Source organism: Ahaetulla prasina, chromosome 2, assembly GCF_028640845.1.
Source record: "Ahaetulla prasina isolate Xishuangbanna chromosome 2, ASM2864084v1, whole genome shotgun sequence".
Taxonomy (NCBI): Eukaryota; Metazoa; Chordata; class Lepidosauria; order Squamata; family Colubridae; genus Ahaetulla; species Ahaetulla prasina.
In genome coordinates, this window is record NC_080540.1 from 277103208 (window position 1) to 277175296 (window position 72089).

At 44.9% G+C, this 72089-nt stretch overlaps 1 protein-coding gene across 1 annotated transcript; it reads left to right on the forward strand.

Moving 5' to 3' along the window:
* The first annotated feature begins 4257 nt into the window (after positions 1 to 4257).
* LOC131190742 (complement component C6-like) lies at positions 4258 to 54870 on the forward strand. The gene is given in 18 exon segments (XM_058168097.1): positions 4258 to 4400; positions 6149 to 6305; positions 6613 to 6757; positions 12586 to 12727; positions 17016 to 17154; positions 18695 to 18895; positions 26655 to 26889; positions 29842 to 29970; positions 30448 to 30614; positions 32503 to 32728; positions 32997 to 33168; positions 33819 to 33927; positions 35498 to 35633; positions 37283 to 37474; positions 39730 to 39820; positions 41452 to 41693; positions 49536 to 49726; positions 54712 to 54870. Coding segments are annotated over 18 exon segments (2976 nt in total).
* Positions 54871 to 72089: the final 17219 nt, after the last annotated feature.

The following is a 72089-nucleotide window of genomic DNA, read 5'->3' on the forward strand; positions in this document are numbered from 1 at the left end:
TAAATTTCTAGGTTCTATCATATCGCAAGATCTAAAATGGACAGCTAACATCAAAAACATCATCAAAAAAGGACAACAAAGAATGTTCTTTCTGCGCCAACTCAGTAAGCTCAAACTGCCCAAGGAGCTGCTGATTCAGTTCTACAGAGGAATTATTGAGTCTGCCATTTGCACCTCTATAACTGTCTGGTTCAGTTCTGCAACCCAACAAGAAAGACACAGACTTCAGAGGATAATTAGAACTGCAGAAAAAATAATTGCTACCAACCTGCCTTCCATTGAGGACCTGTATACTGCACGAATCAAGGGCCGTGAAAATATTTACAGATCCCTCACATCCTGGACATAAACTGTTTCAACTCCTACCCTCAAAACGACGCTATAGAGCACTGACACCAGAACAACTAGACACAAGAACAGTTTTTTCCCGAAGGCCACCACGCTGCTAAACAAATAATTCCCTCAACACTGTCAAACTATTTACTAAATCTGCACTACTATTAATCTTCTCATAGTTCCCATCACCAATCTCTTTCCACTTATGACTGTATGACTGTAACTTTGTTGTTGGCAATCTTTATGATTTATATTGATATATTGACCATCAATTGTGTTGTAAATGTTGTACCTTGATGAACGTATCTTTTCTTTTATTTACACTGAGAGCATATGCACCAAGACAAATTCCTTGTGTGTCCAATCACACTTGGCCAATAAAAATTCTATTCTATTCTATTCTATTCTATTCTATTCTATTCTATTCTATTCTATTCTATTCTATTCTATTCTATTGTTCTAGAAAAGGTGCACGTTCTAGTACAATTAACTTATCTAGATATTCCTGGATTGGTAGAACTGATACGTGCTCTCAATAAGAGCACATATTTCACCTCCATTTACCATCCTGGCATATCATTTAAGACAAACATTGACAGACTGGAATATGTCCAAAGGAAGGCTAGCAGAGTAATAGAAACCTGGAATGAAGCCCTATAAGAAATGATTGAACATTTTGGATATACAGTAATTAACCTGGGCATGAAATCACGAAAAGGTAAAATGATAGTTACGTTCCAGTATTTGAAAAGCTGTCATACAATAAGTTAAACAGGATTGTTTTTTAACTCTGCCAGGAAGCAAAATTAAAGCTTAAAATATTAGAGATGCAGATTTCTATAAAACATTAGGAGAAACATGGGAACAACTTGGAAGTCTCAGACAGTGGGGGGATCTTCTTTATCAGAGATGTCTAAGGACAACCAGTCATTTGCTGAATGGTCATCTGCAGAGATCTGGTCCTTTGCTGCATTCAAGAAGGTCCTGGAGATCCCAAATATCTTCCAAATATATCAAAACTACCATTTTACAATTCTGTGACTGGTCACTGAATATTGTGTTTTACTTCTGCATTTAAATATTATCCCATATTTTTCAGTATCTTTTGCAACATTACTCTCTGTCCCATCACACATTAAATGGGGCATTTCACCATGTTTGGGTTGGCCAGTTGTAAACTGGATATTGGGAAACAAGGGTGTCAAGAGTTACCCAGGTGCAAAAAAAAAAAAATCTTCAGAAAGCATTTGTTTTTTTACCATTCTATATGTAATTTGATGATGTGATGGTTCTACCTAAACCTAAACTACTTTGGTTTATTTTTGTGAGAATAGTCAATGCAATTTTACAATGGAATGAGCTTGGAAATATTGTAGAATAATATTCTTTTCTAGTTATTTTCCAAAGAAGGCTGGGCCAGTTTTTCTTTGTGATGCTTCAGAGCTAGTTCTCATACCCAAGCTTTGTCCTGATGGTAGCAGTATAAAGATGGCTTGCATATATATATATAGTCTGCCACAGATACAGTCTTCTCTGTTGACCCATCAGTGGGAGACTGTAAGGAAGTTGGGATGGAACAGAACAGAGAAATAATATATGTTGTTGTTGTTAGTTGTGAAGTCGTGTCTGACCCATTGCGACCCCATGGACAATGTTCCTCTAGGCCTTCCTGTCCTCTACCATCCTCTGGAGTCCATTTAAGCTCACACCTTCTGCTTCAGTGACTCCATCCAGCCACCTCATTCTCCATCGTCCCGTTAGAAATACCTTATGCCACCAGACTCCAAATTTTGGGCTTAGACAACTTAGAACTAAGCAGACTTCAATCTGAACCTAAGCATAGGTGTTTTTTTTTGTTTTGTTTTTTTGCATTTATATCCCGCCCTTCTCCGAAGACTCAGGGCGACTTACACTATGTTAGCAATAGTCTTCATCCTATTTGTATATTTATATACAAAGTCAACTTACTGCCCACAACAATCTGGGTCCTCATTTTACCTATCTTATAAAGGATGGAAGGCTGAGTCAACCTTGGGCCTGGTGGGACTAGAACCTGCAGTAATTGCAAGCAGCTGTGTTAATAACAGACTGTCTTACCAGTCTGAGCCACAGTACATAAAATTATCTACCATAATGTCCTACCTGTCAATGACTACTTCAGCTTCAATCACAATACACAAGCAAATAATAGTATAAACTCAAAGTAAACCGCTCCAAACTTGATTGCAGAAAATATGACTTCAGTAACAGAGTGGTCAATGCCTGGAATGCACTACCTGACTCTGTAGTTTCTTCCCCAAACCCCCAAAACTTTAAGCTTAAACTGTCTACTGTTGACCTCACCCCATTCCTAAGAGGTTTGTAAGGGGCATGCATAAATGCACCCACGTGCCTACCGTCCCTGTCCTAATATTCCTTTTTTACTTACTTTTTTCATGTATCCAAATTATGTTTATGTTTATTCTTCTTTTGCCCTCTGTCTTTCCCAGCATTAGGCTCTTCAGTGAGTCCTTCCTTCTCATTAGGTGGCCAAAGTATTTGAGTTTCATCTTCAGGATCTGGCCTTCTAAAGAGCAGTCAGGGCTGATCTCCTCTAGGACTGATCAGTTTGATTACCTTGCAGTCCAAGGGACTCTCTTGCTTAAGAGATCCTGTCAAGTTGAGAGAAGGTTAAGGGAATCAAAGCTAGGATCTTGGACCACATCTTGTACTCACAAATTAAATTTGATTCCAGGTATGAATTGTAACCAACAATTCAGAGATGTTTGCAGGGAGAAAAAGTCAAGATGACAATTACAATAAGCACACATTAAAAAGTGGGCACAGCTTTGACTGAACCTTTGCAGATGTCACTTTGACCTTATCATTACAAGGACACTTCTGTGCGATCTACAATTAAATGTTGCCCTGTGAAATCTTCTCTTTCTGGTTTAAACAATAAACAGTCTTGACAATGAGACATTCTGAACTTTTTGCAATATACATCTCTTTCTACAATGCCCTTTTCTCAGCTATTCTATTTTCATTTCATTTCAGGCATCCACCCTGTTGGTAAGACCTGCCAATGAATGTATTTATTTATCAGACTTTTATCTCACCTTTATTACTTTTATAAGTCACTCAAAGCAGAGAACATATTAATATTCCTCCCTCCTCCTGTTTTTCCACAACGAAACCCTATCAGGTGGATTGAGCTGAGAGAAAATGACTGGCCAAAGTCACTCGACCAACTTTCTTGGTTGAGATATGACTAGAACTCCAGTCTCCTGGTTTCTAGGCCATCATTTTGAACACTAGACCAAGCAATCTAGTTTGAGATTGTAAAAGTGATATGATCTATCCAAAATCAGAAAGATAAGATTATTCATTTGTGCAGTTTAAGGTGCATGAGCATCCACTTCTAGAATTCTCACGTCAGCCATGCTTGTTGCGGAATTCTGGGAGTTGAAGTCCACATGTCTTAAAGTTGCCAAGGTGGAGAAAATAGACATTCTGTAAGTGAGCTTCCAGTCATGTAATAACAATATCACTTTAATAAATTGTTCCCTTACTGCAGTTAACACCACCCTCTCCTGTTTCATGTGCTCTTTAATAGTTTTTACAATTTTTAATGATTGTTTTTATATGTGCTTACTGGTTTTCTTTTTAATTAAGTGCTGACTGCTGCCCAGATTCACTCTTTTTTAGATGGTGGCCATGCAAATATGATTAATAATAATAGTAGTAGTAGTAGTAGTAGTAGTAGTAGTAGTAGTAGTAGTATAGAAACGAAGTCCAGATCTTTTGGCATACCATTACTTCCAAATCCATAATGTGAAGTGTGATTGGATTGGGATCTTTATATATTATTGTAAATTAGTATAATGTAATATATTATATATTTCTAAGGAGCCATCCTTTGTAGCTTGATATTTTTTAGCCATGAAAAGAAACATCTTCATATGTGTTATCCTTCTGAGTCTTGCAGTTGAAAAAGGTTTTGGATGTTTCTGTGATCATTATCCATGGAGTTCTTGGTCCAGATGTTCAAAAACTTGCAATTTTGGGACACAAAACCGAACCAGGTTGGTACAAAAACAAGATTTCTTTTCCCAGTAACAATAGGAGCCATAATGTCCACTTGATTAAGGAGACATTTAAATATGTATTCTAAGGATATTATAGACAAACATATAAACATTCTTGTTTTCTAATGATAACCAATGGAAGAGGAAGTAGAAGGAAATGTTGGAAGGTATTGGAAAGTGTTCCAATATCTAAGGGGCAGGGGTGAGGGTGTCAACCTTTTCTCTAAAGTACCTAAGGAGGACTAGAAGCAATGAATGGAAACTAATCAAGAAGAGAACCAATGTAGAAAAAGGGGAAAAAATCTTGACAGAACAGGAAATTTATCAGTGGAACAGCTTTCCTCTAAAAATTTTGGGTACTCCATCAGTGGAAGTTTTTAAGAAGAGATTGAACAGTCATTTGTCTGAGATGGTATAGAGCCGTGATGGTGAACCTATGGCATGCATGCCACAGGTGGCACACAGAGCCATATCTGTGGGCCCATGAGCGTTACCCTAGCTCAGCTCCAGTGCACACCTTCTAGGCCCACTGGAAGTTGGAAAACAGGCTGTTTCCGGCCTCTGGAGGGCCTCCAGGGGGTTGGGGGTTGGGAATGCCATTTTTGCCCTCCCCAGGCTCTAAGAAAGCCACCGGAAGTCAGGAAACAGGCCATTTCTGGCCTCTGGAGGGCCTCTGGGGGATGGTGGGGAAGGCCATTTTTGCCCTCCCCAGGCTCCAAGAAAGCCTCTGGAGCCTGAGGAGGGCGAAAAATGGGCCTACTGGGCCTACCATGCCATTGCATGCCAAAAGCGGGGGGGGGGTACGGGGAGGTTGTGCGTGCATGCATGAGGGGCGGGGCACATTGAATTATGGGTGTGGGCATGTACACGCATGCCCCCCCTGTGCTCCCTCCGCTTTTGGCTCGCGACAGCAAAAAGGTTAGCCATCACTGCTATAAGCTCTTCTGTTTGAGCAGGTGTTGAATGAAAGACCTCTAAGGTCCTTTCCAACCGGTATTCTGTTCTGTTAAAGGAAAGGTTTATAATAATCAAAATGTGAGCCAATGCTTGGTTTGATATCTTCCAAACTCACTTTTCTGCCTCTCTTCCTTTTGAGAGAGCAGTAGGAATAGGTAGCATGAAGCTCTTCATGTGATAAGGACGGATCCCAAACCTCTCTGGTTTCGGATCCGTCCTCACAACAATGTGCTTTATACATGTATGTGGCCATTTGCCATGCCTGCCAAATCCAAAGCTAACTTTTGTGAACGATGCTTATTAAATAACAGGACAGGACAGGACAGGACAGGACAGGACAGGACAGGACAGGACAGGAGAGAAGAGAAGAGAAGAGAAGAGAAGAGAAGAGAAGAGAAGAGAAGAGAAGAGAAGAGAAGAGAAGAGAAGAGAATGACAGAGTTGGAAACGACCTTGGAGGTCTTCTAGTCCAACCCCTTGCCTAGGCAGGAACCCCTACACCACTTCAGGAAATGGTTATCCAACATCTTCTTAAAAACTTCCAGTGTTGGAGCATTCCCAACTTCTGGAGGAAAGTTGTTCACTGATTCATTGTTCTAACTGTCAGGAAATTTCTCCTTAGTTCTAAGTTGCTTCTGTCCTTGATTAGTTTCCAGCCATTGCTTCTTGGATGACTAGATGGAGCTGCAGCATAGACAAAAGTATCTATGGAATACAAGTATATCTCCCCATCTTCATTTTCTTGACGTAAGATTCGGGATTAATGTACAATATCTTCATCTTTGCAGGGCAATAGTGCGAGATTATTACTATAATAAGAATTTTTGTGACCAACTGTGCCAATGGGTTGAATCTCGGGCTTGTAGCCAGCAAGCATGTCCCATCAACTGCCAACTCGGTGACTGGGAAGAGTGGTCAGACTGTGACCCATGTGTTAAAAAACAGGTAATTTGATCACGAGATGTATGAGAAGCAATGCAATTGGCTCTGTTTTCAGTGTGCATGATGCAGAAACTGTTTCAGGCATTTTGAAATATGGATGCAGAAGGGCAATAGTTTTTTAAGAAAAGGTAATACTAGAGTCCTAGTTCTATTTCCTGCATCAAGTACCAAGTTCTACCTTTGTATGGTCTGCTAGCAAAAATAAAGTCTCTCTACAGCTGAAATTTTAGATGAGGTATGCAACTGTGAAACCCACATTAAGAAAACTTGTTTTCTTGCTTCCTCCCCATGCGTGGATTTTGCCTTTTAGTTCCGTGTCAGGTCTCTACTACAACCGTCTCAATTTGGAGGTCAGGCTTCTTGTGGGCAAATGGTGGATGACCGGCCGTGTTTTCCAGAAAAATTATGCAACATAGAGGAAGTGAACTGTGGAAGTCAATTTCAATGCGATAGCGGTAATCCTTGTTTTATTATCTTTATGGTCAATTACAATAAACATTCAGTTTAACCAGGGGAGACTGATGGGAGAAAGTAAAAAGTAAAAAAAGTAAAAACAACAAAAGAAACACCAAGATGATAGTCTCAACCATGCAGTTGAAACTCCATCCTCCTTGTACTGGTGGGAGGGATTGTGCTTGTTCAGTCCCCCTCCGCAGTCCGGGAGACACGAGCGATGACTTAATTAGCCAGCAACTATCAGCTCTGGCAGCAAACTAGTGAGCGTCTGCCAAGTGTCTCTGTTATCTCTCTTGATGCCGATGATTCAGCCAGGAAACCAGGAACAAACAGAACTTTATTATTATTTTATTTATTATTATTATTATTTAATCATATTTATATACCGCCCTATCTCCCAAGGGACTCAGGGCGGTTTACAGGCACTAAAAACAGATAAATAGAATATAAATACAATATAAAACATTTAAAAAACTTATTCTAAAGCCCGTCCAATTAAAAATAGAAATAAAACCCAATTTAAAACCCAAAATTTAAAATCTAGCTCAGTCCTGCACAATTAAATAAGTATGTTTTAAGCCCGCGGCGGAAGGTCCGAAGGTCCGAAAGCTGACGAAGTCCGGGGGGTAGATCGTTCCAGAGGGTGGGAGCCCCCACAGAGAAGGCCCTTCCCCTGGGCATCGCCAGACGACATTGCCTCGCTGACGGCACCCTGAGGAGACCCTCTCTGTGAGAGCGCACGGGACGGTGGGAGGTATTCGGTCGCAGTAGGCGGTCCCGTAAATAACCCGGCCCAATGCCATGGAGCGCTTTAAAGGTGGTCACCAAAACCTTGAAGCGCACCTGGAAGGCCACAGGAAGCCAGTGCAGTCTGCGCAGGATAGGTGTCATATGGGAGCCACGAGGGGCTCCATCTATCACCCGCGCAGCTGCATTCTGGACTAACTGTAGCCTCCGGATGCCCCTCAAGGGGAGCCCCATGTAGAGAGCATTGCAGTAATCCAGGCGAGACGTCACGAGTGCGTGAGTAACCGTGGATAGGGCATCCCGGTCCAGAAAGGGGCGCAACTGGCGTACCAGGCGAACCTGGTAGAACGCTCTCCTGGAGACGGCCAAATGCCCTTCAAGAGCCAGCCGTTCATCCAGGAGGACGCCTAAGTTGCGGACCCTCTCCATCGGGGCCAATGACTCGCCACCGATGTTCAGCCGCGGATTTAGCTGACTGTACCGGGATGCCGGCATCCACAGCCACTCTGTCTTGGCGGGATTGAGCTTGAGCCTGTTCCTCCCCATCCAGACCCGTACGGCCTCCAGACACCGGGACAGCACTTTGATAGCTTCGTTGGGGTGGTTCGGTGTAGAAAAGTACAGCTGAGTATCATCCGCATACAGCTGATACTTCACACCGAAACCACTGATGATCTCACCCAGCGGTTTCATGTAGATGTTAAACAGAAGGGGCGAGAGAATCGACCCCCGCGGCACCCCACCAGAGGGGCGCCTCGGGGGCGGCCTCTGCCCCCCCGTCAACACCGACTGCGACTGGCCGGAGAGATAGGAGGAGAACCACCGGTAAACGGTGCCTCCCACTCCCAATCCCCCCAACCGGCGCAGCAGGATACCATGGTCGATGGTATCGAAAGCCGCTGAGAGGTCTAATAGGACCAGGGCAGAGGAACAACCCCTATCCCTGGCCCTCCAGAGATCATCTACCAACGCGACCAAAGCCGTCTCCGTGCTGTAACCGGGTCGGAAACCGGACTGGAACGGGTCTAGATAGACAGTTTCATCCAGGTGCAAGGGAAGCTGATATGCCACCATACTCTCTACAACCTTCGCCGCAGCGAAGGTTGGAGACCGGACGATAATTACCTAAAACAGCCGGGTCCAGGAAGGCTTCTTAAGGAGGGCCTCACCACCGCCTCTTTCAAGGCGGCCGGAAGACACCTCCACCAAAGAAGCGATCGTAATCGCCTGGAGCCAGCCTCGTGTCACCTCCCGAGTGGCCAGCACCAGCCAGGAGGGGCACGGGTCCAGTAAACACGTGGTGGCATTCAACCTACCCAGCAACCTGTCCATGTCCTCGGGAGCCACAGGGTCAAACTCATCCCAAATAATGTCGCCAAGACCACCCTCGAGCGTCTCACCCGCATCACCGCAATCTTGGTCCAGACCATCCCGAAGCTGAACGATTTTATCGTATAGATAACCGTTAAACTCCTCAGCCCGTCCCTGCACCGGGTCATCCCGCTCCCCCTGATGAAGGAGGGAGCGAGTCACCCGAAACAGGGCGGCCGGGCGGTTATCTGCCGATGCAATGAGGGAGGAGGCGTAGCTACGCCTCGCTTCCCTCAATGCCACTAGGTAAGTCCTAGTATAGGACTTCACTAGTGTCCGATCAGCTTCCGAACGGCTAGACCTCCAGGAACTCTCTAGGCGTCTTCTCCGGCGCTTCATCCCCCTCAGCTCCTCGGAGAACCAAGGAGCCGGTTGGGCCCTGCGCCGGGTCAGAGGCCGCAAAGGCACGACTCGGTCTAAGGCCCCCGCCGCAGCCCGTTCCCAGGCCGCAACAAGTTCCTCGGCCGAGCTGTGAGCCAGACCCTCAGGAAATGGCCCAAGCTCCGTGGAACCCATCCGGGTCCATCAGGCGCCTGGGACGGAACCAACGTATCGGCTCCGTCTCCCTGCGGTGGTGAATGGCGGTCAGAAAGTCCAGGCGAAGAAGAGAGTGATCTGACCATGACAAAGGTTCAGTGACTATTTCCTTTAAGTCCAGATCTCTCAACCACTGACCAGAGAGAAAAATCAGGTCCAGAGTGCCACCCCCAATGTGAGTAGGGCCATCAATTACCTGGGTCAGGTCCAAGGCCGTCATGGAAGCCGTGAACTCCCGAGCCGCTGTCGATGACGGGCCGGAAGATGGCAAGTTAAAGTCCCCCATGACTAAAAGTCTGGGGGTCTCAACTGCCACTCCGGCCAGCACCTCCAGGAGCTCGGGCAGGGCAGCTGTCACGTAGCAAGGAGCCAGGTACGCGATCAGCAAACCCATCTGACACCTATGACCCCATCTCACAAAGAGGGATTCGCACCCGGCAATCTGAGGCACAGTGGTCTCCCTCGGCTCTAGACTCTCTCTAATCACAACCGCCACCCCACCACCCCTACCCTGGGCCTCGGTTGATGGAATGCACGGAAACCCGCGGGCACATCTCCACGAGGGCACACCCCTTCCGTGCCCAACCAGGTCTCCGTAATGCCTATAAGGTCCATGGAACCCCCTGAATAAGATCACAAACAAGGGGGCTTTGTTCACCACGGACCGAGCATTGCACAACATCAACCAAGGCCCGGCTCTGAGGATCCTGACCATCCGGGAACGGGAGAAGTCCAGGGTCGGAGCGCGTGATCGCTTTCAGACATCGAGCACGCGCTCCCGAAACTTGGTATGACCCTCGCCCGCCATATCTGCCTCTCCCACTTACCGTGTCAATAGAACCACCCTCATCAATAGGAACACCTCCACCCCATAACCTCCGAACCTGATAAAGAAAGACCGCCCCGAGCATGTGCAGAGACTGGCCTCACCCGACGGGTTACCCCATTGCCCGCCCTTACCCTCCCACCCTTAAAAGTTCCCTCTAAAAACCCCACAAGCTCTTCTTTTCGCATGCCACCTCTGTGGGTCCCAAGACCCGTCATGGAGGCCGGCCCTCGGTAGTGAGGAGGCCATTCCTGCGGCGGGGCACCTCGCAGGCGCAAGAGTTCCTCATGAGTATAGTGCATAGCAGCTGAGACTAAGAATCGGCAAAAACAAAAGCTCCATCTCCGAATGGCAGGTGGTAGCAGATGGTACTAGTCCAGAATGAGGACGGACGCAGAATGGAACAGCGATAGGCACCAAATGACAGTCTAGGTGGTATTCTGTCGAGTGTATAGTCCAAACATCCTGGAACCGGGGGTGAGGGGAGATGGCACTCCAGTCCTTGGGCACATCCTCCTCCGTCTTCCTCTGTCCCCAAATAAGTCCCATTGTCTCCCCCAAAAAGTCCTAATAGGACCAAAAACGGCCATAGAAGTCCCAAAAAGGCCGAAGGGGGCATGGATGATGTTATCACAGTCACAACCACAGACTGGTTACAGGGGAACCGCTCCGGAATGCCTCCATCATCTCCCCGCAAACCTCCAACAACCCCCTCCAGACATGGCCAGGAATAAATCCTAACCACCCCAGAGGCCAGGTCTCTCCAGCCTTATCCCCCCAAGAGGCCAGGCCCATATAAAAGGCTAAACTTCTCCAAGAGGCTGGAGGATATGAAAGGCTGCCAAGTCCACAATCCGGCAGCAGGGAGAAAGCCAACAAACCGTGGCACAAGAGGCAGATGGCAGTAGTAAGGGTAGATGTAATACCTCCGCTCTCATCCAAGTTGCAGAGGCTGAAACCCCCAAAGTCCGAAGTCGATGGTCGGAAGAGGGCCGGAAGACGAGTCCAAGGCTAGAGGCCCGCCAGCGAAACGAATCGGCCGAAAAACGGCCGGCTAGAAAAACTTCAGCTCTGATTCTCCCTCTAAGCAGTTGATTTGCTCACCACGAAGTGATATAGCAGCCCTTGCTGCTTTTATATCCTGTGGATGTGACTCCATGACTCAGCACTTCCTAGGCCTGCCCCACCCCTGCTTCCGTTGTTCCCACCTCTCCTGCCTATGAAACCTAGGGTTTAGCCAGGCCTGATTGCCATCAGCCGGGTCTGCAGGCGTGGCCTTGGGGGGGGGAAGAGTCAGGGGACGGAGGCCTCGTTATCTCCTCCACCTGGCCTGCCTCTGTCTCCTGGAGCTGAGCCAGGGAAGCTGGTGCTCCAGAGGTAAGTCCTGATGGCCCTTCCCCCTCACTTTCCAAGTCACTTTTGGCAAGGGGCCCAGCTCCGGGAGCGCAGACACAACAGTGCTGTTGGCCACCGCCATTTTGACTCTTCTGGATTTAACAGATTCTGGTTAGCTGATTTAAGACACATTAGACAATAGCAATAGCAATAGCAATAGCACTTAGACTTATATACCGCTTAACATTGCTTTACAGCCCTCTCTAAGTGGTTTACAGAGTCAGCATATTGCCCCCAAAAATCTGGGTCCTCATTTTGCCGACCTCAGAAGGATGGAGGCTGAGTCAACCTTGAGCCTGGTGAGATTTGAACTGCCAAATTGCAGGCAGCCGGAAGTAGCCTGCAGTACTGCACACTAACCACTGCGCCACCACAGCCCTCAGGCAAATATGAAAATATGTATCTTGCATAAAATATATATCCATAATATATGCAAAATCCCATTCCCATTTCACACAAGCCTAAAATATGTAAAATGAATCTTCTATATATATAAAAGTCAAATATCACTCACTCATCATGAAATCTCCAGAACGGTGGAGCCTACAAACTTGAAATTTGGCACGTATATTCCTCTTGGTTCCTAGGTGCTCGCTAAGAAAGGATTTTTCGAAATGACCATCAGATCATTAGTATTTCATATACAGTATTATATTCACACGCTCTGATGCTAAGGAGTTAGATGTTCTACTCCCCCTCCCCACCTGAAAAGAAAAGATTATGAGTTATGACTGCCATATCTGAGTTCTAAAACCTGTGCCATCCACTAGACAGCACCAAAGAGCCAATATCTTCTGTCTCTTTGCTGCCATCTAGTGGTCTCCTGACCAATGCTACCTTAAGATTAAGGTAGGGAACTCACCATACCTGCATACTCTGAGCAATGCCATAAAGTCAATGTTAGATTCTGTGTCTGAAACTGACAAAGCAACCTTGATTTTTCCAAAACAGGACGCTGTATTGCCAGGAAACTAGAATGTAATGGAGAAAATGACTGTGGAGACAATTCAGATGAACAAAATTGTCGGAAAATAAAGGCTGTCTGCAAGTCGACATTTGAAAGCATACCCAGCGTGCAACTCATGGGCCTCGGGTAATGTACATGAAGAGCTCTTCTCCATTATTGAAACAAAGACATCAAGTAGTCCTTGAGCTAGCAGAAAACTGTCTCACTCTTACATGCTTCTCCTATCGTCCATCCTTATATAACAATATTGCCAGATGGTGGTGTTTTTATTTAAAGGGTTAAGGGCATATTATAGAGTGATGGATGCCCTGGATAAGCAAATTCTTGCTTGTATCATCAGTAAAGTGGTAATGACAAGGGAATCCATAGAAAATTATGGTACCACTAGTCAAGATGGTGGCTGTGATTATGACTGATGCACATCAAAAGGGTGTGGAGCACTGGTGCTTGTTTGCAACCATTATCTTCAAAAACCTTCCAAAAAAAAAGATCTTGACTATGTGTCAGATTGGTCTAACAAGTGGCAACTTCAAATCTCAACCAACAAATGCTCTGTCTTGCACATTAGCAAAAAAATCAAAACATAAAATACAAATTAGATGGACATGACCTTATAGATGACCCTCACTCTGTCAAGGACCTTGGAGTACCCATTTTTAAAGATCTAAGTGCCAGATCCCACTGTAACAACATTGCCAAAAAAGCACTAAGAGTTGTTAACCTAATCTTGCGTAGCTTCTTATCTGGTAATATTGTACTACTAACTAGAGCATAAAAAACATTTGCTAGACCAATTCTTGAATACAGCTCATCTGTCTGGAACCTGCACTGCATATCAGACATAAATACAATCAAGAGAGTCCAGAGATATTTCACAAGAAGAGTCCTCCACTCCTCTGCTCACAATAAAATACCTTATGCCACCAGACTCCAAATTTTGGGCTTAGACAACTTAGAACTAGGCCGACTTCAGTCTGGCCTAAGCATAGTACATAAAATGATCTACCACAATGTCCTAGCTGTCAATGACTACTTCAGCTTCAATCACAACAATACACGAGCAAATAATAGTTTAAAAAATAATTAAACTCAAGGTAAACCGCTCCAAACTCGATTGCAGAAAATATGACTTCAGTAACAGAGTGGTCAATGCCCAGAATGCACTACCTGACTCTGTAGTTTCTGCCCCAAACCCCCAAAACTTTAAGTTTAAACCGTCTACTGTTGACCTCACCCCATTCTTTTTTTTAAACAAGTTTTTATTAATTTTTTAATCCCCTCCCCGTACACACATACATAGTTTATGAACAGAGTATTGGCCATATTGTATCTTAAATAATTTAACATATTCAAATACATTTTACTTAGTTACAATTTTTGCCAGAATATTCTTTTTTTGTAATTTTTATCCATATCCTAATATTTCCTTGCTCATTTCCATAAGTCACATCTTCTTTTGCCCTCAAGTTCTAATTTCTCCATTTTTATTAATATTCATTCTCTTTCATTCTTTTTAACTGTTTCAATTTTTATCCTAATATATTCAAATATATTCAGGGTTGCCTTTCTTCCATTTCATCTTTTCCTTTTTACAGCAATCCTTCTTCTCCTTCTCACTCCTCTTCCTCCCTTCTTTTATCCTATCTACTTTCTTTTTTTTTTTGTGTGTGTGTACATTTATACCCCGCCCTTCTCCGAAGACTCAGGGCGGCTTACAGTGTATAAGGCAATAGTCTCATTCTATTTGTATATTTTACAAAGTCAACTTATTGCCCCCCCAATAATCTGGGTCCTCATTTTACCTACCTTATAAAGGATGGAAGGCTGAGTCAACCTTGGGCCGGGCTCGAACCTGCAGTAATTGCAGGCTACTGTGTTCTTAATAACAGGCTTTTACCAGCGTGAGCTAAACCGGCCCTTTTCTCCTCTCCTACTCCATATCTACTTCCCCTTCCTTTCTCCCCCTCCTCCCTACCTCCTCCCTGTCTGATCTTCTCTGCTACTCTTATTTCCCCTACTTTTCCTCCTCGCCTCTTCCTTTTCTTCTTTCTCTCTCCCACCTTCTCCCTTTCCATCTCTCTCCTTCTTTTTATCTCTCTCTGTTGCTGTATTTATTTCATTTCAATATTTCTGGTGTCCAGACAACCCCGATTTTCTCATTTATTGAGTATATTTCTCAAACTTCCCCTCATATATTTTTGTCATTAACATTGTCTTCATCTTATTCCATTTGTACCTTACAATCAATTAATACAAACTTCCACCTCTTATTTTCTTAGTTTTTGTTCACAATTCAATAATTATTATTCTCTTCCAATAGGATACATCATTTACTAATATTACAATTTTATTCCCTTTTACATCTTAATTTCAATCATTTTCATTTATAAACCATACTGTCTTTCATATTTCATCGGCTGGACTATTTTTTTTTGTAAACAATGTACTTCTTTTTTAACTTCTTTTCAATTTTATATCTTGTTTTCAATTAATGTTTTCATTCTTTTCTATATTTAAAGTGTATTTCTTTACCATCAATTATAATTCTCTCTCATTCCGTGCATTCTCAGACACAAAAAGAAAAAGAAAATATATATCCATTATATCTTCCACATTTCATCTACTTCTCCATTTTACATTAAACAGTGTATTCCTTCTTTTTTACTCCCTTCATTCACTTCATTTCTTACTACCCTTTTACAATAATCTATATATTTCTTCTAATTTCATTCCTAAAATTTCTACAACTATTTTAATTTCTTTTCTACTATTCATTTTTCTCTTCCTTTTAACCATTTTCTTTCAATCTCTCTAAAATTCCATCTTTTAATATTTTTTTCCCTTTCTCCCATTCTCATCATCTTCTTTCTCTCTTTCTTATATCTTCTTTTCCACCTCCTTTCTCTAATTTTTACTCTTTTGATTTTCCCCCTCAATTTTTCTCCATTTCCTCCTCTTCTCTTTATTCTGTCACTGCCAATCCCAGTGTAATCATCTATTCGCAACTTCTCTGTTCACACCGGCCAGTGCCTTCTTTCTTCGCTGTCCCTCCAGGATAGCTACGGTCCATTAAGGACCCCCAAAATGACCGGAATTTCGCGTTCTTCCCAGAGTCCCTGGATTCACGTCATCTTATTCACGATGCTGGCCACACCTCTCCAACCTCACCCCATTCCTAAGAGGTCTGTAAGGGGCATGCATAAGTGCACCAATGTGCCTACCGTCCCTGTCCTAATATTCCTTTTTTACTTACTCTTTTCATGTTTCCAAATTATGGTTATATTTTTACCTATCTTATATATGATTGACAAATAAATAAATAAATGATCAATCAATCAATCAATCAATCAATCTTGGCTCTCTCAATCCCTCCAGAATGTTCTCTTCCATTCCAGTCTGAACTTTGTAGGTCCAAATAAACATAGATACTAGAAGTGCTTCAGAATACCTGCTTTCTATTAATTTTAATAAATTACAATGTACTTGGTAAAATTTGATAGGAGAGGTAGCCTGGTGCCCACTGTGGGAGCTATTTGGGAGCACACGTGGTCTTATTTATTTGTTCATTTGTTTATTTATCCATCCAATTCATATGGATGCCTCTCTCAACTATCAACCCTGGGTGGGGAACTGAATTAAAATAAAATAAAATAATAATTATAGATTTTACAAAAAATTAAAGTGCAAAGCAGCTGAACAAAATAGAACCCACATCAGTAATACAGCCAAGAAGCAGTGGCCCTACACACACTCAGGTCCAGGGCCAGACACAGAACTACATTTTTAGGGCCTTACAAAAAGCCATCAAGTCAGGATCATTCTGATCTCTGGAGGGAGAACATTCCATGAGGTGGATACTACAACAGAAAAGGCACATCTTCTAGGTCCTGGGCCAATGGCTATTCTTTGGCTGATGGGACTCGGAGCATGCCCAGACTGCCTGGCTGGATCAGATGGGTAGACAGAACTGAGGAAAAAAGGTTCCTCAGGTAAATAGTCCAAAGGCATAAAAAGCTTTAAAGGTAAAAAAACAGCACCTTCAATTGCAATGAAGAGAACACTGACAATCAATGCAACTCATGGAGTTTTGGGGTAATATCCACCTCATAACTGCCACCACATTCTGCCTCAGTTGAAGTTTTGAAAATCATTCCAAGGGCAGTCCCACCAGGGGTGGGTTCTACTTACCTTTACTACTGGTTCACATTGTGCCTGCGCACACATGTGCAGATCACTTTTGATGATGTTTAGATCAATGGGTGGAGCCTCCCAAAGGTTTTACTACCGGTTCTATAGAACCAGTCTGAACCACCACTAAGTCCCGCATAGAGCGCATTGCAGTAACCCAGATGAGATATCGGAATTGCTTATCCTTGATCTGGCTGTCTTTCTTTTATTACCACGATGATTCTAGGTATCATATCCTGGCTGGAGAAACCCGTGGAGAAGTCCTTGATTATTCATTCAATAATGGTAGCTGTGTTCTGCTGAAAAGTGAAGACCAAAGAATTAGATATCGTCTACCTGCTAACCTGTACAACATCACTTTTGAGGTGATTAAAAAATAAGACTGGGCACTATATTAAGCCACTGAACAACTTCAGTCTATATGCATCAACTTTTCTCCTATGAAGGTTTATCTCTCCATTTAGTTACCCACCTAAGACATGGAAGATGTATTAAGAGCCTTCCAAAAGAGCAGGATGGAGGCCAGTCTAACCATGGGAGGAATGATGTCACAAAGGCTCTCCTCCTTTGTTCTTGAATAATAGTCTTTGGTAAACTGGAACATGCCTCTCCTGATAGGAATGTTCATTTCTGTTATATTAAAGCAGTAAAAAATAGAACCTATTTAACACTGAGCAGATCAATCAGGTGCTTAGTGGGAATATCACTAGTAGGAGCTGCGGTGATTAGAGTGCAGTACTGCAGGCTACTTCTGCTGATCACCGGCTGCCAGCAGTCTGGCAAATTGAATCTCACCAGACTCAAGGTTGACTCAGCTTTCCATCCTTCCGAGGTGGGTCAAATGAGGACCCAGATTGTTGGGGGCAATATGCTTTGTAAACCACTTAGAGAGGGCTGTAAAGCACTATGAAGCGGTATATAAGCCTCAGTGCTATTGCTATCTCAGTATGCAGATGAAGAGACCAAAGCATGGAGAAAAATAGCCAGCCCAACACAATTTTGTCCCAATGGCACAAACACCATTCTTCACCTACTTCATGACTCAACCTTCACTTCTACGTGCTTACTTGCAATGTTGCAACACATGTTCAAATGAGACAGAGATTGCAACCGTAACAGATGGTTTGTTATTTGCAGTTCCCCTACCCTTGAACACCCAAGCCAGGCTTTCAGATGTACTCGTTGCTGAAGCAAACGAAATCCCCATGGGATTTTTAAATGCGTGGACTAATGAACTTTTGGCCCAATCTCTAAGTCTCTCCCAGCGTTCATATATGAAACTCTACAGGGGTGGGCTTCCAAAATTCTAGCAAGGGGTTCTCTGCCTGGTTGCTGTGTGGGTGTGGCCATGGTGGTTGTGGCCTAGTCAGCCTCCTGCACCACAATGGTGTGTGTGTGTGTGTGTGTGTGTGTGTGTGTGTGGTTGCCTTCCCCAGGCTCCGGAGGCTTTCCTGGAGCATCTGGGAGGTGAAAACAGCCTTCCCAGGCTCCGGAGGCCCTCTGGAGGTTGGAAACTGAACCGTTTCTGGCTTTCCTGGACTCTCCGTAGGCCTGTTTTTCACCCACTCCAAGCCTCTACACTTGCCTGCATCCAAAATGGCCCACATGGGGACTCCTGAGAGGGGCAGGGCAGGGTGAGTGGTGCCAGCCAGGAGTGGGATTTGGGGTTCTCCAAACTGCACAGAATCTTAGCTACAGGTTCTCCCAAACCTCTGCGAACCCCCAGCAACCCACCCCTGAAGCTGCAGACATTTTTGCATATACATGCTTTTTTTTTTTAAAAAAAATATTTTTTCCCAAACAATTATTTTTTAAAAAAACTAAATTTTTTATTTTTGATGGCTTTTCATTCTGCTGCCTCCCCTCCCAAAATACCTCTATAATTATACAAATCTCTGTTGATAGGTGAAAACTCAAGAAAATGATGTGATAACAGAATCCTACGCCAGCTTAACATCCTTGGTCCATTCTCATGATAAAGCCTCCTCTTCTAGCCATGGCTATAGGGGTACTAGTGGAATCCCCTATTTTTGGGGCTCAATATCAACCACAACATCAACCTCATCCTATCAGTTCAAGCAAGCCATGAAAGCATCTCAAAAAATGGTAAGAATCTGTATCCATGGAAGTCAGCTCATTCTATATTACAGGTAGTCCACACTCAGTGACTGCAGTTGGGATTGACAGCTCAGTCATTAAGCAAAGCTAAGTGAAAACACAGCTGCATCATCTGCATCATTACTTAAAATGGAACCAGAAGAGGGAAGAGAAATGAACAGGAGTTCAACAATGGGCCTCTTCTTAGACAGGTGTCCAGACCATAGAGGAACTAATCTCTTCAGCAGCTGCTAAAATGGATTGCACAGGTACTCCTCGACTTACGACCACAATTGAGCCCAAAATTTCTGTTGTTAAGTAAGGCATTTGTTAAGTGAGTTTTGCCCCATTTTACAACCTTTCTTACCACAGTTGCTAAGCGAATTGCTGCAGTTGATAAGTTAGAATAGAATAGAATAGAATAGAATAGAATAGAATAGTATAGAATAGAATAGAATAGAATTCTATGGCGATGGGAGGAGCCCCGGAGGGGCTGCGCCCCAATGAAGATCTGGAGGGCCGCCCGGGTTCCATCGGCCCTTCGAACCTGTGGTGGCGAGGGCGGCGGCCTGGCCCTTCCCTCTCCGTCGGGCGTTGTCACTGGTGAGCCCTGGGTCTGCTGGCGGATTTGGCGACGGGTGTCCCCCTCTCATCTAGGGGAGCTCCAGTGGCCTGCTCGCGGTGGCGATGGGGGCGTTTCCAGTGGCGATGGCCTGGCGGAGGCGGTGGGCGGCGCCTGCCCCGTGCTTTGAAGTGGCGGATGGCCCGATAGGCCCAGGGTGGCTGTGACCTTGCCCTAGTGGCGCGGATATGTGACAGCGCGGAGGAAGACCAGCGGGTCCAGCGGACACCCTCCACTATTTACCATCTTTATAACATCCCTACCATCGTGCCTCTCCCTTTCTTCCTTAGCCCACCCCAGGTCGTTTGTATGGGGTGGTGAACTGACTGAGTCAGCGGTTTTGTCATCTACCGCACATGGATTATCTCGAACTATTTCCCATCAGGACAGACTGGTCATGGTCATTTTATCATCTGTTATGACTTTTGCTGCCAACTTGACCAGCCCAGGATGGGCCTTGCCGGACCGTCTCAGTGATGCGAACATTTACTGCGGCTGACCTTCTTGCCCTGCGAGATGCCCCTCTCGGGTCTGGCCCTCAGATTATCGAGGCCCACCTTGAGGACGGGCTTTGGAGTCCCGAGAGGTGGCATGAAAAATAGGAGGCTTAGGGTTTTAATTGGCTGTTTTAATAGATTTTTAAGGGAGTTTTAAAGGGATTTTAAGGGGAAGGAAACCGACGGGCTTGGGTTGGGGGTGGGAGGAAGGGGTGGGTGTTGGGGTAACCCGTCGGGGAGTCCAGTTCCTGCACATGCTCGTGGCGGGGTTGGTGGGTCCGAGGTCATGGGGAGTCGGTGTTCCATTGGTGGAGGTGGTGCTATTTCCACGGTAAGGGGAGGCAGATATGGCGGAAGTGGGGCTCATATCGTGTTAGGGGTGCGCGCCGATGCTTACAGGCGATCGCGCGCCCGAGCCCTCAAACTTCTCCCGTTCCCGGATGGTCAGGATCCTCAGGGCCCTGGCCTTGGCTGATGTTATGCAATGCACGGTCCGTGGCCAATAAGGCCCCCTAATTCACGATCTTATTCAGGGGTGCCGCGGACCTTATGGGCGATGGAGACCTGGTTGGGCCCAGAAGGCGTGCCCTTGTTCAGATGTGCCCACCGGGTTTCCGAGCATTTCATCAGCCGAGGGGCCAGGGTAGGGGTGGTGGGGTGGCGGTTGTGATTAGAGAGAGTCTAGAGCCGAGGAGACCACTGTACCTCAGATTGCGGGTGCGAATCCCTCTTTGTGAGATGGGGTCATAGATGTCAGATGGGCTTGCTGGTGGCGTACCTGGCTCCTTGCTACGTGACAGCTGCCCTGCCCGTGCTCCTGGAGGTGCTTGCTGGGGTGGCAGTTGAGACCCCCAGACTTTTAGTCGTGGGGGACTTTAACTTGCCATCGTCCGGCTCGTCATCGACGGTAGCTCGGGAGTTCATGGCATCCATGACGGCCTTGGACCTGACCCAAGTAGTTGATGGCCCTACTCACGTTGGGGTGGCACTCTGGACTTGATTTTGTCTCTGGTCAGTGGTTGAGAGATCTGTAGTTAAACGAAATAGTCATTGAACCTTTGTCATGGTCAGATCACTCTCTTCTTCGTCTGGACTTTCTGACCGCCATTCACCACCGCAGGGAGACGGAGTCGACACGTTGGTTCCGTCCCAGGCGCCTGGTGGGCGGGAGGGTTCGGACGGAGCTTGGGCCATTTCCTGAGGGTCTGGCTCACGGCTCGGCTGAGGAACTTGTTGCGGCCTGGGAGCGGGCGGCGGGGCCTTAGACCGGTCGTGCCTTTGCGGCCTCTGACCCAGCGCGGGTCCCAACCAGCCCCTTGGTTCTCCGAGGAGCTGAGAGGGATGAGCGCGGAGAAGGCGCCTAGAGAGTTCCTGGAGGTCTAGCCGTTCAGAAGCTGATCGGACACTAGTGAAGTCCTATACTAGGGCTTACCTAGTGGCAATGAGGAAGCGCGTACCTCGCCTCCTCCCTCATTGCATCGGCAGATAACCGCCCAGCCGCCCTGTTTGGTGACCCGCTCCCTCCTACATCAGGGGGCGGGATGACCCGCTGCAGGGACGTGCTGAGGAGTTTAACGGTTATCTATACGATAAAATCGTTCAACCGGGATGGTTTGGACCAAGATTGCGGTGATACGGGTGAGGCGGCTGAGGCGGTCTTGGTGACATTGTATGGGATGAGTTTGACCCTGTCGCTCCGAGGACATGGACAGGTTGTTGGGAGGCTGAATGCCACCACATGTTTACTGGACCCGTGCCCCTCCTGGTTGGTGCTGGCCACGCAGGAGGTGACACGAGGCTGGCTCAGGCGATTCAGCGCTTCTTTGGTGGAGGGAGTCTTTCCGGCCGCCTTGAAAGAGGCGGTGGTGAGGCCCCTCCTCAAGAAGCCTTCCCTGGGCCCGGCTGGTTTAGGTAATTATCGTCCGGTCTCCAACCTTCGCGGCGAAGGTTGTAGAAATATGGTGGCATATCAGTTTCCCTTGCACCTGGATGAAACTGTCTATCTAGACCCGTTCAGTCCGGTTTCCGACCCGGTTACAGCACGGAGGCGGCTTTGGTCGCGTTGGTGGATGATCTCTGGAGGGCCAGGGATGAGGTTGTTCCTCTGCCCTCGTCCTATTAGACCCCTCAGCGGCTTTCGATACCATCGACCATGGTATCCTGCTGCGCCGATTGGAGGGATTGGGAGTGGGAGGCACCGTTTATCGGTGGTTCTCCTCCTATCTCTCCGACCGGTCGCAGTCGGTGTTGACAGGGGGGCAGAGGTCGGCCCGGGCGCCTCACTTGTGGGGTGCCGCGGGGTCGATTCTCTCGCCTTCTGTTTATCTACATGAAGCCGCTGGGTGAGATCATCAGTGGTTTCGGTGTGAAGTACCAGCTGTATGCGGATGACACCCAGCTGTACTTTTCACACCGGACCACCCCAACGGTTATCAAGTGCTGTCCCGGTGTCTGGAGGCCGTACGGGTCTGGATGGGGAGAAACAGGCTCAAGCTCAATCCCTCCAAGACAGAGTGGCTGTGGATGCCGGCATCCCGGTACAGTCAGCTAAATCCGCGGCTGACCATCGGTGGCGAGTCACTGGGTCCGATGGAGAGGTGCGCAACTTAGCGTCCTCCTGGATGAACGGCTGTCTCTAGAAGATCATTTGACGGCCGTCTCCAGGAGAGCGTTCTACCAGGTTCGCCTGGTGCGCCAGTTGCGCCCCTTTCTGGACCGGGAGGCCCTATGCACGGTCACTCACGCCCTCGTGACGTCTCGCCTGGATTACTGCAACGCTCTCTACATGGGGCTCCCCTTGAAGGGCATCCGGAGGCTACAGTTAGTCCAGAATGCGGCTGCGGGTGAAAGATGGAGCCCTCGTGGCTCCCGTGATAACCCCTATCCTGCGCAGGCTGCACTGGCTACCTGTGGCCTTCCGGGTGCGCTTCAAGGTTTTGGTGACCACCTTTAAAGCGCTCCATGGCATAGGGCCGGGTTATCTACGGGACCGCCTACTGCGACCAGATACCTCTCACCGACCCGTGCGCTCTCACAGGGAGGGACTCCTCAGGGTGCCGTCAGCTAGGCAGTGTCGTCTGGCGACGCCCAGGGGAAGGGCCTTCTCTGTGGGGGCTCCCGCCCTCTGAACGAGCTCCCCAGGACTCCGTCAACTTCCGGACCTTCAACCTTCCGTCATGAGCTCAAGACACATTTATTCATCTGTGCAGGACTGGCTTAGATTTTAAATTTTATAGGGGTTTTAAATTGATTTTAATATTTATATTTCTATTTTTAATGATAGGGCATTGGAATAAGTTTTTTAAAGATTATTTTAATTTTGTGTATCGATGTTTTATATGCCTGTGAACCGCCCTGAGTCCTTTGGGAGATAGTATGTATATAATAATAAATAAATAATATAAATAAGGAATAATTCAATGCAATTGTTATTGCATTCTGTTTTAGTTCAGGATATTTCGTGATGCTGAACTTGGATTCTTCTCTTTGTTAATGAAAATCGTAGCTCCCAATGAGAAAAGTTCCCAGGTGTTGCCTTTCCCAAGCCCCTTTAAGAAAACTAAATCAAAAAATTCAATTTAATGTGTCCATGTGGCAATTGGAGGATGAGAATAGGGATAGGAACCACCTAGATATAAAGTCCCCTAGATTTTTAGTGTACAAATAAAAAGCCTTTAAATATCATTCATACTAAAAAAAATTTTTTTAAATCTTTCTAGGGGTTTTTATATAGAACAAAAAAGTCAAGATGGCGGCCACAATGATGCAGTCAAAGCCTTATCTCTAATGGGCATTAAAATTAAGGCAGGACTTCAATTACACAGTCATTGACTTTTTACTACTCCTTCCCCTTCTCAGATACCCCTGTTATACCTTGCAAGTTTAGCATTTTAGGACCCACACTCTTTATACTTTACATAAACGACCTTTGCAATCATATTATAAGCAACTACGTCCTCTTCACTGATGATGTAAAACTATTCTATACCACCAACAATGCTGCTACCCTACAAAAAGACCTTGACTATTTGTCAGAATGATCAAACAATTGGCAACTCCAAATCTCAACCAACAAATGGTCTATCTTACACATTGGCAAAAAAAAATAAAAAAAAATCAAAACGCAAAATATAAACTGGGCGGATATGACCTTTTAGACGACCCTCACTCTGTCAACGACCTTAGAGCACTCATCTCAAACGATCTAAGTGCCTGAGCTCACTGTAACAGCATTGCCCAAAAAGCATTAAAAGTTATTAACCTAATCTTGCGTAGCTTTTTCTCCGGTAATATTGAATCGCAAACTAGGGCATACAAAATTTTTGCTAGATTCTTGAATACAGTTCATCTGCCTGGAACCTGCACTGCATATCGGACATTAATACAATCAAATGAGTGCAGAGATATTTCACGAGAATAGTCCCCACCCCTCTGCTCTCAACAGAATATCTTATGCCACCAGACTTGAAATTTTGGGCTTAGACAACTTAAAACTTTGGCGTCTTCGGTCTGATCTAAGCTTAGTATATAAAATTATCTGCTACAATGTCCTACCTGTCAGTGAATACTTCAGCTTCAACCACAACAATACATGAGCACATAATAGATACAAACTTATGTTAAACCGCTCTAAACTTGATTGCAGAAAATACAACTTCAGTAACAGAGTTGTTAATGCCTGGAATGCACTACCTGACTTTGTGGTTTCTTCCCCAAACCCCCAAAACTTTAACCTTAGACTGTCTACTGTTGACCTCACCCCATTTCTAAGAGGTCATTAAGGGCATGCATAAAGCCACTAGCGTGCCTACCGTCCCTGTCCTAATGTTCCCTTTTATTCATATCCATTTCATGTATTCATAGTTATGTCTATACTTATACCCGTTATCTAATACATGCTTGATGAAAATAAATAAATAAAACTTGAAGATGGAAAAATTGTAGGTTGGCAAAGCAATGTCATTTTTAAAGACTGGGTACTATAAAGCGACAACTTGGATAATTTGAAATTTTATTTTCTGTTTTACTATTGAATTATACCTAGGTTTAACCACAGAACAAATGGAAAACTGTGTACGAACAGAAACACAGAAATATGTTTTCTTCTTTAGGAACATTGAACATCATGAGTATTGCAGCGAAATAAGCACAGAGCCATGAAGGTAAACAATATGGTTTTGGTGACCACCTTTAAAGCGCCCATGGCATAGGGGGTTATTCACGGGACCGCCTACTGCGACCAGATACCTCTCACCGACCCGGCGCTCACAGGAGGGACCTCAGGGTGCCGTCATTAGGCAGTGTTGCCTGGCGACGCCCAGGGAAGGGCCTTCTGTGGGGCTCCGCCTGGAACGAGCTCCCCCAGGACTCCGCCAACTTCCGGACCTTCGACCTTCCGTCATGAGCTCAAGACACATTTATTCATCTGTGCAGGACTGGCTTAGATTTTAAATTTTATAGGGGTTTTAAATTGATTTTAATATTTATATTTCTATTTTTAATGATAGGGCATTGGAATAAGTTTTTTAAAGATTATTTTAATTTTGTGTATCGATGTTTTATATGCCTGTGAACCGCCCTGAGTCCTTTGGGAGATAGGGCGGTATATAAATTTAAATAATAAATAAATAAATAAATAAATAAATATTATATATGGACACACAAGAATTTGTTTTCATGTCAGTACAGATATCTTTCATCTAGTTACAAAATACTTATTAATTTAATGATAGTCATAGGGTACAAATTTAACACTTAATGATACAACACTTCATGATAGTCATAGGGTACAAATTTAACACTTAATGATACAAACACTTCATGATAGTCATAGGGTAAATAAGCAATCAGGAAACAATCAATATCAATATAAATCATAAGGATACCAGCAACAAAGTTACAGTCATACAGTCTAATAAGCAGATTATTTTGCAAAAATTGCAAATGACTTTACACATGGTCATAAGTATGTGTCAATTACCAACCATCTGAATTTTGATCACATGATTATGGGGATGATATCAAACGGTCACAAATCACTTATTTCAGTGCCGTTGTAACTTTGAATGGTCACTAGGTGAACTGTTGTAAGTCGAGGACTACTTGTATTTATTTATGTCACTTATTTATATAACAGATATGGCCACCTATCTCATACAAATGAATTACACACAAGGCTCAGTGGCTAAGATGTTGAGCTTGTCGATCAAAAGGTCAGCAGTTCAGTTAATTCAGCTACTTTGATCCTGATTGTCAGCTTCTTCCAATGTAAAGAAAAATGCAATGAAATAGGGACCATTGGTAAGGTAAACTGTGCCTTGAACATGACCACAGATGTCTTTACAATGCTGTTCAGCTTGAAACAGACATGAGAATTTAATCAAAACTAGCACATATGTTACAGTGGTGATTCAATTACCACCTCGGGAGAACCGGTTGTTAACTTTCTGAGCAATTTGGCAAACTGGTTATTGGAAGAAATCATTAGGGCAGAGAACCGGTTGTTAAATTACTTGAATCCCACCACTGTATGAGGGGAACCTTTACCTTTACCTTGAAACACAAGGCTTAAAAACCTAAAAAGGTCATCAAGAAAAACAAAACACAAGAGACAATAACATTCCATCTCTATTTTGTTATGTTTCCTAAGTCTTCCAATTATATTAGGATCCATAAAGTGTTTGCAGTTTCAAATTTCACAGCGAAAGAGCAAGATTTGCAGCTCTCTGAGGTGTTCTTAAAGTCTCTCAACAACCTGCCTCTGGAGTACAACTATGCCCTATACAGCCGGATTTTCGATGACTTTGGGACACATTATTACACATCTGGTTTATTGGGAGCCAAATATGACCTTCTGTACCAGTTTAGTAAGGAAGAAATAAAAAATTATGCTATATGATTGCTAAATACTGCTTTTCAGATTTAGAACATTAAGATTCTGTAGATTAGAATAAATATTATAGGAAACACAGATTTTATTATCACATGTAGGCTTTTAAATTGATTCAGATTCTGTCCAGATCTAGAGCCTGACTGTTTTCTCGAGAAGCTCATGAAATCTGACCCAGGGAGGCAAAATGTCATGGTACAGACAATGATAAAACCCAGCAAGGGCAGAGAAATGCTAAAATTTTCAAGATGGTGCTAAAGATACAGTATAAAATATTTATCTTTTGTTTCTACTGTCATGACAGATATAGATGATGAAAAAGCAACTGCAGAGAATGTTGAATTTTGAAGATGCAAAGATACAGTATTATTTATCTGTTTCTACTGATTTGCTTAGAAATCAAGTTAAGCAAATTGTTTTACTACTGCTGCAGCTGACTGTTAAGTTATTGGCCCCACATGAATTTAGGTGTCTCCTGGATGACTCGCTTAGACCATTTGACGGCCGCCTCACTACCAGGTCCGCCTTTGGCAGTTGTCTTCCTTGATCGGGATGCCTTGTGCACAGTCACTCACGCACTGCTACCTCGCTGATTATTGTAATGCTCTCTACATGGGGCTCCCTTGAGGTGCACTCGAGGGCTTCAGTTAGTCCAGAATGCAGCTGCGCTGGGTGATAGAGGAGCCGAGCTCCCATGTAACACCGCCTCCCGCAGACTGCACTGGCTACCTGTGGCCTTCGGTGCACTTTAAGGTTTTTATGACCTTTAAAGCGCCCATGGCTTAGGGCCTGGGTACTACGGGACCGCCTGCTGTTACCACATGCCTCCCACTGACCCGCACGCCTCACAGAGAGGGACTTTCAGGGTGCCGTCCGCCAAGCAATGTCGGCTGGCGGCCCCAGGGGAAGGTCCTTCTCTGTGGGGGCTCCTACCCTCTGGAACGAACTTCCCCGGTTTACGCCAAATACCTGACCTTCGACCTTTACGCGAACTGAAGATACATCTTTTCATTCGCGCGGAGCTGGCTTAAATTTTATTGATTTTATAATTTTTATTATTAATTTTAAATGGGGTTTTAGTTTTCTATACATTTTAAATTTTTAGGCTAATTATAATAAGTTTTTTAATCTTGCATTTTATACTGTATATTGTCTTGTCTGTTTTTATTTTGCCTGTACACCGCCCTGAGTCCTTCGGGAGAAGGGCGGTATAAAAATAAAATAAATAAATAAATAAATAAATTAATCCAACAAACAAAACAAGCAAAGCAACAGGAATAAAGAAATCTACATGTTATCTTATTATAAAATCCCGAGAATAAATAATATAAATAAGGAATAATTCAATGCAATTGTTATTGCATTCTGTTTTAGTTCAGGATATTTCGTGATGCTGAACTTGGATTCTTCTCTTTGTTAATGAAAATCATAGCTCCCAATGAGAAAGGTTCCCAGGTGTTGCCTTTCCCAAGCCCCTTTAAGAAAACTAAATCAAAAAATTCAATTTAATGTGTCCATGTGGCAATTGGAGGATGAGATTAGGGATAGGAACCACCTAGATATAAAGTCCCCTAGATTTTTAGTATACAAATAAAAAGCCTTTAAATATCATTCATACTAAAATAAATTTTTTTAAATCTTTCTAGGGGTTTATATATAGAACAAAAAAGGCAAGATGGCGGCCACAATGATGCAGTCAAAGCCTTATCTCTAATGGGCATTAAAAATAAGGCAGGACTTCAATTACACAGTCATTGACTTTTTACTACTCCTTCCCCTTCTCAGATACCCCTGTTATACCTTGCAAGTTTAGCATTTTAGGACCCACACTCTTTATACTTTACATAAACGACCTTTGCAATCGTATTATAAGCAAATACGTCCTCTTCACTGATGATGTAAAACTATTCTATACCACCAACAATGCTGCTGCCCTACAAAAAGACCTTGACTATCTGTCAGAATGATCAAACAATTGGCAACTCCAAATCTCAACCAACAAATGGTCTAGCTTACACATTGGCAAAAAAAAAAAAAAAAATCAAAACGCAAAATATAAACTGGGCGGATATGACCTTTTAGACGACCCTCACTCTGTCAACGACCTTAGAGCACTCATCTCAAACGATCTAAGTGCCTGAGCTCACTGTAACAGCATTGCCCAAAAAGCATTAAAAGTTATTAACCTAATCTTGCGTAGCTTCTTCTCCGGTAATATTGAATCGCATACAAAATTTTTGCTAGATTCTTGAATACAGTTCATCTGCCTGGAACCTGCACTGCATATCGGACATTAATACAATCAAATGAGTCCAGAGATATTTCACGAGAATATTCCCCACCCCTCTGCTCTCAACAGAATATCTTATGCCACCAGACTTGAAATTTTGGGCTTAGACAACTTAGAACTTTGGCGTCTTCGGTCTGATCTAAGCTTAGTATATAAAATTATCTGCTACAATGTCCTACCTGTCAGCTTCAACCACAACAATACATGAGCACATAATAGATACAAACTTATGTTAAACCGCTCTAAACTTGATTGCAGAAAATACAACTTCAGTAACAGAGTTGTTAATGCCTGGAATGCACTACCTGACTTTGTGGTTTCTTCCCCAAACCCCCAAAACTTTAACCTTAGACTGTCTACTGTTGACCTCACCCCATTTCTAAGAGGTCATTAAGGGGCATGCATAAGCGCACCAGCGTGCCTACTGTCCCTGTCCTAATGTTCCCTTTTATTCATATCCATTTCATGTATTCATAGTTATGTCTATACTTATACCCGTTATCTAATACATGCTTGATGAAAATAAATAAATAAAACTTGAAGATGGAAAAATTGTAGGTTGGCAAAGCAATGTCATTTTTAAAGACTGGGTACTATAAAGCTTGACAACTTGGATAATTTGAGAAATTTTATTTTCTGTTTTTACTATTGAATTATACCTAGGTTTAACCACAGAACAAATGGAAAACTGTGTACGAACAGAAACACAGAAATATGTTTTCTTCTTTAGGAACATTGAACATCATGAGTATTGCAGCCGAAATAAGCTTACAGAACGCCATGAAGGTAAACAATATTTTCAATCAACCAACCAACTAACCAACCAACCAATCAATTTATCATGGATTCCAGAAGATTAAGGCACTTCTTTTACCCCTTAAAACATACAACACACCCACAGACAAACACATACACACACACACAAAACATTATATTGTCTATATGTTAGGCTCTTCTCATTCCCCAGACTTTAGTGACTCTTAATAAAAATCCATTGTCCAGTGTAAACAACCAGACCCACTCCGTCAATAGTCCCAAATAGATCCTTTACTGCTGACCATCTATATTACAAGAAACTTACACGGCTGCTTCTCCTTGGGAAATGGAAGATACAATCCTCAGATTTTTCTCCCCCGAACCAACTCCAACCTGGAATGTCTCTTTACTCCCTTTGGAGGGCCCTCTTTCTCCTTTAGCAAGCGAATCCACCACCTCTCCATGCAGTGAAATATATAACTCTACTGTGTAACTTATCCATTTTAGGTTCCATGTTGAAGTCATCTGAACGGTCCATTTCCCTGGTTAAGGATGGGCAGGCACGATATGCTGCAGCCCTAGCCTGGGAACGGAAAGGCACTTTGCCAGGACACGAGATCTTTAATGAGTGGCTGGAATCAGCCAAGAACAATCCAATTGTGATTGATTTTGAGGTAAGTGACAAAAGACAAGAGGAAAACAGAATGTCCTACTGCGAGGGCCAAAGCTCCCGTGTACAGAGGAAGAAGAAAAAGAGGATGTGGCATATTTTGAATGAATGCTACACTATTTAAAATGGTCAGATCTTGTGATTCTTCTTCTTGTGCCATATCCGTCATCGGATGTCGGCGATCATGTGGGTGATCCAGTGATGAAATCCATTTTTTTAACTACCGGTTCTGTGGGCATGGCTTGGTGGGCATGGCAGGGGAAGGATACTGTAAAATCTCCATTCCCTCCCCATTCTGGGCCCAGCCAGAGGTGGTATTTTCCAATTCTACTGAACTACTCAAAATTTCCACTACTGGTTCTCCATAACCTGTCAGAACCTGCTGGATTTCACCCCTGGGGTGATCCTATTTTTATCAGCAGCCACACAAAAAAGTGCTGCTGAGTTTTGTCCAAACCAGACCCTTAGATTTTGAAGCCAAAATCTTCTTCTGCCTGGACCTCGTTTGTCTTCAATCTTTCCTTGGAGGATTAAGTGAAGTATGCCGTATTTTTCCGGGTGTCGCATCACATGTCCAAAATATTCTAACTTTTGCTTTTTAATGGTTTTGATGATTTCCCTTGGCTTTCCCAGGTGGCTTATCACCTCCTCATTTCTGATTTTGTTAACCCAGTTTATACATAACAGCCATCTGCAAATCCACATTTCAAATGCTTCTAGTCTCTTCAAGTGGCTTTCTGTTAGAGACCAACTCTCCACTCCGTAGAGCAAGATAGAAAAGATATAATATCTGACATTCCTCATTTTCAGTCTTAGGCTTATGTCATGACTGCAGAAGACCTTTTTCATTTGTGATATAACATAACATAACATCAGAGTTGGAAGGGACCTTGGAGGCCTTCTAGTCCAACCCCCTGCCCAGGCAGGAAACCCTACACCATCTCAGTCAGATGGTTATCCAACATTTTCTTAAAAATTTCCAGTGTTGGAGCATTCACAACTTCTGAAGGCAAGTTGTTCCACTTATTAATTGTTCTAACTGTCAGGAAATTTCTCCTTAGTTCTAAGTTGCTTCTTTCCTTGATCAGTTTCCACCCATTGCTTCTTGTTCTACCCTCAGGTGCTTTGGAGAACAGCCCGACTCCCTCTTCTCTGTGGCAGCCCCTGAGATATTGGAACACTGCTATCATGTCTCCCCTAGTCCTTCTTTTTGTTAAACTAGACATACCCAGTTCCTGCAACCGTTCTTCATATGTTTTATCCTCCAGTCCCCTAATCATCTTTGTTGCTCTTCTCTGCACTCTTTCTAGAGTCTCAACATCTTTTTTACATCGTGGCGACCAAAACTGGATGCAATATTCCAAGTGTGGCCTTACCAAGGCATTATAAAGTGGTACTAGCACTTCACGTGATCTTGATTCTATCCCTCTGTTTATGCAGCCCAGAACTGTGTTGGCTTTTTTAACAGCTGCTGCACACTGCTGGCTCATATCTAGATGGTTATCCACTAGGACTCCAAGATCCCTCTCACAGGTACTACTATTGAGCAAGGTACCACATATACGGTACTGGTGCATTTTGTTTTTTTGGCCTAAATGTAGAACCTTACTTTTTTCACTGTTGAATTTCATTTTGTTAGATAGCGCCCAATGTTCAAGTCTGTTAAGATCTTTCTGTAACTTGAGCCTATATCTTGTGAGATCTTGTGATATCCTCTTTTATTTTATTTGTGGAGGTGGTAATGACTAAATTGCACACCTCTCCTGATGGTACGCTTTTGAGCCTGCAGAAGGAAACAGTCATTCCCAGATAGAAGACCCAAACTGTTTTTATCTATTTAAGAAATATGCTGGGACAACTTTTGAAAAATTGAATATATAATTCTTTCTTAGGTTTCCTACATTGTGGATTTGGTGAAGAATTTCCCATGCTCTGCAACAAAACGTTTTAATCTCAGGAAGGCCTTTTCTGAATATATGAGCAAATATGACCCCTGTCACTGTGCCCCATGCCCCAATAATGCTCAACCAGTTTTATCAGAAACTGGATGCCTCTGTGTATGTAAGTCTGGAACATATGGAAGCAACTGTGAGCTGCGAGCACCTGACTACAAATCAGGTATTTTTACAACAGCTCCGTCTTATAATTGCCCATGAAGATTCTTATATATATATAATTATTATATATAATAATAATTCTATAATTCTCCATGAAGTCCTCCAGGCTGCCAAGGTTGGAGACCCCTGGGCTAGATGGTAGTAGCAATTGAGATTCAAGAAACTGGGGGCATCAAGATGGGGAAAGCTGAAAGATGGGTAGACTCTTTTGCTCATATCAAGACTGTGTGGCTAAGGCTGCAAAAGAATTGTGTTGTTTTGCATTCCAGTTGCAGTAGATGGCTACTGGAGTTGCTGGTCAGCATGGAGTGTTTGTGACACATCTTTTAAGAGGCAAAGAACTCGGCTATGCAACAATCCTGAACCCATGAATGGAGGAAAACCTTGTAAAGGTGACGCTGAAGATGAGGAACGGTGTTTTATTTCAATGTTTAAAAGCCAGTAAGACATTATAAAATACCAGGGGTATTCTCAGGAAGCCACAATTTTGTTAAAGTAACAAAATATGCATTTTGTTGTGCAAAATGTACACCCCCCCAGATGTCTTTGTGAATGAGGAAGTCCAAGATCTCAAAATATAGAAAGTGAATTTTTATAAAAAGCATCAAGGGTATAAAGTATGACAGTCCCCATTAACACCTGAAAAGGTGATTGCTGAAGAAAGATAAATGTCCCCTTTGAGATCCTTCATGGGGATGCAGCCCAAGTTTTGCTATCAGCATTTTGAAATTGAGGAAGCCATTTTCCAAGAACTCTCTAAATCAGGGGTCTCCAACCTTGGTCCCTTTAAGACTTGTGGACTTCAACTCCCAGAAGTTGCTAGCTGAGGAACTCTGGGAGTTGAAGTCCACAAGTCTTAAAGAGACCAAGGTTGGAGACCCCTACTCTAAATCTGAAAGAAGGAGGCAGAGCAAATCAGAAAGTTATAAACATCTCTCCTAGATGTTGGGGCATTGCCAAACATAAAATGAATGTAACAGAATTGGATATTTGTCTTTGGCATCTCAAGATTGTTTGCAATCCACTGATTATCTATGACTTTTTGCTTTATATGTATATGAATTCCTAAATGGACGGTGTTTCAATTACAGGGATGCTACTTGTGTAAACGATGATGACTATACTGAAGAAGGCCGGATAAAACCTAAATGTGACATAGGATGTTTCACTCCAGAAGCACCAGAAAATGGATTCATCAGGGTTAGCAGCATATAATGGACTAGAAAAGGCTTTGACACTTGTCTAAGTGGATCCCAATCTTTCACCAAATAGCACTAATGCTAAAGTGCCTTTTTAGGCTCTTGAGATGAATTGCTCCTGGAAATGAATTTGTGAGATGCTATCACAATTCCATCCTTTATATGTCAGAATTCTCAGAGAGGAATTTGAGGAGTCGAATTTCTGGAGAGTGCTATATTGGAAAAGATGAATGTACTATTCATATTTCTCAGTGGTGAAATTCAATTTTTTTTACTATCTGTTCTGTGGGCTTGGTGGGCGTGGTGTGGTGTGGTGTGGTTTGGTGTGTGTGGCTTGGTGGGCATGGCAGGGGAAGGATACTGCAAAATCTCCATTCCCACCTTACTCCAGGGGAAGGATACTGCAAAATCCCCATTCCTTCCCTACTCCTGGGGGAAGGATATTGCAAAATCTCCATTCCCACCCCAATCTGGGGCCAGCCAGAGGTGGTATTTGCCAGTTCTCTGAATTGCTCAAAATGTCCACTACCAGTTCTCCAGAACCTGCTGGAATTCACCCCTGATACTTCTGTTCCAGAGATAAATCTCTAACATTCACAGACATTAAGGAATTTTGCCTCAAACTCCACTGGGAACAAATGTGAGTGTATAATTACAAAGATGATTAGGGGACTGGAGGCTAAAACATATGAAGAATGGTTGCAGGAACTGGGTATGTCTAGTTTAATGAAAAGAAGGACTAGGGGAGACATGATAGCAGTGTTCCAATATCTCAGGGGTTACCACAAAGAAGAGGGAGTCGGGCTGTTCTCCAAAGCACCTGAGGGTAGAACAAGAAGCAATGGGTGGAAACTGATCAAGGAGAGAAGCAACTTAGAACTAAGGAGAAATTTCCTGACAGTTAAAACAATTAATAAGTGGAACGACTTGCCTTCAGAAGTTGTGAATGCTCCAACACTGGAAATTTTTAAGAAAATGTTGGATAACCATCTGTCTGAGATGGTGTAGGGTTTCCTGCCTGGGCAGGGGGTTGGACTAGAAGGCCTCCAAGATCCCTTCCAACTCTGTTGTTATTATTATTATTAAGTCCCATTGGACTTTTCGACAAGGCAAAGTCTTGCATCCTCCATTGGTTTTAAAGAAAAATTATCTTAAAAGTAGAAGCTACTATAAATCTGGGCAGTGATTCATGCTTACATATTGAATATTTTTAATCAATCTTAAGCTCCCCATTACATCCCTCATCTCTTGGTACACTCATAAAGCTATCCATTTTGACATGCACAATCAAATATTCAGCTGCATATTAACTTTTTCCTTAACACCAGGAGTATTTTTAAAAACCTACTGCCATTATCTTAAACTAGTTTCCTTTTTTTTTTTTGAAGACCATTCTCTTTAGCCCTACCCTCTTTTGTTATGTTTATTTTATAACTGCTTTAATTCCTGATACTTTTGTCGCTACCATGAGAACTCAAATTATTGTAGGTATCAATACTGCTTTCAAAGTCTAAAACTTAGAATTCATGTAATGAATATTCCACTTATTGCACTAAACTTTTACTTTGTAGAATGAAAAACCGTGTTATGATGTTGGAGAACAAGCAGAAGTGCTTTGCTTCAGTGGCTATTTTCGCTCAGGATATCCATTCCTTCGCTGCCTTGCAGACAAAACTTGGGCAGAACAGCAGAACGTTGAGTGCCAATGTAAGAAACATGATACATTGGATAAAAAGGAAGTAAATCAAATGTCTTATGATTAATAATACATTGCATCAAAGGTGAAATGAAAAAACATGTTTGGATTTTTAAACTCAGTGGGTTTAAACTCAGTTTCAACTGCCCTGATCCAAATGGCTTGATAGTATTGTCTTTATCAGTATGCAGTGCAGACTAAAATGCTTTGTCCATTCCAATATTAAGCATTTTAATGTGCAGACATTTTCAATTTCTTTGAGAGGAAGATCAACGTTTGGTATGCCCCAATAGAAGGATAGAAAAAATTTGTATTTTATTCCAAAGAGAAGATGGCCTTTATCAGTCTAGTTTTACTCCTGGTAATCCTATTGTTGCTTAGGAAACAGCTACATGTGTTACCCTTAGAATGAGCCAACTTAATGCAATGGCCAGGACATCTTTATTTGACCAGAAAGACTTTGGTTCAAATTCCTACTCATGAATTAAAATGACTTAATTCTAATCAATCCTATAAGATTGTATGAAAAAGTATGCAGGTCTAAGCTCCTTAAGGAAAGTTAAGAATATGTAATCCTTACAGGAAAGATGGGGTTAAATATAATTAATAATTTTATTACCATAATCTCATCTTTCCTGTAAGGTGAAGAAAAATAGAAAGATTTCTTATGCTGGTGGCTGTTCATGTTTCAACAGAGAAAGGGGTATAGTCAGTGGTGAAATTCAAATTTTTTTACTATCGATTCTGTGGGTGTAGCTTGGTGGGCGTGGCAGGGAAAAGATACTGCAAAATCCACATTCTCTCCCCGCTCCTGACGGAGGATATCGCAAAATTTCCATTTCCATTCCACTCTGGGGCCAGCCAGAGGTGGCATTTGCCGGTTCTCCGAACTACTCAAAATTTCCGCTACCGGTTCTCTGAACTACTCAAAATTTCTGCTACCATTTCTCCAGAACCTGTCAAAACCTGCTGGATTTCACCCCTGGGCATAGTCATATGGATTTAAATAGACCTCTGTTTTCTCTCAGCATCCAGAAAAAGTAAAATCAAGTTTCAGGCTATTTTACACTTAGGGAAAGATGGTGCTAAAGCAGCATTTCTCAACCTCGGGAGTTTTAAAATGTGTGGACTCCAACTCCCAGAATTCCTCAGGAAGAATTTCCCAGCCAGGTTCAGCTGACATGTTCAGGGTGGGGGCACATGACCCATATTTTTAGAAGGAAAAAAAGTAGTATGTGACTATTAAGGACAGTTACTGTTTAAAAATATCTTTCATTTCTCTAAATATTTTTGTTTTGTTTTGTTTTAGACCAGGGGTCTCCAACCTTGGTCCCTTTAAGACATGTGGACTTCAACTCTCAGAGTTCCTCAGCCAGCAAAGCTGGCTGAGGAACTCTGGGAGTTGAAGTCCACAAGTCTTAAAGGGACCAAGGTTGGAGAGCCCTGTTTTAGACCATATTTGAATGCTTTTTAGATCTTTGGTCCTAATATAAGGGAATTTTTAAAATCCTAGTTTTATTCTGATGCTTGATTTGTATGCTTAAGTCATATTTTTATATTGCATATACTTATATATTTGAGTATATTGCCTGATCATGCTTTGTATTGAATCAGGTTTAAAAAAAAATGTAAATTGTAACTTTTTTTTCTTAAACTCCAGGGTTGGCTTGTATCAGACCATTAGTTTCAGATGCTGTCCATGTGACCCCATTTAAAATTCAGTATGATGTTGGGGACAAGATCCACATGAGCTGTCCTAGGGGGTACAGTCTTACAGGTCTAGGGACTTTCATATGTGGGGATCAAATGTCCTGGATCCCTGCTATTCTCAACTCACTTGATTGCAGGCAAAGTATGTTTCATGTTCGCTGTTAATTGTTCATTAGTATTATTTTTATTTTTTTGCTTGCTATTCTGTGTTGAAGATTTAGTGATGGGAATATTTGTACAGCAAGAAAGATAGAATATACTTTGGGAATTACTGATAAACCTATAATGTGGTGTAAATCTGAAATGATATCTTACTTAGTCCATCTAAGCAGTGATAAGTGTGGAAAATTGTGCAAAAGGAGTGTGTGAATTCAGTCTTGCTATTGAAAGCCTGATTTGAAACAAATGCTCAGAAGTCCTTTGTCCTTTAATGCTGCTAGATGTATACCCAATCCTTTATTTTGCAGCTGATTTCACAGACTGGATCTTATCTTCTAATAAAAAAATTGACCCTGGAAATCTAAAATATGTCTACTATTCAAATTAAATTGGGAAACAGTAATCTGAATACAGATTGCCATCCGACAGCATTCTTCTATTCCATTCCATTCCATTCCATTCCATTCCATTCCATTCCATTCCATTCCATTCTATTCTATTCTATTCTATTCTATTCTATTCTATTCTACTATTTGTAGGGAATTAAGGATTTCTATTGAGGAGATGATTTTTTTTTACATAAATTTGAGCAGGTGGCTTCAGAAGCATTCTTGGTGAGATGAGCATTAACCACAAGCAATGTTTAGTTGGTATTTTATTTTTTTCTCAAAATGAACAAAATAACTTCAGGAATTCTTCTAAATCTTCAAAAGATCTGATATGCCTACAGCAGCACCCCATTCTTTGTAGAGAAGTTTGTTTTCTGACCCTTTTTGGAATGACCATGCGATTGCCATGAATGACATTTAGTCTAAAAATAATGGAAAGGGAGATACCTCTTTGCAAAAGAATAGAATAGAATAGAATTTTTTATTGGCCAAGTGTGATTGGACACACAAGGAATTTATCTCGGTGCAGATGCTCTCAGTGTACATAAAAGAAAAGATACCTTCATCAAGAATCCTAAGGTACAACACTTAATGATAGTCATAGAGTACAAATTTAACACTTAATGATACAACACTTAATGATAGTCATAGGCTACAAATAAGCAATCAGGAAACAATATCAATATAAATCGTAAGGATACAAGCAACAAAGTTAGTCATACAGTCATAAGTGGAAGGAGATGGGTGATGGGAATGATAAGAAGAGTAATAGTAGTGCAGATTTAGTAAATAGTTTGACAGTGTTGAGGGAATTATTTGTTTAGCAGAGTGATGGCATTTGGGACAAAACTGTTCTTGTGCCTAGTTGTTCTGGTGTGCAGGGCTCTATAGCGTTGTTTTGAGGGTAGGAGTTGCAACAGTTTATCTCCAGGATGCGAGGGGTCTGTAAATATTGTCACAGCCCTCTTTTTGACTCATGCAGTATACAGGTCCTCAATGGAAGGCAGGTTGGTAGCAATTGTGGTAATTATTGTCTTATTGTAAGCATAGTTAGATTTTAGAAGGTTAAACAAGATTTGAAGAGATCCCTTGGCTGCCTCATAGTAAGTCCTATGCCAATTCATTCCAAGTGATCCAGAGCAGGGGTCTCCAACCCTGGCAACTTTAAGACTTGTGGATTTCAACTCCCAGGGTAAGCTGGCTGAGGAACTCTGGGAGCTGAAATCCACAAGTCTTAGAGTTGCCAAAGTTGGAAACCCCTGATCCAGAGCATGTTACTTTAAAGAAAATATCTCCAAAAACTGACAAAGCTATGTCCTCCAGTGTTGATAAGCAAAGTTGCGAGGACCCCTACACAGTCTGATGAACAGTTCTTAGCAAATAAATGAAGGTGGTCTCACAAACTTCTGCCCTAGATGAAGAGTAGACTGAAGCAGGTTTTTTTTAAAGAATTTTTTATTTTTTGACAACAAACAAACATAAAAATCTCATCAAACCAATTACAATATGTTGGTGGGGTGTTTACATATTTTCTTGTGCAATCTCAAGAGAAACATCTCTTTCATACCTCTATCTTATATCATCTAGGTCTCTTATAGACTGAAGCAGGTTTTTGAGGAGTGTACAATTCTAGCCTTCCATGTCTAATTAACGTGTGTCTTGGGTTGTGTGTCTTGAGTATGATACTCTGTTTGAAGCATCATAAACAGTTCTTTCTTGACTGAGCATGATCCCAGTTGAAATGTCTAACTTTTATTTCTTGTTCAGATTATACTAGGATGCTAAATCTCACAATCTGCTTGTCAGCTCATTTGAAATCTTTCCCTCTTTCTCTTTATTCCTTCTTTAGGTGAGCCACTTCAGGTCAAAGATAATTGCAGTCTTGGGAAAAAAGAGGTGAATTCTCATTGTGTCTGCATATCCCCGGAAGAGGACTGCAGGTAAGTGTAGGTGTGAAATATTCTACATCGATCAGATTTCTGGTTTTATAATCTGCCTATAATTTGGCAGCCTTCTTATTTTTTGCTGGCAGCTGATTCTTCTTCAGCAGGAAAAGCATCCCTGTTTTTTGTAGGTACAGGTGGAGAGCAAAATTAGAAAATTTATTGGTCTCTGGGGGACTATATATATAAATATAGCAGGTGGCCCATACTCATTAGGCTACCGTTTGTGCTGAACTTCATCAGTTACAGCTGAACTAAATAATTTGGCTCAGTGATTTCTAAAAGCTTTGCAAAGGTAAGATGAAATTCAATATCTCCTGAAGACCAAAAACAAAATGGAGGTCACCTTGTTCTAAGGGTCATTATGTCCCAGTGAATATATCTGGGTTGTTGAAAAGAGATAAGCTGTTGTACTGAAGCATTTGCAAGGTGTTCAGGGTCAGGGCTGAAAGCTATTTTGCAAATTTTTCAACTCACCTGCGCTCTGCAAATCTCTGAGTTATTAAATGTTTTGCAGAATTTCAGAACAGTCTCGAAAGGAAAAACTTAAAAATCGACATATTTTACCCTAAAAGGTATTACATAGTACAAGTAAATAAAACAAAAACTCTGGCTGGGGGCATTTCCAAAGCAGAGATTACCAGTACTCTTTTTGATAAAATTCGAAATACTGTTCTGAGGGTTTTTTTTTTTTTTAATTTACATTTATATCCTGCCCTTCTCCGAAGACTCAGGGCGGCTTACAGTGTATAAGGCAATAGTCTCATTCTATTTGTATATTTACAAAGTCAACTTATTGCCCCCCAACAATCTGGGTCCTCATTTTACCTACCTTATAAAGGATGGAAGGCTGAGTCAACCTCGGGCCGGGCTTGAACCTGCAGTAATTGCAGGCTGCTGTGTTCTAATAACAGGCTTCTAACAGCCTGAGCTATTACGGCTTGGTTTTCTCCTGATAGTAATTGTGGTCCCTGGCCTTTGTAGTACAGATGGTTTTTAAAATTGCTCATAAGTTAAGGCCTTGTTAATAACTGGCTGGTATTCAGAGGAAAAGAATTATAAAAAGTACTTAAGCACATTCTAAAAAAATGAAATCAGCTGGTTCACAGGAACATTATTATCGTTATAAATCAAGCAGACTAAAACATTAATTTGATTATAATACTCCCAGGTTCAAAAACTTATTGTAGCTCAGGCAATTTATGTTTTTTGCCTCCTTAAAATACAGTGGTTACTGGTCAAGGGAGAAGAATGGTCCTATAAAAGTTAACTATTGTTCCAATATTCCAAGGGGCTACCTACTCTGAGATAGAGTTTATAGCCTTGCCTATTGGGATAATAAAGAGGGTAAAATGCTAATTTCTTTCTAATGAGCCAGTTAATAGTGTCAAAATTAACATCAGAGACATTGTAGAGGAGAGACAAATTGAAGCTTGGTGATTATACAGGCTTAGTTGCCCAATATGCTAAACTCTTGAATATTGGAGATTGTTGATAACATTGGCCAATAAAATATTTGCATATTGACTATTCAGGCAATGCATTATATTGTAGAAATATGGAAGTAAGGAAAACTAATGGCATCTTATGGTCTCCAAATATATTATTTATATTTCCTGGCTTTCCAGCACTGGCTCAGAAGGTATTTGTGTATTGGATGTACAATCTGCACAAACTGTTACAAATCCTAGCTGTCATTTTCTGGCCGAAAAGTGCAGGAATGATGAACAAGTCCATTTTATCCATAATGGACCTTGCAATGATGACACCAGGTTGACGTGGGCTATGGAGAGAGCAAATCTTTCAGCAAATACAAGAAGGAAAGAGCCTTGTGGATATGATGTATGCTATGACTGGGAAAGATGTTCAGGTAGGTCTTTTAAACATTTCAATATTTGATTTGTATGGTTGATTTTATTTTATTTTTTAAAAAACGAAATGCATAAAAATTTGCACATAATTTTGGTTATGGAGATATATAAATAATGTGCGTTACTATTTTTTTAAATATGTGGAATTAAGTTTCAGTTAATCAGATTCTCATTATTCACATAAGTCAGCTTCTATGATACAATGGGATGTCTTCTGCTTCTTCTTCCTCCCTGTCTACTTTGCTTCTCCTCTTCTCTCCAAGTCTACTCTGGGAAGAGACATCCTCTAGCAGTTATGGCGAACCTTTTCGGCACCAAGTGCCAAAAAGGTTGCACGAAAACATTGCGCGTACACGCTCGTCAGGGTCGTGCTCTGGAAAAGCTGAAATTCTGGGTTCTAGCATGCATGCACGCCCAATGATCAGCTACCCAGCATGCGTGGCACAGGCCGGTTTTTGGCACTGCCATGCGTACAAAAGAATCGCGCTCTGGAAAAGTTGAACTTTCGGGTTCTGGCATGCATGTGCAACAGACAATCAGCTGGCCAGCACGCACGCACGCACCGGTTTTTGGCACTGCCACGCACGCAAAGGACAGCTGATCATTGCATGCACATGTGTGCCAGAAACCAGGAAGACAAACAGGCAAGGCCATGCGTGCTGGGCGACATAGCTTTGCATGCCACTTTGGGCACGCGTACCATAGGTTTGCCATCATGGTCCTATAGTATGACTTCCCAAGCACTGGACCAGATAAAGGCCCATTTAAAAGCTTCATATAGAAAGAGACGAGAAGGAAAATGGGTGGAATTATGTTGCTGTCCCCCGAGATTTCTTAAAAGCGTAGTATCTAACAATCCCTTTAAATGCATCCTTTATTTATTTAGCTTTGTTTAGAAAAGATTTAAAAAAATGTGTGGTTGTGAAATATTCCTGAAAATGATGCCCAGATCACTGTTTGTTATGCAACTTATTTTTCACTGGGCGGTAGGATGATAGTAATTGTGCACTTTCCTGTAAATTGCCTTGGCAGAGATTCCTACAGAAAAAGATTTGGCTTATCGTCTTTAAAAAAAAAAGCCTTGTGTGGTTAAAGTTAAAATTTCCAACTCCTTTGCTCTTGCTTTAAAACTCACTAGTTAAAAACAGAATCTATTTTATATCTGCTCCTAAAGAACGGTTGGTAGGGTTTGTTTTGCATTATATTGACACAGGGAAACAAAAAAATTGCAATTTTAAGCCTTAAAACATCTAGTAAGAAGGTGTAGATCAGGGGTGTCAAACTCACATTATGGCAGCGTCACATGACATATTGGGACTTTCCCCCCTTTTGCTAAACTGGGTGGGGGCGTGGCCAGCGCATGATGCATATGGCTGACGGGCCGGGAGTTTGACAGCCTTGGTGTAGATGAAGTTGTTGATGAAATAAAATTAAAACTCCCCAGTTCTATCACATCTTTATCACTCTGAACAGATATACACTGAAAATTCCAATCTTATCTAAATTGCACGATATAGCCTTACCTACTCATCATCCATCTGCTGAGGATCCCTCACATCCAGGACATAAACTGTTTCAACTCCTACCCTCAAAACGACGCTATAGAGCACTGCACAACAGAACAACTAGACACAAGAACAGTTTTTCCCTGAAGGCCATCACTCTGCTAAACAATTAATTCCCTCAACACTGTCAAACTATTTACTAAATCTGCACTACTATTAATCTTCTCATCGTTCCCATCACCCAGCTCCTTCCACTTTTGACTGTATGACTGTAACTTTGTTGATTTATGATTTATATTGATATATTGACCATCATTTATGTTGTAAATGTTGTACCTTGATGAACGTATCTTTTCTTTTATGTACACTGAGAGCATATGCACCAAGACAAATTCCTTGTGTGTCCAATCACACTCGGCCAATAAAAAAATTCTATTCTATTTTGCCACTCCTGAAAAACTGAATGTGGATCTCGGCTACAAAACCTTATTGCAAGAGTTGATTTATAATCAGGCAGAAAAACCCCAAATCCCCAGCAACTTCTATTACAAGGGTCGTTTTTATAAAACTTAGGAAGTTGTTATTATGGATCAAGAATCAATTCTTGTTAAGAAGATTTATTTCGGTTTTATGATGCTTACTGCAAAATAGGTCTTGTACAGCATTTAGCTATAGGTGCATGCCAAATGAAAAAACACACACACACACACATACACACAAAATTCTTCTTCTTCGGAGAAGGGCGGGATATAAATGCAAATAAAAAAAAAATACTAAAGTACAGGTAATCCTCGATGTATGACCATAATCGAACCCAACATTTTTGTTGCTAAATGAGACAGATGTTAAGTGAATTTTGCCCCATTTTACTACATTTCTTGCCACAGTTGTTAAGTGAATCCTGTCATCATTAAGTGAGTAACAGAGTTGTTAAGTGAATCTGGCTTCTCCATTGACTTTGCTTGTCGGAAAGTTGCAAAAGGTAAACACATGATTCTGGATGCTGCAACTGTCATAAATATGAATCAGTTGCCGAGCATCTGAATTTTATTTATTTATTTATTTATTTATTTATTTATTATTCGAATTTATATACCGCCCTATCTCCCAAAGGACTCAGGGCGGTTTACAGGCATATAAAACATCAATATCAATATACAAATTAAAATAATCCTTAAAAAACTTATTCTAGCGCCCGAATTATTAAAAATAGAAATATAAATATCAAATATAAATATTAAAATCAATTTAAAACCCCTCTAAATTTAAAAATCTAAGCCAGTCCTGCACAGATGAATAAATGTGTCTTGAGCTCGCGACGGAAGGTTCGAAGGTCAGGAAGTTGACGGAGTCCTGGGGGGAGTTCGTTCCAGAGGGTGGGAGCCCCCACAGAGAAGGCCCTTCCCCTGGGCGTCGCCAACCGACACTGCCTAGCTGACGGCACCCTGAGGAGTCCCTCTGTGAGAGCGCACGGGTCGGTGAGAGGTATCTGGTCGCAGTAGGCGGTCCCGTAGATAACCCGGCCCTATGCCATGGAGCGCTTTAAAGGTGGTCACCAAAACCTTGGAGCGCACCCGGAAGGCCACAGGTAGCCAGTGCAGCCTGCGCAGGGTGGGTGTTATGCGGGGGCCACGAGGGGCTCCCTCTATCACCCGCGCAGCCGCATTCTGAACTAACTGCAGCCTCCGGATGCCCTTCAAGGGAAGCCCCATGTAGAGAGCGTTGCAGTAATCCAGGCGAGACGTCACAAGGGCGTGAGTGACCGTGCAAAGGGCCTCCCGGTCCAGAAAGGGGCGCAACTGGCGCACCAGGCGAACCTGGTAGAACGCTCTCCTGGAGACGGCCGTCAAATGATCTTCTAGAGACAGCCGTTCATCCAGGAGGACGCCTAAGTTGCGCACCCTCTCCATCGGGGCCAATGCCCCCCCCCCGATGGTCAGCCGCGGATTTAGCTGACTGTACCGGGATGCCGGCATCCACAGCCACTCTGTCTTGGAGGGATTGAGCTTGAGCCTGTTTCTCCCCATCCAGACCCGTACGGCCTCCAGGCACCGGGACAGCACTTCGATAGCTTCGTTGGGGTGGTCCGGTGTGGAAAAGTACAGCTGGGTGTCATCCGCACAGCTGGTACCTCACACCGAACCCACTGATGATCTCACCCAGCGGCTTCATGTAGATGTTGAACAGAAGGCGAGAGGATCGATCCTGCGGCACCCCACAAGTGAGGGGCCTCGGGCCGACCTCTGCCCCCTGTCAACACCGACTGCGACCGGTCGGAGAGATAGGAGGAGAACCACCGATAAACGGTGCCTCCCACTCCCAATCCTCCAACCGCGCAGCAGGATACCATGGTCGATGGTATCGAAAGCCGCTGAGAGGTCTAATAGGACCAGGGCAGAGGAACAACCCCTATCCCTGGCCCTCCAGAGATCATCCACCAACGCGACCAAAGCCGCCTCCGTGCTGTAACCGGGCCGGAAACCGGACTGAACGGGTCTAGATAGACAGTTTCATCCAGGTGTAAGGGAAACTGATATGCCACCATACTCTCAACAACCTTCGCCGCGAAGCGAAGGTTGGAGACCGGACGATAATTACCTAAAACAGCCGGGTCCAGGCAAGGCTTCTTGAGGAGGGGCCTCACCACCGCCTCTTTCAAGGTGGCCGGAAAGACACCTCCACCAAAGAAGCGCCAGAACGCCTGGAGCCAGCCTCGGGTCACCTCCTGCGTGGCCAGCACCAACCAGGAGGGGCACGGGTCCAGTAAACATGTGGTGGCATTCAGCCTCCCCAACAACCTGTCCATGTCCTCGGGAGCAACAGGGTCAAACTCATCCCATAAAATGTCACCAAGACCGCCCTCAGCCGTCTCACCCGTATCACCCCAATCTTCGTCCAAACCATCCCGGTTGAACGATTTTATCGTATAGATAACCGTTAAACTCCTCAGCACGTCCCTGCATCGGGTCATCCCGCCCCTGGTGTAGGAGGGAGCGGGTCACCAAACAGGGCGGCTGGGCGGTTATCTGCCGATGCAATGAGGGAGGAGGCGAGCTACGCCGCTTCCTCAATGCCACTAGGTAAGTCCTAGTATAGGACTTCACTAGTGTCCGATCAGCTTCTGAACGGCTAGACCTCCAGGAACTCTCTAGGCGCCTTCTCCGCGCTTCATCCTCTCAGCTCCTCGGAGAACCAAGGAGCCGGTTGGGACCTGCGCCGGGTCAGAGGTCGCAAAGGCACGACACGGTCTAAGGCCCCGCCGCCCGCTCCCAGGCCGCAACAAGTTCCTCAACCGAGCCGTGAGCCAGACCTCAGGAAATGGCCCAAGCTCCGTCCGGAACCCATCCGGGTCCATCAGGCGCCTGGGACGGAACCAACGATCGGCTCCGCCTCCCTGCGGTGGTGAATGGCGGTCAGAAAGTCCAGGCGAAGAAGAGAGTGATCTGACCATGACAAAGGTTCAATGACTATTTCCTTTAAGTCCAGATCTCTCAACCACTGACCAGAGACAAAAATCAGGTCCAGAGTGCCACCCCCAATGTGAGTAGGGCCATCAACTACTTGGGTCAGGTCCAAGGCCGTCATGGAAGCCATGAACTCCCGAGCTGCCGTCGATGACGAGCCGGAAGATGGCAAGTTAAAGTCCCCCATGACTAAAAGTCTGGGGGTCTCAACTGCCACCCCAGCCAGCACCTCCAGGAGCTCGGGCAGGGCGGCTGTCACGCAGCAAGGAGCCAGGTACGTGACCAGCAAGCCCATCTGACACCTATGACCCCACCTCACAAAGAGGGATTCACACCCGGCAATCTGAGGTACAGTGGTCTCCCTCGGCTCTAGACTCTCCTTAATAACAACCGCCACCCCACCACCCCTACCCTGGGCCCTCGGCTGATGGAATGCACGGAAACCCGGTGGGCACATCTCGACCAGGGGCACGCCCCCTTCAGTGCCCAACCAGGTCTCCGTAACGCCTATAATATCCGCGGCACCCCCCTGAATCTGATCATGTATTAGGGGGGCCTTATTGGCCACGGACCGTGTGTTGCATAACATCAGACGAAGGCCCAGGCTCTGAGGGTCTTGACCATCCGGGGGACGGGAGAAGGGAGGGGGATCGGGGCGCGCGATCGCCTGCAGACATCGAGCGCGCGCCCCCCCAAAACGATGCGGTCCCCCCCTTCCGCCATATCTGCCCCTCCCACTTACCGTGCAAATGGAACCACCCTCACCAAAAGGAACGTAATCCCCCCCTATAACCTCCGAACCCATTACTAAACCGCCACGAGCGCAAGGACTGGCTCCCCACCCGGGCTACTCCCAATACCCGCCCTAACCCTCCCACCCCTCCCGACGGGTTCTCTCCCCACCCGTCAATCCCTCCCCTCCCAACCCTTAAAATCCCCATTAAAACTCCCTTAAAAATTTCTTAAAACAACTAATTAAAAGCCCTAAGCCTCCTATTTTTAGCATGCCACCTCTCGGGCTCCAAAGCCCGTCCTCAAGGTGGGCCTCGATAGTATGGAGGGCCAAACCCGCGAGAGGGGCGCCTCGCAGGGCAAGAAGGTCAGCCGCCGTGGCGTCGCATCACCAAGAAAGTCCGGCAGGAGGCCCATCCTGGGCCGGTCAAGATGGTAACAGATGATACAGTGACCACAACCGGTCTGTCAGTCAGTCCTGATGGGAAGCAGTCAATAGTGATCCTCGTGGGGTAGAAAACAAAACCACTCATTCAGTCAGTTCGCCACCCACCTATAAATAGTCAGGGGTGGACTAAGGAAGAAGGAGAGGGGGGGGGGCGGACCGATGGTAGAGATGTTAAACAGGCCGTCCGCCACCTTGAAGCGCCGAGGTAGGCCGCCGCCACCGGCCACCTCCGCCCGGCCGTCGTCACCAAAGCGCCCCATCGCCGCCGCATGAGGCCACCGACATCCCCCCCCAACTAGGAAGGGACGCCAGTCACTCCACCGACGCCAGACGAAAAAGCCAGGCCGCCACCGCCAGAAAACCAACAAAGGCCGACGGGGGCCCGGTAGGCCCTCCAGATCTCCACTGGGCCTCCTCCGGGGCTCCGGGGCTCCTCCCCTCGCCCCTGAAGTCGCCCGTCCTCCATCTTCCTCCACGACTGAAGCCTCCTCCATCAGGGCGGGGGATCTAAGGGGGCCCAAGATGTCAAAGGCCCCCGCCGCCGCCGCCGCCGCCAGAGTGCCAAAAAGGGCCGGCGGCAGCCAGGCAAGCCGCAGACCGCCCAGCAAGCCGCCCGGCTAGCTGCCAGGGCCGCCACCGCTTCCTCCCACAGGCGGGGTCCAAGGGGGCCTGAACATCAGTGACCCCCCGTCGCCGTCGCTGCCGCCGCCGCCGCCGCCGCCGCCAGACCGCCGAAAAAGGCCGGCGGCAAGCCGCGATCGCCCAGCAAGCCGGCCAGCCGCCATGACCACCGCTGCAGCAGGACGCTCCGGGGCTCCTCCCAACGCCCCCCGGAGTCGTCCTGCGCCAAGTCACCCCTCCTCCGGGTGACTGGATGCTCCTCCATCAGGTCCGGGGGCCTAAGATGTCACCAAGGCCCCCCCCCAGAACCGGACAGGGCCCGAAAAGGCCCACTGCCGCTCCCCCGATCAGCAGGGCGGCGCCATCTTGGACATGCTCAGTAGATCATTTTTTGATTACATGATCAAGCAAATACTGTAACAGTCATAATAGAATAAGGGACGTGGTGTCTTAGTGGGTAAGACGCTGAGCTTGTTGATCGAAAGGTCGGCAGTTCAGCGGTTCGAATCCCTAGTGCTGCCGTGTAACGGGGTGAGCTCCTGTTCCTTGTCCCAGCTTCTGCCAACCTAGCAGTTCGAAAGCACGTAAAAAATGCAAGTAGAAAAATAGAGACCATCTTTGGTGGGAAGGTAACAGCGTTCCGTGCGCCTTTGATGTTTAGTCATGCCGGCCACATGACCATGGAGACGTCTTTGGACAGCGCTGGTTCTTCAGCTTTGGAACAGAGATGAGCACCGCCCCCTAGAGTTGGGAACAACTAGCACGTATGTGTGAGGGGAACCTTTATCTTTACCTTTACATAATAGAATAGAATAGAATAGAATAGAATAGAATAGAATAGAATAGAATAGAATAGAATAGAATAGAATAGAATTCTTCATTGGCCAAGTGTGATTGGACATACAATTTGTCTTGGTACATATGCTCTCAGTGTACATAAAAGAAAAGATAAGATAAGATGTGTGAAAAGTGTCCAGTGTCATTGTAACTTCGAACAGTCACTAGAAGAACTGTTGTAAGTTGAGGACTACCTGTAAAACTAAATGATCATACATTTTTATCTATTTGCAGAAGAAAGGTTGCACTGTACCTGTCTGCTTCCAAATCAGTGTCCAAAGGGTGAAGAACAGGTCTATTGCATTCAATACGGGTCTAGAAACCAAAGGAGGACATCAACGATCTGTGTGCTTGGAGCCATGAAATGTGCCAACGTGAAGGCAGCGCTGTTGCATCCTGGGAAATGTGTGCCATAAAATGAGATGGCAAAGAGATATCTGATGTACTCAGTCCCATTTCAATCACAGTTCAAAATAAATTCATTGAATTAAAATGTTGATATAAGAACTGAATTTTTGTTTATAGCCTACTAATTGTTTCAGTTGAATCTACATGAAATTAAGTGAGGCTCTGCGCATGCGCGAGAATGGTGGCGGTTTAGAAGAGTCCGAATTCGGCGATGGTGGCTTTCCCAGGAAATGGAGACTTCGGCTGACTCACCAGGCTTCTCCGGTCCCTCGGTGTGGGGTATGATCTATCTGGCTGCCGCTGGAGAGGTTTGTGGCCTCTCGGGACATACGGCAGCCGAGAACGGGCCGAGGGACGGAGAGGCGGTCCGGAAGGGGCGGCCATTTTGGAGGCGGCGAGGACGCGAGGGAGGCGAGAGAGGCGAGGGAGGCCTGCGGCTTGTTGCGGGCTCCGGCCTTGGCTCCGGCCCTGCCCCAGCGGTGATTTCAGCCCTGCCCCAGCGGCGATCCCAGCGGCGATTCCAGCGGCGACCCCGGCGATCCTGGCCAAGCTCCAGCGGCGGGAGATCGTCGGCGGCGGTCCCGGCCTGGCTCCGACAGCTTCGGGTTGTGGATTCGAATCCCGACCCGTTTTTTGGCTGTCAGTGGGCCTGCCAGCTCCGTTGGCGCCAGCTCCATCGGCGCCAGTTTCTTCGGTGCTGGTTGGGCCCGGCGAGGCCTTGTGGACTGCGAGGCGCCTGCCCAATGGCGCCCTGTGTTTGGCAGTCCCACCAATGGATGGGTGTGGTGAGGCCTCGGTGGGAGAGGAGGCCGGATTCATGGCTGAAGTTTGTCCCCTCTTGTGGCCTGTTTTGCGTGTCATCAAATGGCCCTTGGAGGCCTGGCTTGCTCCATCGTATTTCTACCTCCCCTTCCCCCCCCCCTCCCATACCGGACTTTGGATCACCTAAACTGGTCGGTCATGCATGTCCATCTGCGGGTTATGGAGAGGATTGGACTGGATTGGAATAGCTTGGACTGGTCTATGGACCCGGACAGACCGATAGCCATTTCTACTTGACTAAGACCTTGTAGAACTATTCCCCATAGGCACACTATGGAGATTGCCGGCCTGTCTGTTCCTGCTCTGTCATCGCTATCCGGTTCCTGCTCCATCTGTCCTTTTACCAACTGGACTCCCGCTGGAAGATTCACCATTTTATCTCTTTGGGATTTTACCATCTTAGCATCCCTCGTCGATTCGCACTTTTTCTATGCGCTACACTGTACATGAACTCTTGCGCCTGCGAGGTGCCCCCGCCTCGCAGGAATGGCCCATATCGCTACCAAGGGCCGGCCTCAATGACGGGTCTTGGGACCCACAGAGGTGGCATGCGAGAAGAAAGAGCCTTTGGGGGTTTTTAGACAGGGCAATTTTAAGGGGTGGGAGGGGTAGGGCGGGTGATGGGGGTAGCCCGTCGGGAGGGAAACCAGTTCCAGCGCATGCTCGTGGCGACTGTCAAATGGGTTCGGAGGTTATGGGGGGGGAGTGTGTTCCTTTGTGTGAGGGTGAGTCTATTTGCACGGTAAGTGGGAGGGGCAGATATGGCGGAAGGGGGGGATCGTATCGATGCAAGGGGTCACGCGTTCGATGTATGCAGGCGATCGCGTGCCCCGATCCCCCTGACTTCACCCGTTTCCCGGATGGTCAAGACTCTCAGAGCCTGGGCCTTCGTCTGATGTTATGCAACGCACGGTCCGTGGCCAATAAGGCCCCCCTAATATATGATCTGATTCAGGGGGGTGCCACGGATATTATAGGCGTTACGGAGACCTGGTTGGGTACTGAAGGGGGCGTGCCCCTGGTCGAGATGTGCCCACCGGGTTTCCGTGCATTCCATCAGCCGAGTGCCCAGGGTAGGGGTGGATGGGTGGCGGTTGTTATTAAAGAGAGTCTAGAGCCGAGGAGACCACTGTACCTCAGATTGCGGGTGTGAATCCCTCTTTGTGAGGTGGGGTCGTAGATGTCAGTTGGGCTTGCTGGTCGCGTACCTGGCTCCTTGCTGCGTGACAGCTGCCCTGCCCGAGCTTCTAGAGGTGCTTGCCGGGGTGGCAGTGGAGACCCCCAGACTTTTAGTCATGGGGGACTTTAATCTGCCATCTGCTGGCTCGTCATCGACGGTAGCTCGGGAGTTCTTGGCTTCCATGACGGCCTTGGACCTGACTCAAGTAGTGGATGGCCCCACTCACATCGGGGGAGGCACACTGGACCTGATTTTTGTCTCTGGTCAGTGGTTGAGAGATCTGGACTTAAAGGAAATAGTCATTGAACCTTTGTCATGGTCAGATCACTCTCTCCTTCGCCTGGACTTTCTGACCGCTACCCAACACCGCAGGGAGACGGAACCATTACGTTGGTACCGTCCCAGGCGCCTAATGGACCCAGAGAGGTTTCAGACGGAGCTTGGGCCACTTCCTGAGGGTCTGGCTCACGGCACGGCAGAGGAACTAGCTGCAGCCTGGGAACGGGCTGCGGCTGGGGCCTTAGACCGTGTCGTGCCTTTGCGGCCTCTGACCCGGCGCAGATCCCAACCGCCCTTGGTTCTCCGAGGAGCTGAGGGGTTGAACCCCCGAAGAAGACGCCTAGAGAGTTCCTGGAGGTCCAGCCGCTCAGAGGCTGATCGGACACTAGTTAGATCCTATACTAGGACCTACCTAGTGGCATTGAGGGAAGCGAGGCGTTGCTACGCCTCCTCCCTCATTGCGTCGGCAGATAACCGCCCAGCTGCCCTGTTTGGTGGCCCGCCTCCTTCACCAGGGGAGCGGGATGACCCGATGCAGGGACGTGCTGAGGAGTTTAACGGTTATCTATACGATAAAATCGCTCAGCTTAAGGACGGTCTGGACCAAAATTGTGGCGATTCGGATGGGGCGTCCGAGGGCGGTCTTGGTGATGTTGTCTGGGATGCGTTTGACCCTGTGACTCCCGAGGACATGGACAGGTTGCTGGGTAGACTGCATGCCACCACGTGTTTACTGGACCCGTGCCCTCCTGGCTGGTGCTGGCCACTCGGGAGGTGACACGAGGCTGGCTCCAGGGGATTACGAGTGCTTCCTTGTTGGAGGGAGTCTTTCCGGCCGCCTTGAAAGAGGCGGTGGTGAGGCCCCTCCTCAAGAAGCCTTCCCTGGACCCGGCTGTTTTAGGTAATTATCGTCCGGTCTCCAACCTTCGCTTCGCCGCGAAGGTTGTAGAGAGTATGGTGGCATATCAGTTTCCCCTGCACCTGGGGGGAACTGTCTATCTGGGCCCGGTCCAGGCCGGCTTCCGGCCCGGTTACAGCACTGAGACGGCTTTGGTCGCGTTGGTGGATGATCTCTGGAGGGCCAGGGATAGGGGTTGTTCCTCTGCCCTGGTCCTATTAGACCTCTCAGCGGCTTTTGATACCATCGACCATGGTATCCTGCTGCGCCGGTTGGGGGGATTGGGAGTGGGAGGCACCGTTTATCGGTGGTTCTCCTCCTATCTCTCCGACCGGCCGCAGACGGTGTTGACGGGGGGGCAGAGGTCGACCCCGCGGCGCCTCACTTGTGGGGTGCCGCAGGGGTCGATCCTCTCGCCCCTTCTGTTCAACATCTATATGAAGCCGCTGGGTGAGATCATCAGTGGTTTCGGTGTGAGGTACCAGCTGTACGCTGATGACACTCAGCTGTACTTTTCCACACCGGGCCACCCCAATGAAGCTATCGAAGTGCTGTCCCGGTGTTTGGAAGCCGTACGGGTCTGGATGGGGAGAAACAGGCTCAAGCTCAATCCCTCCAAGACAGAGTGGCTGTGGATGGCGGCATCCCGGTACAGTCAGCTGAGTCCTCCGCTGACTGTCGGGAGCGAGTCATTGGCCCCGATGGAGAGGGTGCGCAATTTGGGCGTTCTCCTGGATGAACGGCTGTCTTTTGATGAACACCTGACGGCCGTCTCCAGGAGAGCTTTCCACCAGGTTCGCCTGGTGCGCCAGTTGCGCCCCTTTCTAGACCGGGATGCCCTATGCACGGTCACTCACGCCCTTGTGACGTCTCGTCTGGATTACTGCAATGCTCTCTACATGGGGCTCCCCTTGAGGGGCATCCGGAGGCTACAGTTAGTCCAGAATGCAGCTGCGCGGGTGATAGAGGGAGCCCCTCGGGGCTCCCGAATGACACCTATCCTGCGCAGGCTGCACTGGCTGCCTGTGGCTTTCCGGGTGCGCTTCAAGGTTTTGGTGAACGTCTTTAAAGCGCTCCATGGCATAGGGCCGGGCTACTTACGGGACCGCCTGCTGCTACCGAATACCTCTCACCGACCCGTGCGCTCTCACAGAGAGGGACTCCTCAGGGTGCCGTCGGCGCGACAGTGTCGTCTGGCGACGCCCAGGGGAAGGGCCTTCTCTGTGGGGGCTCCCGCCCTCTGGAACGACCTCCCCCCAGGACTTCGTCAACTTCCGGACCTCCGAACCTTTCGCATGAGCTTAAAACTTACCTATTTATCTGCGCTGGCCTGGGTTAGTTTTTAAATTTATGGGTTTTTAAATGGGTTTTAGTTTTAAATTTTAATTGTGGCCAATTTTAATAAGTTTTTTAAGTGTATTTTAAATTGTATTTATATATTGTCTATTTTACTTGGCTGTGAACCGCCCTGAGTCCTTCGGGAGAAGGGCGGTATACAAATTTAATAAATAAATAAAATAAATAAATAAATAAATAATGAATCTCAGCATTTGGGGAGTTTTGAGAACAAGTGGTTAGCACATTCATAATATAGCTACCACCAAAGGATACTTAGGCACTGATAGTGTGTAACAATGTGTAACAGGATGACTAGGTGTACATGGACATCACAAAATATCCTGAAGTCAAACTAGTCTCCTTAAAAAAAATGCATGCTAGAGATTTGCTATTTCCATATAAGCTGTACATGAAATGTTGAGTATTTCATTCCAAAAGCAGGTAAGAATAAGAGCCATAGCCTCTTCCTAATGCTGCAATTATAGCAGCCCTATAACCTGAAATGCCTTGTTTCAGATATGTTAGAAATGAGTAATACTGGCATTACTGAAGGTGAGAGCAAAACAGAGAGAAAAGTATTTGAGAAATCGGCTGGCTTTCAGGAAGAGGATATCTCTAATGTGCCTAAAATTGTGAAGTTGTGAGATTAATAGTAACTGTTACCATTTATTTTTCTTTTAATAATAGCAATGTGCTATTTCTTGTATGCTGAATTCAGGTTCCTCAAAGATACTGATAATTTGAAATTGTTTAGTAAATAAAAATCCACAATTTTCGTGTTATCATAACAGATTAACAGAGTTGGAAGGGACCTTATAGTTCATCTAGTCCAACCCCCCCAACCCCATCAAGCAGGAGACCCTACTCCATTTCTGACAAATGGCAGTCCAATCTTTTCTTGAAAGTCTCAAGTGATGAAGCTCCCACAACTTCCAAAGGCAAGCTGTTCCATTGGTTGATTGTTCTCACTGTCAGAAAGTTCCTCCACATTTCTAGGTTGAATCTCTCCTTGGTCAGTTTCCCTCCATTATTCCTTGTCTGGCCTTCAGTTGCTTTGGAAAACAGCTTGACCTCCTCCTCTCTTCATCAGCCCCTCAGATATTGAAACACTGCTATCATGTCTCCCCCGGTCCTTCTCTTCACTAGACTAGCCATGCCCAGTTCATGTAAACCGTTCTTCATATGTTTTAGTCTCCAATCACCTAGTCATCCTGGTTGCTCTCCTCTGCACTTTTTGTAGAGTCTCAACATCTTTTTTATAGTGTGGTGCAGGGGTGGGTTCTACTTACCTTTACTACCAGTTCTGCGCATGTGCAGAAGCTTCTGCGCACACGCAGATCATCCATTATGACAGCCGGATGGGTGGGCAGAGCTTCCACCGCTTTTACTACTGGTTTGCAAGAATCAGACCAATCCAGGAGCAACCCACCACTAGTGTGGTGACCAAAACTGGATGCAGTACTCTAAGTGTGGTCTTACTAGAGCTTTATAGAGTGGTATTAGTACCTCACTTGATCTTGATTGTATCCCTCTGTTAATGCAACCTAGGATTGCATTGGCATTTTTAGCTGCCGCTGCATAGTGCTGGCTCATATTTAGCTGATTGTCCACTAAAACTCCAAGATCCCTCTCACAGTCACTGCTATTAAGCCTAGTTTTCCCCAGTTTATATGTGTGCTTTTGGTTTTTCTTACCTAAGTGTAAGACTTTACTTTTCTCTATATTGAATTTCATTTTGTTAGATAGGGCCCAGTGTTCAAGTGTGTCAAGATCCATCTGGATCTTAAGCCTATCTTCTAGGGTGTTAGCTATTCCTGCTAGCTTAGTATCATCTGCAAATTTGGTGAATTCCCCTTCTATTCCCTCATCTAAATCTTTTATGAAGATATTGAAGAATACTGGGCCTAAGACGGAACCTTGTGGCACCTCACTGCTTACTTCTCTCCAGGTAGACTTAGACCCATTAAAGACTACTCGTTGAGTACAGTCTGTCAGCCAGTTGTGAATCCATCTGGTGGTGAAGCTATCTATCCCAGTTTTTTCTAGCTTATGAAGAAGCAAATTGCGGTCTACTTTTTCAAATGCCTTGCTGAAGTCTAAGTATATTATGTCCACAGTATTTCGCTGGTCTACTAATTTAGTCACTATGCTGAAGAATGAAATAAGATTGGTTTGCATGATCTGCATTATCTTTGGCCATGATGGCTGGAGATACCGTGTTTCCCTGAAAATAAGAGCCTGTCTTATATTTTTTTGAACCCTGAAATAAGTGCTTGGCCTTATTGTTATGCGCACAAAAGCCTGATTGATCTTATTATCAGGGGATGTCTTATTTTGGGGGAAACAGGGTAGTTAGCGGCATCCAGAATGAGTGGCAGATTGGGTCTCCAAACCTGGCAACTTTAAGATTTGTGGACTTCAATTCCCAGAATTCCTCAGCCAGCCATTATGTGCTGGCTGGGGAATTCTGGGAGTTAAAGTCCACAAGTCTTAAAGCTGCCAAGATTGAGATGTCTGGTCTATAGGAAGATATGGAGTAGATAAAACAGAGGCCAAGGGAAAATTTATGCTAGAAGCACTGCTGTGTGAAGCACTGCTCTGCGATGACAGGTTTTCCTAGTTGTCAGTAGGTATACAATATACAACATCGTATATACTGTTCTTATCATGTACACACAACACATTTCTCTTAACTTCCAGAGAAAAGGGGAGAAGTAAAAGACCATCATTTTGGTGACCAATTGAACGCACTTTCAAAATGCCCAACAAGTCTGTCTCACTCATGCCAGCAGAAAAGGTTTGCTATGGATCCGGTCTGCTAAGGAATTGAAGCAGGTGGAGTGAAGAAAAAGAGGTTTTTTTGGGGTGTAAGAACTGCCCCCTCATTTTTGGCCTTCTGGAAGGGTTTGCTGGTTGGTCTGGGTCCCCAAGGGGTATACTCACTGCTGAAGGAAGCTGACTGGGTAAAAAGACCTTATCTCTGTCCCATCCATCTCTTAGTTCTCATACTTGTGGTTTTAGTACAGTTCTTAATAAGATGTTAATCTCTGTCATTTTAATTTTTTAATATTTGAACTATTTTTATTCGTTTTATAACTTGTAAGCCACCCAGAGTCACCTTATCGGGGAGACGGGCGGCATAAAAATGTAAATAAATAAAATAAAAATAAAAATTGAATTCCCTGATGTTATATATGTTGACGGCACCAAGATTACTTTATGCACAAAAATGGAAGGACACTTCAATCCCCACAATGGACAAATGGCTGCAAAAGTTGATGGCATTAGCAGAGATGGCTAAATTGACTGCTTTGATAAAAGGAAAAAAAATACACAAGTATTTTTAGAAACCAGTTCTGGATTTTGTGCTTGAAGTGGGGAAAAAATGAAACTTTGATTTTGGGTTGTACCGATTAGATAGATTTATTGATATAGAAATGGCTAGTATATACTACTATGTAAAAGTAAAAAGTTGTGGTTGGATGTTACTATCGTATCTTATACTGTACTAAAAGGAATCAGAAGTCAATACCTTTTCTTTCTTTTTCCTTTCTTTCTGCATTCTTCCCTTCCCCTTTCCCTACCCTATTTTTCCTACCATTTGTTTTCCTACTTTTTGTATTTTATATTATAAAATAATAATAATAATTGAATTTCCACCACTTGTATGCATTTGTTAAGGCCAATTTTCTCTCTGTATCTCTACAGTATGTAGATTTTTATTAACATTCCTTTGGTTCCGCACATTTATGTCCATTTTGAAGAGAGCGCAGCTAACATTTTTTATCCACATCTAGCCCCTTGAATCTATTTCTCCTGTCTATATTTCTGGAGCAATTCTGTCTCTAGTTAATTTCACAAACCAATTTCCAGTGCACCAGATCTTAATCTCTACTAGTCACTTTCAATCTGTTTCTTAAAGTCTTCAAAAAAACAAACAAACCCCAAGACCTTTCCCTGGCTTGATTTCCCTTCCTTGTAAGAGGAGCGTGACAGTATTGCAGAAATAAAATTGATAGTACTGCACCCTTGCTTTATATTGGGCTCTATTGTACAGGGAAGCTGTATTTGCCTTAAAAAAAATCTGTGATTAAATACAGCTGGAAGAAAAATTATTTGGGAGGAGAATTGCATAAGGATTGGTGAAAGTGAACATCATGTGCTTTTGAGTGTGAATTAGTCAGTTCCCTGATGGAATATAACAGCCATATAGATCCAGTAAATTCAGTAGAAAATAAAATCAAGGATATGCATTATTCAAGTAGAAGTGGTGATTTAAAAGTACAGGCAGCTCTCTATTTTTCTTACTGTACAGGAAGTGCAACAATATTGGTATGAATCATTCCGAGCAAGGAATAGCCAGCTCAAATGTTTCATGTACAAAACAGAAGTATGAAATTTCTTCAAGAAAACAACCAAGCTCAAAGAGCACCAGAAACCTCACAAATAAAAGTATTTGGGCTGGTTTGGTTCATTTAGAAACCAAAGCAAGGTTGTTGTTATTTTTTTATACAACCCAAAAGGCACAAGTGGCACAAATGTTCAATTCTATTTTAGGGATATTTAACCAAACCCAACTATCCTTCTGGCCCCATCCAATCTCCAAATAATAAACTCCCTTTCCTTCAGTGGTGAAATCTGAACTGGTTTACTAGTAGTTCGCTGGCTGCGCATGCGCGCTGCGCATGCACATGTGCAATGTGTGCCATGCACCAAACGCTAGGTGTGCGTGCACGCCAGTGCATGCCAAAAGGAGGCATGGGGTAAGTAGAACAGCGCATGGGGGGGTGATCAGCTGTGGCGAGTGATCTTTTTTTTTTTACTTTTAAAAGCATTTTTTACAACCTATTCAGCTGAATTGGTTGTAAAAAATGTAAAAAAAAAAGGCTCTGATGATTGTGCAACTCAGCTGTGATCGCCAGAGCCTTTTTTTACTTTTAAAAACATTTTTTACAAGCTATTTGGCTGAATAGGTTGTAAAAAAATGCTTTTAAAAGTAAAAAAAAGGCTCTGACGATTGCGCATCTCAGCTGTAATCGTCAGAGCCTTTTTTTTACCTTTTAAAAGCATTTTTTAAAAGAAGCAGCAAGCGGGCGACCAAGCGACCAGGTGATTGGGTGGGCATGGGTGGGGAGGGGGGAGGCAGGGATTTTTGCTACCGGTTCTCCAAATCACCCGCCGCCATCGCTACCAGATCGATTGATCCGGGCTGAACTGGGAGCATTTCACTCCTGCTCTCCTTATTTGCCGGATTGACATTAAAAAGTCACCTGATTTTACCATACAAAATCCTAACTCTTATCCTCTGTGCATTCTAACAGAGAGAATGTGATTGGCTAGGGCAATCAGAATATCAATAACAGTCATGGGAAAGCTACCACAGATGAGTTGCAGTATAGAATGAAAAGGCTCGGAGTTTTGCAATGGCAGGTTATTGTTGGGTCTTGGGGGGATAGAATCTTACCTGTTCATCTGAGGGAAGAAAGGGTTGGTAGAATTCAAGTCTGCCTACACTACAGGTAGTCCTCAACTTACAACCACAACTGAGCTCAGAATTTAGGCTGCTAAGTGAGAAATTTGCCAAGTGAATTTTGCCCCATTTTAAGACTTTTGCCCCATTAGTTAAGTGAATCACTGCGGTTATTAAATTAGTGACGTGATTGTAATGTGATTTAGGGTTCCACATTGACTTGGCTTGTCAGAAAGTCACAAAAAGTTGATCACATGACTCCCGGGACACTGCAATTGTCATAAACGTGAGTCAGTTGTTAAGCATCTGAATATACATCACGTGACCATGGGGATGCTGCAACAGTCACAAGTGTGAAAAATGGTCATAAGTCACTTATTTCAGTGCTGTTGTAACTTTGAATGGTCAGTAAGTGAACTGTTGTAAACTGAGGACTCCCTGTAGTTTTCTACATCTATAAACTCACTGATCACTTGGAACAATTGACATTGAGGTGGTTATGAGGGAGACTTGGCAATTATCAGTACATAAGGTGCCTACTTTTGGTTAGACCAGTGTTTCTCACCCTTAGAGGCTTTAAAGTGTGTGGACTTCAAGAATTTAAATATTAGAGGAGGTGATAAGTTAATAATAATAATATAATAATAATAATATTTTAATTTGTATACCGCCCTTCTCCCGAAGGACTCAGGGCGGTTTACAGCCACAATAAAATACAAAAACAACACATACAATGCTAAAAAAAACATTAAAAAACTTATTCAATTTGGCCCCATTTTAAAATACAATTTCGACCCTGTAAAATTAATAAAAATTTAAACCCATAAAATCAGTTAAAAATTTAAAAAATTCAAGCCAGTCCAGCAAGACGGAATAAATAAGTTTTAAGTTTGCGGCGAAAGGTCCGGAGGTCAGGTAGTTGTCGAAGTCCAGGGGGAAGTTCATTCCACAGGGTAGGAGCCCCCACAGAGAAGGCCCTTCCCCTGGGAGCCGCCAGTTGACATTGCTTGGCTGAAGGCACCCTAAGGAGTCCCTCTCTGTGAGAACACACCGGTCACTGGGAGATAGAAGATGGCAGTAGAAGGTCCTGTAAATATCCCGGTCCTAAGCCATGGAGCGCTTTAAAGGTGGTCACCAATACCTTGAAGCGCACCCGGAAGACAACTGGCAGCCAGTGCAGTCTGCGCAGGATGGGTGTTACATGGGAGCTCCGAACTGCTCCCTCAATCACCCGCGCAGCCACATTCTGGACTAACTGGAGTCTCACGGGGAGCCCCATGTAGAGAGCATTGCAGTAGTCCAAGCGGGTCAGAGGCCGCAAAGGCACGACATGGTCCAAAGCTCCAGCCGTGGCCTGTTCCCAGGCCGCGACTAGCTCTTCAGCCGTGCCATGGGCCAGATTCTCGGGAAACAGCCCAAGCTCCGTCAGGAACCTCTCTGGGTCCATCAGGGGCCTGGGATGGAACCAACGCATTGATTCCATTTCCCTGCGGTGGTGAGTAGCGGTCCGAAAGTCTAGACGAAGGAGAGAATGATCTGACCATGACAAGGGCTCGACAACTAAATCATTTAAAATCAGATCATTCGACCACTGGCCAGAGATAAAAATCAGATCTAGGGTGCCTCCCCCGATGTGGGTAGGGCCGTCCACTAATTGAGTCAGGTCCATGGCTGTAATCGAGGATGCCGCGCCAGTTGATGGCAAATTGAAATCCCCCATGACCAACAGCCTAGGGGTTTCAACTGCCAACCCAGCCAGCAACTCCAACAGCTCGGGCAGGGCTGTTGTCACGCAGCAAGGAGCCAGGTAAGTGATCAACAAGCCCACCTGAGTCCTATGACCCCACTTCACATAGAGGGATTCACAACCAGCTATCTGAGGCACAGTGGTCTCTCTCGGTTCCAGAGTTTCCTTAATAATGACCGCCACCCCCCCACCCCTACCTTGGGCCCTCAGCTGATGGAATGCTCGGAAACCTGGTGGGCACATCTCTACTAGGGGGACCCCCCCTTCCGTGCCCAACCAAGTCTCTGTAATGCCCATAACGTCCGTGGTCCCCTCCTGAATTAGATCTGAAATCAGGGGGGCTTTGTTAACCACGGACCTTGCATTACATAACATCAGCCGGAGGCCCAAGTCCTGAGTACTCTGGCCACTCGGGGAATGAGAAAAATCGTGGGGGCCGGAGCACGCGATCGCTCTTAAATAGCGAGGGCGTACCCCCGAAACCTGATATACCCCCCCTTCCGCCATATCTGCCTCTCCCACTTACCGTATCGATAACACATTTATTTATTTTTATTTATTTATTAATCGAACTTATATACCGCACCATCTCCCGTAGGACTCAGGGCGGTTCACAGGCATATTAAAACAGTACAATAAATAAACATTAAAACCCAATTAAAACTAGATAATATCCTGGCCTGATCACTAAAAAATAAAAAAAAACCTATAAAAACCCCATTAAAATATGCTAAAACCTTTTATCTTAGGCTAGTCCTGCACGCTGAAACAATAAAGTCTTCAGTTCCCGTCTGAAGGTCCGGAGGTCGGGTAGTTGTCGTAATCCTGGAGGGAGCTCGTTCCACAGGGCTGGTGCCGCCACAGAGAAGGCCCTCCCCCTGGGGGCCGCCAACCTACATTGTTTGGTTGACGGCACCCTGAGGAGGCCCACTCTGTGGGAGCGCATAGGTCGTTGGGAGGCAATCGGCGGCAGAAGGCGGTCTCGAAGGTATCCCGGTCCTAAGCCATGGAGCGCTTTAAAGGTGGTCACCAAAACCTTGAATTGCACCCGAAAGACTACCGGTAGCCAGTGCAGGCCGCGCAGGATAGGTGTTATATGGGAGCAACGCGGTGCTCCTCTATCACCCGCGGCCGCATTCTGGACTAACTGAGCCTCCGGTGCTCTTCAAGGAGCCCCATGTAGAGAGCATTGCAATAGTCCAGGCGGAAGTGACGAGGCGTGAGTGACTGTGCGCAAGGCGTCACGGTCAAGGAAGGCGCAACTGGCGAATCAGATGGACCTGATAGAATGCTCCCCTGGCGGCGGCTGTCAAATGGTTCTCTAAGGACAGCCGATCGTCCAGGAGAACGCCTAAGTTGCGCACTCCTCCTGGGGTCAGTACTTCTCCCCACAGTCAGCGATGGTGAAAGCTGACTGTACCGGGACGCCGGTACCCACAGCCACTCTGTCTTGGAAGGGTTGAGTTGGAGCCTGTTCCTCCCCATCCAGACCAAGACGGCCTCAAGGCACCGCCCATCACCTCGACAGCTTCGTTGGGGTGGTTCGGGTGAAATGTACAGCTGCGTATCATCAGCGTACAGATGATAATCCACCCCGAACCCACGGATAACCTCACCCAGCGGCTTCATGTAGATGTTGAACAGGAGGCGAGAGAACAGACCCTGAGGCACCCCACAAGTGAGGCGCCTCGGGGCCGATCTCTGCCCCCCTGCCAACACCGTCTGCGAACGGTCAGAGAGATAGGAGGAGAACCACCGATAAACGGTGCCTCCCACCCCCAATCCCTCCAACCGTCGCAGCAGGATACCATGGTCGATGGTATCAAAAGCCGCTGAGAGATCTAAAAGGACCAGGACAGAGGAACATCCCCTGTCCCGGGCTCTCCAGAGGTCATCCACCAACGCGACCAAAGCCGTCTCGGTGCTGTAACCGGGCCTGAAACCGGACTGGAACGGGTCCAGATAGACAGATTCCTCCAGGTGCTGAGGAAGCTGATATGCCACCACACTCTCAACAACCTTCGCTAAAAAGCGAAGGTTGGAGACTGGATGATAGTTCGCTAAAATAGCCGGGTCCAGGAGGGCTTCTTGAGGAGGGCCTCACCACCGCCTCTTTCAAAGCGGCAGGAAAACACCCTCCAACAAAGAAGCGTTGGTAACTTCCTGGAGCCAGCCTCGTGTAACCTCCCGGGTGGCCAGCACCATCCAGGAGGGACACGGGTCCAATAAACATGTGGTGGAGTTCAGCCTACCCAACAACCTGTCCATGTCCTCAGGAGTCACAGGATCGAACTCAGCCCAGATAACATTCTCAAGACTCGTCTCCGCCATCCCACCTGAATCTATCCAATCAGTGTCCAAGCCATCCCGAATCTGAGCGATTTTATCAGACAGATATTGAACAAAATCCTCAGCACGTCCCTGTAAGGGGTCCTCCCGAGCCTCCTGCCTAAGCAGGGAGCGGGTCACCCTAAACAGGGTGGCTGGGCGATTATCTGCCGATGCGATGAGTGCGGAGAAATAGTTATGTTTCGCCACCCTGATCGCCACTAGATAGGTCTGAATATATACACAACCCTGATAAACTGGAACAAAACCTTCCCCTGCCACCTTCGGACCTGTTAACTTAACGCCGCGAACGCACATTGGACTTGACTCCCTCCCCAACGGGTTTCCCCCCCCGGCCAGTCCTCCCCCACAGCCAAGACCAGTCAATTCCCACCCTCCCCTTAAAATTCCCATTAAAACTCTCCTTTAAAAATCGGTTAAAACAATTAGTTAAAAATCCCCTAAGCCTCCTAGTATTGGCATGCCAAAAAAAAGTTGCTAAAACTATCTGGACTTGTCATGATGAAGGGAGAAGTAATTTCTTTTTTTTCTTTTTTCTCTATATTTTCCCCCTCCCTCCTCCCTTTTAGTTTCTGCATTTTTATTTTTCAACTTTTTCTTCATTTGCATTCATTTTTTATCTTAGTATTTTTAAACTTTAACAAAAATATTATTTAACAAGGAAGTTTGCGAAACACTAGGTTTGACTGATATTTGTAGAGCTTTTATCCCTTCTGCCTCAGCTGAATTTGCTTTCTTTTTTGACCCTGATCTGTACTACCCGACTTCTTCCTGACTCACTCTGTCTCTATAATGGAGTGCACAAGCTACAGTCCTTTACCTGTAGACAGAGTTAGATAATTCAGCCTTTTCTACCATCATGTTATTTCCTAAAGAAAGGTTCTTGATTTTCTTTTGCAGACGTACCAGTCTTAAAAATACATCCTTAAAAAAAAAGTTATATACCTAACTTTCATGTTCCTTCCCCTCTTCATTCTTTCAGGTTTACAAAGTTATCTGCTGACCTGGGTGGTTTAGATTGATGTACCCTTTGTGAGGCCTCACCTGACTTTTTGGACTTTTTGGAACTAACATCAGAACTTAGCAGTTACGGGGGTGAAAGGGGCACTTTATGATCCAGCAAACTGTGGCCTCAATCCAGGAGAAGCCCCTTTTTCCCAGCAGCAGAAATAACTGCAAGCAGAAGCAGGGAGAATCTTTTGAGGATGTTGAGGTCCACAGCAGCCCGCAGACCTGGCAATGGAGTCAGACAGTGAGGAGGCTGGGGGGGACAATGGGCCAGTCCTGGAGTCAGGGGAAGGCCCAGATGAGGGCTCTACATCAGAGGCAGAAATGGGGCCAGGGCCATCTGGGAGTGATATGCGGACTCTGGAGCCTCCAGAAGCGGACAGCAGAGAGGCAGAGGAACAGGAGGAGCCTGTTCCTAGTGCACTCATGCGAAGAACTGTCAGAAGGCAAGAGCAGCTGAAGAAAAAAGGACAACTCGGGAGTAAGGCCAGAAGATGATTGGCTTAATCATCTTCTGGCCATTAAGCCTTAAAAGAGCAGCAACGAGCCGTTGGGCTCTTTGTAGAAAAGCGACATTGATTTCCGTGCTTCTTGTCAGTGTCTCTTGAACTTTGTGGGGTTTTTGCCAAGAAAAGCCTTTGGCAGGTTGCCAAAGACATCAAAGGTTGGTGATAAGGCCTACGAATAAAATTAAGAATTTTATTTTGGACTGCTTTAATAAAATAAGTTTGTTGAGGACTGAATTGTGTTTAGTAATCACTACTTGGGCCTTGGTCACAACAGAGGAGAAAGAAAAGTAAGAAGGAATCAGTAGCAGTCTCTGGGGGAGGGAAATTTTACTTCTCTTGATCAACTGCACACAAGTTCCACGGGAGCTTTTCATCACCCCATATATTAGAATATTAGAATTGGTGGTGACTGCAGTCTTTGGCAATGAGAGATCTTGATTCATCATCTCCTATGAAATTTCCTATAAGATTATTGCAGTACTGGCTCACATTTGCTAAAAGGCCTTCATCGTTAGTCCAACAAGTCATTGCCTCTATGCTAGACAAATCTGATATCAGATTGACAGAATCTCAGTTCCTTTCTATTTTAGTACTTACTTAACAACTATCCAAGACATTCCCAAGGCTATACTTCTGCATATGGCAGGGAAAGGTGAGGAATTGAATAGGGGAAGCCTATGAAGAAAAAAGATGGGAAGAATGTAAACCCAGGCTGGGAAAGAATTTTTTCTTGGCTAAGGTTACTAGTTATTAACTGCAAAACTCCAAACGTCCAATAGATGACAACAATGAATTATTTTTCCCTTATCCCTCTGCTGCTAGTTACTGGTTACCTGGACTTTTGCAGTTCGCAAAGTTTTTGTTTTTGTAGAGCAAGGGTGTCAAACTCAATTTCATTGAGGATCGCATCAGGGTTATGTTTGACCTCAGGAGGGGTGGGTGTGGCCAGCTCGATGTCACTTGGGCCGGTGTCACTTGGGCCGGTGAATAGCGCAGGCTGGTAAAGTCTGTTATTAAGAACACAAAGCCTGCAATTACTGCAGGTTCAAGCCCGGCCCAAGGTTGACTCAGCCTTCCATCCTTTATAAGGTAGGTAAAATGAGGACCCAGATTGTTGGGGGGGCAATAAATTGACTTTGTAAAAATATACAAATAGAATGAGACTATTGCCTTATACACTGTAAGCCGCCCTGAGTCTTCGGAGAAGGGCGGGGTATAAATGTAAACAAAAAAAAAAACAAAAACTTGTGTCAGGGGTGCCTGTGGTGGCCTGAGCTTTCTGCCAGCAAAAATGGGCTCCCGGGCTCAGTTTTTGGCTGCAATGGCCTCCTGCAACCCTCTGCCAATGAAAATGGAGCTCAGAAGGGCTGCACACAGCCCTCGTGAGCTACATTTTCGCTGGCAGAGGCACCATGGGCCAGTTATTCACTGTTTCCAGGGCAGCCCCGCAGGCCAGATCTAAGCATCCCATGGGCCGGATCCAGACTGTGGATCTAGAGTTTGACACCCCCATTGTAGAGAATAGGGAAGACAACTCTGAGAGAAATACCCAACAATCGCCACTATTGCAAACAACAACCATTACCTAGGCAAAAGAGGCTGAAACATTTTTTAAATCTAGAGAGACAAGATAAGTGACTCAGGCAGATGTTGCCTTGATTCACTGGAATATAGGAACAAGGAGAAAATACAGAACAATCAGACTTGCAAGATTCTGTTATAGCAATCTCAGTAGAAACAATTGTAGCCTTTCTGCGTGGTTGATTTTCTTTTGTGGTCTACATTGTGGGTCCGACAATTTTGAACCTGCCCACAGATTCACTTGGCCAAACAACTGAAATTGTTTTGAATTCTATTCAGCTAAAGAATATGGAACACTCAGACTGAATTTTGTTTCGTCAAACTGTGGCCAATTCAATTCAAAACAAGTTATGGAATTTTGAGGATACATTTTGCATTTTGTACACTTCTTTAATTGCCATGTACAGATGGGCAGTCTAAAAGATTCTAAAAAATCCTAAAAGATTCATGTAAGTATAGGCCAGACTCAAATGCTTTCATTTCTGGGCAAGATAAGAGATGGTGGCCTTGCAGCTGCAAATCATCTGGATGATATTAGAAGCCATTTTGGTTGGAACACAGATGAGATTGCTTAGGTCATGTTGGTGAACAACTTGCACTAGAAAATGGAGGTCGTACAGTACAGACCTTGATCACTTAGTGTGAAGGAATGCAGAGGTGAGCTATACTTAGGTTCACAACATGTTCGCTGGTTGTGAGCGTCTGTGCGCATGTGCGCTCGCTTTGCTCCAGCATGCCACTTTGGGACTGAAACAGAGCTTCAAACATGCCACTAATCAACTCAGGCAGCTCCAGTGAGTACAGCAGGGGTGCCACAGAACTCAGCTGGGCAGCATGGGTAGAGGGAATGAGCCAGAAAGTTAGTTATATATGGAAAGCATAGCATAAAGGCAGGTGAGCAGGCCCAGCCAGCGATCACAGCTAAGGGTTCACCCGAACCTGCGCAACCATGCAGTAGCCAACCACTGAAGAAAATAGACCTTGGGAAAAGAATAAGTGTAAGGTTAAGACTTTCAGCTAAGATTACTCAGTCCTGAGAAAGAAAAGCATGAGAAATAAACTCAAAATAACCCTGCCTTGAATTTATTGGGTATAACATGGAGCAGAAAGAAATTCTGACAGGCTTTTATGATCCTGCTATTCTGCCCTACAAAAATAAAGGACATTATGGGATGTGGTGTCCACTACCAGTTTAGGTGGCTTGCAAAAGGATTGGGCCAATTAATGGAAGACTTTGGGATCAATAGCTATTAGCCTTGATGTCACTGCCACTATCTCTGAAGACCGTATGCTAGAATAATGTTTGTCTTCTTTGTACAGTTCATTAGCCACTGTGAGAAAGGCTGTTCTAGATGAGCCAAGGATCATATCCAGTAGAGCATTGTTACATTCTTTTCTCCTTTTTGGAATCTCTGCTATGCTTATTTCTTGGCCTTGCTTCCCTCAAATGGCTCACACTTTGGATTCCACTGACCATGACATTATTTAGCACTTTCTTGTACAACTGTTCAGGAATTATACCTTTTACATCCAGAAGGAGATGACTACTGTTCTTATTTTCCTATAGAGTTTCATCTTTTTTCTCAGGCTATTCAACCTCTAGATGAATAGCTGCGGAGAAAGACCATTCAGAGTTTTGAAGTGATATATCAGAGTGGATGGAACTTATCTGTACTGCTCCTTATCATCTAGTTCCAAGGAAATAACAGATATCCTTGAAAATTTCTTATATTCCGTAACAGACTTGATGCGAGAAAACAAGTTAAAATTAGATTGAACTTGGTTCAGGAATTGAGTTCAGCCCTTTTGTATGTAGTTGAATGCATCCTCAAAAAGAAAGTCAGTAGCCTTTTCTCCTTAAGTAAAGAGAGCTAATGTTTAAAGTGTTCATCTAAGCTTCTGGAGACCCAAATTCAAGTTCACCCTACAGTCATGGAAGTGTATTGAGTAACTTTGGTCCAATTACTCTCTCTATGTCCAATCTGTTTCATAGGGCTGTTCCTGTGGAGAAAATGCATATGAGGGTGCAATTTTCGGCCCTTTGAGGTAGTCCAAACCAAAATCATAAACCATAAGTAATAACACTGCCTTTATTGCAAGGTTAGATTAACAGAATCCTGCAAGCCTGAATGTATTTCTCTTCTCCTTTATTTTGACTTTTCAGAAAACCAGAGAGAGCCTCTTCTGAAATACTTCCCATACCAGGGGTCTTCAACCTTAGCAACTTTAAGACTTGTGGACTTCAACTCCCAGAATTCCTAAGCCAGCAAAGTTACAATATATGTGGTATCTTGCTCAATAGTAGTAACTGTGAGGGGGATCTTGGAGTCCTAGTGACAACCATTTAAATATGAGCCAGCAGTGTGCAGCAGCTTCCAAAAAAGCCAGCACAGTTTTAGGCTGCATAAATGGAGGAATAGAATCAAGAACATGTGAAGTTTTTATACCACTTTATAATGTCTTGGTATACTGCATTCAGTTTTGGTCGCCACGATGTAAAAAAAATGTGGAGACTCTAGAAAGATTGCAAGGGAAGAGCAACAAAGATGATTAGGGGACTGAAGGCTGGGTAGGTCTAGATTAATGAAAAGAAGGACTAGGGGAGACATGATAGCAGTGTTCTGATATCTCGGGGGCTGCCACAAAGAAGAGGGAGTCAGGTTATTCTCCAAAGCACCTGAGGGTAGGACAAGAAGCAATGGATGGAAACTAATCAAGGAGAAAAGCAACTTAGAACTAAGGAGAAAATTCCTGACAGAACAATTAATCAGTGGAACAACTTGCCTCCAGAAGTTGTGAATGCTCCAACTTTGGAAGTTTTTAAGAAGATGGATAACCATTTGTCTGAAGTGGTGTAGGGTTTCCTGCCTGGGCATGGGGCTGGACTAGAAGACCTCCAAGGTCCTTTTCAACTCTGTTATGCTATTCTATTTTTAAGATTTTAAATATTCTGGATCCCATTATGTTTTCTGTAGCATTTATTGGCATTATTTGAATTTTGTTCCTTTGGTAAAACTGCAAAGTGAGCGTCCTGGATTTATCATTGTACCTATTTCACAAGCCCAGTAAACGTTTCCGGATGCTGAGCTGATAAGCAATCCAAGTGAAGGAAAAGTGCCAAACCTCTTGACTAATGACCAGGCTCTGAGTTATGGATTAACCTGAAAGCCCAATAATATAGATTTACTTTTTAATGACAAGTTATTTCAGCAATAGCAATGGGATTGATTTTCACATGAATATGCTTTGAAGTGTAGCTTTAAAGCTAGGCATTCTGTCTCCTGCTGAAATACTAATAAGAAGAACTCAAGATGGAAAGTTACAGAACAGTGGTCTCCAACCTTGATCCCTTTAAGACTTGTGGACTCCAACTCCCAGAGTTCCTCAGCCAGCAAAGTTGGCTGAGGAACTCTGGGAGTTGAGGTCCACAAGTCTTAAAGGGACCAAGGTTGGAGACCCCAGTTACAGAAGGTTGCTGCAGATCACACTAGGTTCGGAGAAGAAGGTCTAGACTCTAGCAAGTGTGTCTTATATCAGGGGTCTCCAACCTTGATCCCTTTAAGACTTGTGGACTTCAACTCCCAGCTTTGCTGGCTGAGGGATTCTGGGAGTTGAAGTCCACAAGACTTAAAGTTTCCAAGGTTGGAGACCCCTGTCTTATATAATTCAACAGACAATGCAGACAGACATAACAGCAAAATACATTACACTGGAAGCAACACTATAATAGATTACCTATTATAGTGATCACCCTACAGTACTCAGGCATTTTGAGCCCTGAGCCATTAAAGAAGTGGGTGTATTGTATATACAGTACTTCCAAAGTTTAAGCTAGACTTGCCTTTTTTCAATTATTTGTCTGAATTCCTGAGAGTTTTGAAAGTGCACAAAGGGCAAGACTATGCACACTTAACTAATTTGTGCTGGTGTGTTCTACCCACTTCTTTTTCAGAAAAAATCAAGGAAATCATGGAATAAATGGGGGAGGAAGAGGAAACATCGCAGACAGCCCTACCCTTTATGTAGCGTCAACACTTTAATGCTTCAGGGGAAGGTGTTTCTGTTGTCTGAGAGTACACATGAAGTTTTTATAGCAAAAAGAGAGCTTCCAGAATATTCTCTGCTTCAGAGATGTGTTGAAACTCCCCCAGAGCAGGGGTGAAATGCTCCCAGTTCAGACCGGGTGGCGCGATCCGGTAGCGATGGGGGCAGGTAGTTCGGACAAACCGGTAGCAAAAATCCCCCCCCCCACTGCCCATGCCTCGCTGTTCCTCTTCTCTGTCCCTGAAGCGCTTGGTGGTGATATAGCTGCAAACGGCCTTAAATGACTGCTGCAGCACTTCAAAGGGCCGCACTACAGCTGATCAGCCCTATAGGCAGCTAGTAGACCGGTACCTCTATATTTAAAGAAGGTAGATCGGTGCCTGCCAAAAAAGGCACTTTAGGTGGATGCCTCTCAGTAAAAGGTAATTGGTAGACCAGGGCCTCGATTTTTAAAGAAGGTAGACCGGTGCTTCTCAGTAAAAGGCAATTCGTAGACCGGGGCCTCTATTTTTAAAGAACGTAGACCGGTGCCTCGCAAGTTTTGTATACTTTATTTTTATTATTTATTATTATTGACCATGCCCATTCAATCACCTGACCATCAAGCCACATCCACCAATTAAGCCACGCCCACAGAACCAGTAGGGAAAATTTTTAGATTTTACCCCTCCCCCAGAGGTTTGTTATTTTTCCCCCCCCAACAAAATGATTTAAAGCTGTTTCTGCTATGGGGGAGAGAGTATAGTAAGAGCAGAAATGGGAGTAATTTGCCTCTCTCAGAAAGAGGCCTCCCATTCTCAACCATAACCCTACTTTTCAGAGGAAAAGAAATGGGTTGGATAGAGTGGCCATGCCCAGGGGTGGGCTTCAAAAATTTTAGCAAGGGGTTCTCTGCCCAGTTTCTGGGTGGACGTGGCCATGGTGGGCATGGCCTAGTCAGCCTCCTACACCATGGGGGGCCATTTTATCCCTCCTCAGGCTCTGGAGGCTTTCCTCGAGCCTCTCGGAAGGCAAAAATGGGCCTGTTTCCGGGCTTCCCAAACTTCCAGTAGGCCCATTTACAGCCTTCCCGAGCTTCCAGTAGGCTCATTTACGGCCTTCCCGAGCTTCCAGTAGGCCCATTTCTGACCTTCCCAAACTTCTGGTAGGCCTGTT